This window comes from Marmota monax, unplaced genomic scaffold, assembly GCF_021218885.2.
Source record: "Marmota monax isolate L192 unplaced genomic scaffold, Marmota_monax_Labrador192_F-V1.1 WCK01_AAM20220418_F8-fsc00001, whole genome shotgun sequence".
Lineage (NCBI taxonomy): Eukaryota > Metazoa > Chordata > Mammalia > Rodentia > Sciuridae > Marmota > Marmota monax.
In genome coordinates this window covers 34,624,482-34,696,570 of record NW_026693777.1, presented here as the reverse complement: position 1 = coordinate 34,696,570, position 72,089 = coordinate 34,624,482, and the positions used below count along the sequence as shown (strand labels likewise).

The 72,089-nt window shown below is 36.4% G+C and overlaps 2 protein-coding genes and 2 pseudogenes across 2 annotated transcripts; all 4 read right to left on the bottom strand.

Annotated features, from left to right (window-relative positions):
• Positions 1–6,517: 6,517 nt before the first annotated feature.
• Positions 6,518–7,392, bottom strand: LOC124104655 (olfactory receptor 4K14-like; annotated as a pseudogene).
• Positions 7,393–21,845: 14,453 nt separating this feature from the next.
• On the bottom strand, positions 21,846–23,828 carry LOC124104032 (olfactory receptor 4K13-like). The gene is made up of 3 exons (XM_046460706.1): positions 23,626–23,828; positions 23,110–23,354; positions 21,846–22,336 (listed from the first exon to the last, which is right to left on the bottom strand). The coding sequence occupies exons 1-3, from the start codon at positions 23,826–23,828 to the stop codon at positions 21,846–21,848; spliced, it is 939 nt and encodes a 312-aa protein (XP_046316662.1).
• Positions 23,829–37,947: 14,119 nt separating this feature from the next.
• LOC124104031 (olfactory receptor 4K13-like) lies at positions 37,948–38,882 on the bottom strand (annotated as a pseudogene).
• Positions 38,883–52,478: 13,596 nt separating this feature from the next.
• On the bottom strand, positions 52,479–53,420 carry LOC124104029 (olfactory receptor 4K13-like). Its single transcript, XM_046460705.1, has one exon. It carries the CDS (start codon positions 53,418–53,420, stop codon positions 52,479–52,481), a length of 942 nt encoding a protein of 313 aa, XP_046316661.1.
• Between the last annotated feature and the right edge of the window lie 18,669 nt (positions 53,421–72,089).

Sequence of the window (72,089 nt, the reverse complement as noted above, 5' to 3'; positions counted from 1 at the left end):
CACCCTCATGACCTGGTCTACCTACCTCCAAAAAGCCCTACTTCAAAATACTATTTAGCTTTGAGAATTAATTTCAACCTGAGTTAAGGAGACTACAAATACCCAGACCATCACTGGCAGTTTACCTAAATATGAAATCCTTGGGTCTGGGGTTCTCCTCTAAAACTTGTCAAAGTTTTTGCTTCAGTGCCACTTCCATTTTCTTAATGATAAATAATCATCTTCTGGAACAATACATGGCTGACCAACTCTATTCCTACCCAATTAGAACAGTAGAGCTTACAAGTCTAATGAAGAACTTTTTATCAGGGTGATTATTTTGTAATTTATATATTTCACATTTTTAATTTTAGTAAAATGAGTTATTTCAGTTTGTAATTTAAGAACCAGTAGCTGCAGTTAATTTTAATAAATATCACTTCCATCTTTTTCAGATATATAGCAAAAAGAGTCTTTTACCCAGGAGAGCAAATGAGGCATAAATGGGTCAAGTTGAATAGAATATTTTTGAAAAGTCAGAGAGTTTTTGATAGTGTAACAGAATGGGTGACTCAAAATCTTGTTTTATGTAATAATAAATTACTAATATTAAAAGCAGTTGATACCCAGGAGTTTGAAGGGGATGTAAGTGGGGGAAGCCATCTGTGATTTACATGAGAGTCATCTCCAGGTATGGTGGCCAGGGAGATTTGGGTTTGGTATTGTGAACTATTCAACTACTCGTGGCCCTCCCAATAGATTGCCCAAAGCGCCTGACTTCTACCTCTGCTCTGCTAGGAAGTTCTCCCATAGTAGCTCAGGAGATGGGTGTAATCTGCTGGGAACTGGACAGCCTACCTTTAACCTTTTTTGATGAAGAACATTCTATGGAAGGCCTTTGCTATTTCCTAATATAAATAAAGCAGGCGCGGGCTCCATTTGTCATAGTATAGAAGCTCCACATGTATGATTGAATTGCCCGTCCTGCCCCCACTCTTGAAATTATTTTCTGTGTTCTGTGATATTTGGTGTTTTATTTCTCTTAGCTTTTATTTCTCACCCAGCCCATTCCACCAAGGGGAACCCCGTTTACACCACCTGAGCTGGATGAGGGCGAGATATAAATAGGAAAGAAACCCAGAAAGTCTAAATTCACATTGGTAAAGCTGAGGCAGACGCTGTAGGTTCAGCTGTGAATTTCGTGTTGGCTGGCTGAAGCAGAGGCAGCAATGCACATCAAAGGCTTATCTAGGAGGTTCTGTTCTACCTGTCTCTCCCATGCACCTGCCTTCTCTGAGCCCCACTATAGCATGTCCTCCACAGTTCAAGTTAGCTCTATGCTTTCTGAAACTTTCTTTCTACTTTAGTTCTTAAATTCTCATGCGGTTTTGAAGTTAGCCATACTTCATTGTTTTACAATGATCGTTTGTTTGTTTTAGGATCCATATCATTATTTAGATATGTATTACCTATACTTCCTTCATTTTCTTCTGTTTTTATTTCTTTTAGGTGGATGTTTGATCCTATGAAAAAGTGTATTGTTTTATCATTTTTTAAAAGAAAACTCTATTCAAGATCTAAGAATTATAACTCAAAACCAGTCTTTAAGTTCTAAAATTAAGTCACCTTAGTAGTGAAGAAGGAACCAGATAGATGATTGTAGAAGACATTTGAATCTAAAAGAAGCAGCCATGTCTACCACTTTTCCACGTTGGATCATGAGGTGCAACCTCTATTTTTAATGGAACATCAGTACATCTTTAGATAAATTGAACCTCTGGTCTTGCTTCTGTTACCCATTCATCTTTGTTCATTCACAATGAAATTGTTGTAACCCAATTCCTTGAGCTGCTGAACACATCAACTGGTCAAATAAGAAGACTGTGGCTTTATCTAGTTACAGGAAACGATTTCTCTCCTTGATGACTCTGTGTCTTAGATTGGGAATTAATTTGATATACATACACAGACATAGATGAAAAGTTATGTGTTTTTAACCATAATGAATTTGGTCTAAATCACAATGAATGATAATTTATTCAAACTTTTGTGCCAGTAAAGACAAAGATTACATAAAAAATTAATTTATTGGTGCAATGAAAGAAAATTCATTGCAAAAAAATAACAAATTATTAAGTGAAGTTAGGCAATCCCCCCAAAAAACAAATGCCAAATATTTTCTCTGATATAAGGAGGCTGACTCAGAATGAGATAAGGTGGGAGAGCATGGGAGGAATAGATGAATTCTAGGTAGGGAAGAGGGGTGGGAGGGAAAGGGAGGAGGCAGGGAATTAGCAAGGATGATTGCATGTGATGGACACCATTATCCAAAATACATGTATGAAGACATGAATTGGGTGTCAATCTACTTTATATACAAGCAGAGATATGAAAAATTGTGGTATATATGTGTAATAAGAATTGTAATGCAAAAACAAAACAAAATAAAGTTGGCTTGAACATACTTTATATACAAAGATATGAAAAATTGTGCTCTATATTTTTAATAAGAATTGTAATGCATTTGCTGTCATGTATTTAAAAAAATAAAATCAATTAAATGAATAAAAGAAAAAATTAAGGACAAGGCTGGGATGTGACTTTGTGTAGAGTGTTCACCTGGCAAGTGTGAAACCCTAGGTTTAATGTCCAGCACCAGGGGCTTAAAATGAGGGAAATAGGATGTGTGTAATAATTTGATTGCAAGAGTGTGCTTTATTCCATTGTTTATTATTTAACTAGATTAGGAAACACACCTACAATGAATTATTCTCAACCATTAAAAATAATATGGAGAAAATTTTAAGAAATAGTAAATTAGAAAAGACTATCAATTAAAATACATTGGTGGATTGAATTTAACACATAAGACACAATTACATACAAAGTACATTCATTTTCGTCCTTTGTCTTAACTTGTATTAAGTTAAGACAAAGGACGAAAATGAAAAACTACAAATAAATAACAAGATGTTTCCTAAGCCAAGCAAACAAGAATTCCATTCCCAATTGCCTCCTTTGACCTTGGAGAATATAATGAGTCACTGACTATCATAATATAGAGTTGGCTAAAAAGTACCTCAGGGGAGATTTTTAAAAAGAGGTTATGATAATGAAATAAAGACACTGCTTTTTAATAATTAATACTATATCTAAATTTTTTTGACCTGTATATTGAAAAGATCTACCCTGAACATTTTAAACTATTTTAAACCAGTACTTTTTTTTGTTTTGCCATTCTTAATTCCTGTTATTATATGAAAATTAATTTGCAGATATTAAGGTGCAAACTCTTAAATGAAAAGATTAAAATTTTCTCCACATAAATGTATCTGAAATTACCACATTTATCAACTACCACATATTTTTCTCAATGTTAAAAGTTTCCTTAATCCACTTTGCAGTTAGTATCACTAGAAAGAATGACTATTCTTGTTTCTATCATTAAATATTCGTTTCTCTATTTGTTTATTCCTATTAAATAAAACTTTGACAGGATTTACACTTGTTTTAAATATCTCCTTATCAATATAAATAATGTTTTAGACATATCTCTATACTGTTCGTGTATCAATTCTGTTTATCTTGCTGTTTTCCCTGTGTGAGTATACTGGAATCCAGCTTTATGTCTGCCTCTCGGATTAGCCAAGCTTACACAACTATGTAGGAGAATAGCTTGGGAAAGTAGATGGTAAATGTGGATTTGTGGCTGATTCACTGAGCAACTTGGTGGAAAAGTAAGACTCAGTCCCAGGGACTATATGGATTCCAGTTCTAGAAGAAGATTCCTGATTGATAAAAGTTTTCACTGATGATCCTGGGGAAAAAAAATGGTCTTTGTTTTTAGTCTTGTTTTTAAATTTAGTTTCTTTCCACTTGCCCAGTCTGGCCTTGAAACCACAATCCTCCTGCCTTAGCCTGCCACCAAACCTCACTGGAAAAAAATATTCATTTGGAAATGAACACCCATGCAGGAAGTGATTCAAGTGTTCAAAGATTAGGAATAGCTACTCCATTCCTATAGGGGAGTTGTTTACTCATTGCTAAACTGTAGGAATCCCTTCAGAGGGATAGTGAACAGAAGGCTACAAACAAGTACTTAAAGATCCAGTGTAAGGGCCTGAAGAAATATTTGGTAGGAAAAAAAAAACAGAAGCTTATTTCCTGTGGTGAAGGGACAGTACTGACCTACATTTAACATCTAATGCAATAACACAGCTCCAGAAATGTATAAGCACTTAGTCCAGATATGGGTGTTGTTGGGAGATTCCCCTGAGGATTCCTTGGGTTTTTCTCATAATGGGTCCATGAATGTAACATGGTGGCGGGCAAATTGCCAATGGGTGGATAACAGGTTATTTTAAACATTTTTCAGTTGATTCACCCACCTGGGCTTGTGAACAGCTCCTGACCCCCATGAATCCCATGCACCACAGATGATGACCTGACCATTACTATGATTGGTCCCAGGGGGTTCCTGTTTTAGGATAACTGACTTTCATTTCCCTATATAAGCTGGCAGCAGCTTGCAATAAAGTGCTTCATTTTTGTCATTGCTATCTCTGTGTGTGCATTTTAATCTCGGATGACGAGCCTTGACTTTTCATCTGGTGCCAAAACCCGGGAGGGGGAGTTTCCTCATTCTAAGGACCCCCTCTCTCAAGGTTTGCCCTCCTCCTTCACCTTTTTGAGCGCTGCTACATTCCACCCAACATCGGCTCTCCAACAGGTGATTCCTTCTGATCGACAATCAGTGAGTTCCCCATCCCCTTTTTGGGAGTCCATCTCCAAATGGCTATATGCAAAGGCTTTGGCTGTGATCTTCAAGCAAGGCCATTGACACTTAGTTTGGAGGAGAGAATGCACCCCACCACGACTTTCACAGTTACTGTGGACTCACTGGATACCCATTTCATAGATGACAAGTTATAGGAACGGAAGAATACGTGCTCTCTGACTCTCTTCTTCCAAATTCTCCTTCTCCTCTCCTGGGAAAAGCCCTGATGTCAGGTGGCCTGTGACTCCCAGCCTTCAGAAGGTCTCACCGATTGGGCTCTTGGGTAATGACTCATTTGCCCTCCCGGCCCGACTCTCCCGAGTCTCTTTGGTTGACTTCTCCTTTCGGGGATGCCTGTAGGAAACTCAACCAAAATCTGTTCCAGTCCAGGCCATTCACCACTTTTCTTCTTGTCAAGAGTCATTATGGGAGCCTCTTCTTCCCTCCCTGCTGATTCCCCTCTCAAATGCCTTCTGGCTAACCTCAACCGGTTGTCCCTCACTCCAGACATCAAACCAAAACTTCTCATCAAATTCTGTATGCAAGAATTGGCCATATTACCAATTAGACAATCAAAACCAATGGCCCTCAGAGGGGTCTCTAGATCCTTAAATTCTTTGTGACCTTTTTAACTTCTGCAAGTGCTCAAAAAAGTGGAAGGAGATCCCTTACATAGAGGCTATTTCCCTCCTCCGCTCCCCCCACCAAACTATGTTCCTCCTGTAATCCTCACCAGGTATTTTAAGCTTGTAAACATTCCCCCCATTCCCCCCTTTCCAAACTTTCCCCTCCTGAGCTTTCAGAACCTCTTCTTGATCCTGCAGATTAACCCCATCCTTATCGACCTCCCCCTGCCGCCCTTGCCAACCTCCCAAGGAATCCTCAGGGAAACTCCCAACAGGTGTTATGTTCAGATCAGGGCCCTGGCAGACAAAACCTAGAAGTCCAAAGTGTGGGAACAACTGGATGTTGCTCATGAAACATTTACCCCAGCAGTCTCCCTACCTTAGAAGAACCAGAACCTCACACTGCTCAAAGAAGCTTCAGCCAACAGAAGACCTTTTTATTCACACCTGACTTCCTCTCCAAGAGGATTACTAAAGTCCCAGTGACACCCCTGGGCCATGCTAGGCCTGAAAAACTAAGAAAAAGCCTACACACCAAATAAATTGAAAGAAATAGCTTTCATGTTTTGAAAACTTCCATGGGAGTACTCTTAGAATTGGATTTTTAAAGAATAATCTTGTTGAGATAGAATTACCATACCATAAAACTCACTTATAAATGTGTGTAAGTTGAAAGTGGTATATTCACACAGCTATGAATAAACATGAGAATCTTATTTTAGAATGCTTTCATGTCCCACCAAGAAAAATCCACACCATTTTAGCAGACATGCCTAATGTGGTTCACATACAATGAGGTTTTATTTGGTGTCCTGTACTGATACATGCCACAGTGGGGATGAACACTAAAGTCACTATGCTTGCTTGCAGGTTCTTTTTCATATTATTCATGGTGTGTAAAGACTGAAAAGATAAATTTTCCATAACGAAAGATTGTTCTTGTATGGATTTCAGGGAAATAATTCACAATATTGGCTGATTAGTAAAATTTAAGATCTCTGCATTGCCTCAAATCTACAGATGTATATGGAAACTGGAACTATTTATAGCTATAAACTATATTCCTTGATTTTTAAACTATATTATAAGGTCAGCGTATTGTCAATTTAAAGTACATGCAATGAATTTCTGGGCATTAAGCCTTTTCCTGGGAACCTACATAATAACTCCTGAGTCTTTTCAAAGCCTTTTTAATCTCTTTATTTCTTAATGTATAACCGGCTAGATTGAGGAGAGGTGTAAAAACAGAATAAAACACAGCAAGAAATTTGTCCAACCAGGTGATATTGAGTGGCCACACATAAATGAAGATACAGGGCACAAAAAAGATCACCACAACTGTGATGTGGGCACGGCAGGTGGACAGGGCTTTAGATGCACTAGTTTTAGATCTCTGGCAGACACTGAGAAGAATATATGTGTAGATTATCAGCAAGAGGATAAAGCAGGTTACAGCCACAAACCCACAGTCAACATTCATTAAAATGTCTAAATTATAGGAATCCATGCAGGCCAGCTTGATCACCAGAGGCATATCACAGAAGAAGCTGTCTGTTCCCCTGGGGCCACAGAACAACTGCACAATCACAGCCAGGTGACTCATGGCATGCACAAAGCCAGTAGTCCAGGAAGAAACCACCAGCCCAGTGCACCTTTGCAGGCTCATAATGGTGGAGTAATGAAGTGGTTTGCAGATGGCCACATAGCAGTCATAGGCCATGGACACTAGAAGCACCATCTCACTTGCTGCAATGAAATGGGCAAATAAGATTTGGCACATGCAATCTGCAAAGGAAATGGTTTTGCTCTCCCTGAGAAAGTCTGTGATCATCTTAGGACTGGTGACTGAGAAAAGCCACATATCACAAAGGACAGGTTGCCCCAAAAGAAATACATGGGGGAATGGAGATGAGGGTCAGTGATGATTAAGGTCACAATGACAATATTTCCAGATACAATGATCACGTAAAGCAACAAAAATATCATGAAGAGTAAGACCTGCATACTGCATGAGTATGGGAGAGCCAGTCAGGACCCACCCGTTGCATTCGTCACCGGGCAAAGGGAAACGAACTGTCGCCATTTGCATGGGATACCACCATGGCAGAGAACTGACGTCACCAGAATGCGGCAGAGGGGATAACTTCATTGAAACCAGCGGCGACAGTGACTTCTTCCCTTCCCTTCTAATACCTTTCCTCCCAAGCATCAAATAAATTTATAGGAGTAAACAGTAACTCAGCAGTCAAACAGAACAAGAAGTAACATGAGCAGCATGAAAAGGCAAGGCAGAAAAGGAGTACAAACAATGCAGGACAGCCTAAATATTCAGGAGGACCTAGAGTCATCAGAAAAATGGTCATATAAAGGACTCAAGGAATACCTTAGACAGATGGAATGGAACCTTAAAGAGGATATGAGACAGTGAATTCAAACAGTGAAAGAACACATTGAAATTGAGTTACATAAACAGATAAAAGAAGAAGTTAAGCATCTTTATCAGGAGATAGAGATTATAAAAAAAAAATCAAACAATAATTCTAGAAATGAAGGAAACCATAAACCAAATTAAAAACTCAATTGAGAGTATCACTAACAGAGTGGAGCAAGTAGAAGCCAGAACGTCAGATAATGAAGACAAAATATATCATCTTGAAAAGAGTCTAGCCAACTCAGAAAGGCTGGTAAAAAATCATGAGAAAAACATCCAAGAGATATGGGATAACATAAAAAAAACCAAATTTAAGAGTCATTGGGATTGAGGAAGGCATAGAGATTCAAACCAAGGGAATGAGTAACCTGCTGAATGAAATAATTACAGAAAACTTTCCAGAAATAAAAAAGGAAACGGATATACAAATTGTAGATGCATACAGGACACCGAGCATACAAAATCACAGTAGACCAACGCCAAGACACATTGCTATGAAGATATCCAATATACAGAACAAAGAGAAAATATTAAAAGCTACAAGAGAAAGGAGGCAGATTACATTCAGGGGTGAACCAATAAAGTTAACAATGGATTTTCCATCACAGACACTGAAAGCGAGAAGATCCTGGAACAACATATTTCAAACACTGAAAGACAATGGATGCCAACCAAGAATTCTGTATCCAGCAAAATTAAGCTTCAGGTACGACAACAAAATAAAAATCTTTCATGATAAACAAAAGTTAAAAGAATTTGCAGCCAGAAAACCAGCATTGCAAAGCATCTTGAGCAAAATACTACATGAGGAAGAAATGAAAAACAATAACCAAAACCATCAGTGGGAAGTGCCTCAGTAAAGACAGAGGGCAGGGGGAAAGCTAATCATGAAAAAACAAACTAAATTAAAAAAAAGATAAATAATCAAACATGGCTGGAAGTAAAAACCATACATCAATAGTAACTCTAAACGTTAATGGCTTAAACTGTCCAATAAAGCGACATAGGCTGGTAACATGGATTAAAAAAACAAATCCAACAATATGCTGCCTCCAGGAGACACATCTGATTGGAAAAGACATACACAGGCTGAAGGTGAAAGGTTGGGAAAAAATATACCACGCACACTGTCCTCGTAAGCAAGCAGGGGTCGCCATCCTCATATTAAATAAAATCGACTTCAAGACTAAGTTAATCAAAAGGGATAAGGAAGGACATTATATACTGTTAAAGGGAACCATTCACCAACAAGACATAACAATTATCAATATTTATGCACCAAATAATGGTGCTGCGATGTTCATAAAACAAATTCTCCTCAAGTACAAGAATCAAAGAGACCACAACACAATAATTATGGGTGACTTCAACACACCTCTCTCAGCATTGGACAGATCCTCCAAACAAAAGTTGAATAAAGAAATTATAGAACTCAATATCACAATCAATAACCTAGACTTAACTGACATATATAGAATATATCAACCATCATCAAGTGGATATACTTTTTTCTCAGCAGCACATGGATCCTTCTCAAAAATATACCATATATTATGCCATAGGACAACTCTCAGTAAATATAAAGGGGTGGAGATAATACCATGCATTTTATCTGATCATAATGGAATGAAACTGGAAATCAATGATAAAAGAAGGAAGGAAAAATCCTTTATCACATGGAAAATGAACAATATGTTACTGAATGATCAATGGGTTATAGAAGACATAAAGGAGGAAATCAAAAAATTCTTAGAGATAAATGAAAATACAGACACAACATATTGGAATCTGTGGGACACAATGAAAGCAGTTTTAAGAGGGAAATTCATCGCCTGGAGGTCATTCCTCAAAAAAAGAAAAAACCAACAAATAAATGAGATCACACTTCATCTTAAAGCCCTAGAAAAGGAAGAGCAAAACAACAGCAAAAGAAGTAGAAGGCAAGAAATAATTAAAATCAGAGCAGAAATCAATGAAATTGAAACAAAAGAAACTATTGAAAAAATTAACAAAACTAAAAGTTGGTTCTTCGAAAAAATAAATAAGATCGACAGACCCTTAGCCATGCTAACGAAGAGGAGAGAGAACTCAAATTACTAACATACGGGATGAAAAAGGCAATATCAAAACAGATGCCGCAGAAATACAGAAGACAATTAGAAATTATTTTGAAAACCTATATTCCAATAAAATAGAAGATAGTGAAGACATCGATAAATTTCTTAAGTCATATGATCTGCCCAGACAGAGTCAGGAGGGTACACACAATTTGAACAGACCAATATCAATGGATGAAATAGAAGAAGCAATCAAAAGACTACCAAACAAGAAAAGCCCAGGACTGGATGGGCATACAGCGGAGTTTTACAAAACCTTTAAAGAAGAATTAATACCAATACTTTTCAAGTTATTTCAGGAAATACAAAAAGAGGGAGCTCTTCCAAATTCATTCTATGAGGCCAACATCACCCTGATTCCGAAACCAGAAAAAGACACCTCAAAGAAAGAAAACTATAGACCAATATCTCTAATGAACCTAGATGCAAAAATCCTCAATAAAATTCTGGCGAGTCAGATACAAAAACACATCAAAAAAATTGTGCATCATGATCAAGTAGGATTCATCCCTGGGATGCAAGGATGGTTCAATATACGGAAATCAATAAATGTTATTCACCACATCAATAGACTTAAAGATAAGAACCATATGATCATCTCGATAGATGCGGAAAAAGCATTCGACAAAGTACAGCATCCCTTTATATTCAAAACATTAGAAAAACTAGGGATAACAGGAGCTTACCTCAACTTTGTAAAAGTTATCTAAGCTAAGCCTCAGGCTAGCATCATTCTGAACGGAGAAAAATTGAAGGCATTCCCTCTAAAATCTGGAACAAGACAGGGATGCCCTCTATCACCACTTCTATTCAATATAGTTCTCGAAACACTGGCCAGAGCAATTAGACAGATGAAAGAAATTAAAGGCATAAAAATAGGAAAAGAAGAACTTAAAGTATTACTATTTGCAAAGGACATGATTCTATACCTAGAAGACCCAAAAGGGTCTACAAAGAAACTACTAGAGCTAATAAATGAATTCAGCAAAGTGGCAGGATATAAAATCAACACGCATAAATCAAATGCATCCCTGTATATCAGCGACAAATCTTCTGAGATGGAAATGAGGACAACCACCCCATTCACAATATCCTCAAAAAAAATAAAATACTTGGGAATCAACCTAAAAAAAAGAGGTGAAAGATTTATACAATGAAAACTACAGAACCCTAAAGAGAGAAGTAGAAGAAGATCTTAGAACATGGAAAAATATACCCTGTTCATGGATAGGCAGAACTAACATCATCAAAATGGTGATATTACCAAAAGTTCTCTATAGGTTTAATGCAATGCCAATCAAAATCCCAATGGCATTTCTTGTAGAAATAGATAAAGCAGTCATGAAATTCATATGGAAAAATAAAAGACCCAGAATAGCAAAAGCAATTCTAGCAGGAAGTGTGAATCAGGCGGTATAGCGATACCGGATTTCAAACTATATTACAGAGTAATAGTAACAAAAACAGCATGGTACTGGTACCAACACAGGCGGGTGGACCAATGGTACAGAATAGAGGATACAGAGACTAATCCACAAAGTTACAACTATCTTATATTTGATAAAGGGGCTAAAAGCAAGCAATGGAGGAAGGATAGCATCTTCAACAAATAGTGCTGGGAAAACTGGAAATCCATATGCAACAAAATGAAACTGAATCCCTTTCTCTCGCCATGCACAAAAGTTAATTCAAAATGGATCAAGGAGCTTGATATCAAATCAGAGACTCTGCGTCTGACAGAAGAAAAAGTTGGCTCTGATCTACATATCGTGGGGTCGGGCTCCAAATTCCTTAATAGGACACCCATAGCACAAGAGTTAATAACAAGAATCAACAAATGGGACTTACTTAAACTAGAAAGTTTTTTGTCAGCAAGAGAAACAATAAGAGAGGTAAATAGGGAACCTACATCATGGGAAAAAATTTTTACTCCTCACACTTCAGATAGAGCCCTAATATCCAGAGTATACAAAGAACTCAAAAAATTAGACAATAAGTTAACAAATAACCCAATCAACAAGTGGGCCAAGGACCTGAACAGACACTTCTCAGAGGAGGACACACAATCAATCAACAAGTACATGAAAAAATGCTCACCATCTCTAGCTGTCAGAGAAATGCAAATCAAAACCACCCGAAGACACCATTTCACTCCAGTAAGATTGGCAGCCATTATGAAGTCAAACAAATGCATCTCCTGTAGGCAGCATATTGTTGGGTCCTGTTTTGTGATCCATTCTACTAGCCTGTGTCTCTTGATTGGTGAGTTTAAGCCATTAACATTTAGGGTTATTATTGAGATATGGGTTGTTCTTCCAGCCATATTTGTTTATTTCTGTTACTAAACATGGTTTGTTTTCCTCTTTGATTATTTTTCCTCCCTTTACTGTCCTACCTCCCACTGTTGGTTTTCATTGTTATTTTCCATTTCCTCTTCCTGTAATGTTTTGCCAAGGATGTTTTGAAGAGATGGTTTTCTAGCTGCAAATTCTTTTAACTTTTGTTTATCGTGGAAGGTTTTAATTTCATCTTCCATCCTGAAGCTTAATTTCGCTGGAAACACAATTCTTGGTTGGAACCCATTTTCTTTAAGTGTTTGAAATATGTTATTCCAGGATCTTCTAGCTTTCAGAGTCTGTGTTGAAAGATCAGCTGTTATCCTGATTGGCTTACCCCTAAATGTGATCTGCTTTCTTTCTCTTGTAGCTTTTAAAATTCTCTCCTTATTCTGTATGTTGGGCATCTTCATTATAATGTGTCTAGGTGTGGGTCTCTTATGATTTTGCACATTCGGCATCCTGTGGGCTTCTAGGATTTGGGATTCTGTCGCATTCTTCAAGTCTGGGAAGTTTTCTCGTATTATTTCATTGAATAGATTGCTCATTCCTTTGGTTTGAAACTCTGTCCCTTCCTGTATCCCAATGACTCTTAAATTTGGTCTCTTGATGTTATCCCATATTTCTTGGATGTTCTGCTCATGGTTTCTTAACAGTCTTGCTGAGCTGTCTATGTTCTTTTCAAGTTGAAATACTTTATCTTCATTGTCTGATGTTCTATCTTCTAAGTGTTCTACTCTGCTGGTAGTATTCTCAATTGAGTTTTTAAGTTGGTTTATTGCTTCCTGCATTTCTAGGATTTCTGTTTGTTTGTTTTTTATAACCCCTATCTCCCTGTATAGTTGATCTTTTGCTTCTTGGATTTGTTCATGTAATTTATTGTTGAAGTGATCTTTCATTGTCTGATTTTGGTGTCTGTTGTCTTCCTTGAGACTCCAGATCATCTGAAGCATGTATATCCTGAATTCTTTATCTGACATTCCATCTGCTGCAGCTATTACCTCTTCTAACGTTGAGTTGACCTGCATTGCTGCCTACAGGAGACACATTTGATAGGAAAAGACATACATAGGCTGAATGTGAAAGGTTGGGAAAAATCATATCACTCATATGGACTTCGGAAACAAGCAGGAGTGTCCATACTCATATCAAATAAAATAGATTTCAAGCCAAAGTTAATCAAAAGGGATAAAGAGGGACACTACATACTGCTTAAGGGAACCATACACCAACAAGACATAACAATCATAAATATATATGCCCCAAACAATGGTGCAGCTTTGTTCATCAAACAAACTCTTCTCAAGTTCAAGAGTCTAATAGACCACCATACAATAATCATGGGAGATTTCAACACACCTCTCTCGCCACTGGACAGATCTTCCAAACAAAAGTTGAATAAGGAAACTATAGAACTCAATAACACAATTAATAACCTAGACTTAATTGACATATATAAAATATACCACCCAACATCAATCAGTTACACTTTTTTCTCAGCAGCACATGGATCCTTCTCAAAAAAAGATCATATATTATGTCACAGGGCAACTCTTAGACAATATAAAGGAGTAGAGATAATACCATGCATCCTATCTGATCATAATGGAATGGAACTGAAAATCAACGATAAAAGAAGGAAGGAAAAAGAATACATCACTTGGAGAATGAACAATAGGTTACTGAATGATCAATGGGTTATAGAAGACATCAAGGAGGAAATTTAAAAATTCTTAGAGATTAATGAAAACACAGAGTCAGGAGGATATAGAAAACCTAAACAGACCAATATCAGTTGAGGAAATAGAAGAAACCATCAAAAGACTACCAACTAAGAAAAGCCCAGGACCGGATGGCTGTACAGCAGAGTTTTACAAAACCTTTAAAGAGGAACTAATACCAATACTTTTCAAGCTACTTCAGGAAATAGAAAAAGAGGGAGAACTTCCAAATTCATTCTATGAGGCCAACATCACCCTGATACCTAAACCAGACAAAGAAAGAAAACTACAGACCAATATCTTTAATGAACCTAGATGCAAAAATCCTCAATAAAATTCTGGCGAATCGGATACAGAAACATATCAAAAAAATTGTGCACCATGATCAAGTAGGATTCATCCCTGGGATGCAAGGCTGGTTCAATATACGGAAATCAATAAATGTTATTCACCACATCAATAGACTTAAAAATAAGAACCATATGATCATCTCGATAGATGCGGAAAAAGCATTCGACAAAGTACAGCATCCCTTTATGTTCAAAACTCTAGAAAAACTAGGGATAACAGGAACATACCTCAATATTGTAAAAGCAATTTATGCTAAGCCTCAGGCTAGCATCATTCTGAATGGAGAAAAATTGAAGGCATTCCCTCTAAAATCTGGAACAAGACAGCGATGCCCTCTCTCACCACTTCTGTTCAACATAGTTCTCGAAACACTGGCCAGAGCAATTAGACAGACGAAAGAAATTAAAGGCATCAAAATAGGAAAAGAAGAACTTAAATTATCACTATTTGCAGCTGACATGATTCTATACCTAGCAGACCCAAAAGGGTCTACAAAGAAACTATTAGAGCTAATAAATGAATTCAGCAAAGTGGCAGGATATAAAATCAACACGCATAAATCAAATGCATTCCTGTATATCAGCAACAAATCCTCTGAAATGGAAATGAGGACAACCACTCCATTCACAATATCTTCAAAAAAAATAAAATACTTGGGAATCAACCTAACAAAAGAGGTGAAAGACTTATACAATGAAAACTACAGAACCCTAAAGAGAGAAATAGAAGAAGATCTTAGAACATGGAAAAATATACCCTGTTCATGGATAGGCAGAACTAACATCATCAAAATGGCGATATTACCAAAAGTTCTCTATAGGTTTAATGCAATGCCAATCAAAATCCCAATGGCATTTCTTGTAGAAATAGAGAAAGCAATCATGAAATTCATATGGAAAAATAAAAGACCCAGAATAGCAAAAACAATGCTAAGCAGGAAGTGTTAATCAGGCGGTATAGCGATACCAGACTTCAAACTATACTACAGAGCAATAGTAACAAAAACAGCATGGTACTGGTACCAAAACAGGTGGGTGGACCAATGGTACAGAATAGAGGACACAGAAACCAATCCACAAAACTACAACTACCTTATATTTGATAAAGGGGCTAAAAGCAAGCAATGGAGGAAGGATAGCATCTTCAACAAATAGTGCTGGGAAAACTGGAAATCCATATGCAACAAAGTGAAACTGAATCCCTTTCTCTCGCCATGCACAAAAGTTAATTCAAAATGGATCAAGGAGCTTGATATTAAATCAGAGACACGCCATCTGATAGAATAAAAAGTTGGCTACGATCTACATACTGTGGGGTCGGGCTCCAAATTATTCAATAGGACACCCATAGCACAAGAGTTAATAACTAGAATCAACAAATGGGACTTACTCAAACTAAAAAGTTTTTTCTCAGCAAAAGAAACAATAAGAGAGGTAAATAGAGAGCCTACATCCTGGGAACAAATCTTTACTCCTCACACTTCAGATAGAGCTCTAATATCCAGAGTATACAAAGAACTCAAAAAATTAGACAATAAGAGAACAAACAACCCAATCAACAAATGGGCCAAGGACCTGAACAGACACTTCTCAGAGGAGGACATACAATCAATCAACAAGTACATGAAAAAATGCTCACCATCTCTAGCTGTCAGAGAAATGCAAATCAAAACCACCCTAAGATACCATCTCACTCCAGTTAGATTGGCAGGCATTATGAAGTCAAACAACAACAAGTGCTGGCGAGGATGTGGGGAAAAGGGTACACTTGTACATTGCTGGTGGGACTGCAAATTGGTGCAGCCAATTTGGAAAGCAGTATGGAGATTTATTGGAAAGCTGGGAATGGAGCCACCATTTGACCCAGCTATTCCCCTTCTCGGTCTATTCCCTAAAGACCTAAAAAGAGCATGCTACAGGGACACTGCTACATCGATGTTCATAGCAGCACAATTCACAATAGCAAGACTGTGGAACCAACCTAGATGCCCTTCAATAGATGAATGGATAAAAAAATGTGGCATTTATACACAATGGAGTATTACTCTGCATTAAAAAATGACAAAATCATAGAATTTGCAGGGAAATGGATGGCATTAGAGCAGATTATGCTAAATGAAGCTAGCCAATCCCTAAAAAACAAATGCCAAATGTCTTCTTTGATATAAGGAGAGTAACTAAGAACAGAGTAGGGTCAAAGAGCATGAGAAGAAGATTAACATTAAACAGGGATGAGAGGTGGGAGGGAAAGGGAGAGAGAAGGAAAATTGCATGGAAATGGAAGGAGACCCTCAGAGTTATACAAAAGTACATACAAGAGGAAGTGAGGGGAAAGGGAAAAATAATACAAGGGGGACAAATGAATGTCAGTAGAGGGGGCAGAGAGAGAAGAGGGGAGGGGAGGGGAGGGGGGATAGTAGAGGATAGGAAAGGCAGCGGAACACAACAGACACTAGTATGGCCATATGTAAATCAATGGATGTGTAACTGATGTGATTCTGCAATCTGTATGTGGGGTAAAAATGGGAGCTCATAACCAACTTGAATCAAAGTGTGAAATATGATATATCAAGAACTATGTAATGTTTTGAACAGCCAACAATAAAAAATTTAAAAAAAAAGAAACATACAAAAGAGAAATCATTATATTATTACATTTACATAAAGATCAAACACAGATAGAACTTAACCATAATGTTAGAGATCTAAAGAGTGGGTTACTCTTGGGATGATGAGTTACTAGAGGGGAAAAAAATGGACCTTCAGGAAAGCTGGTAGCATTTTCTTTCTTTATCTAGGCATTTGTTATTCAGATGTGTCCACTTTGTGAAAATCCATCAAGTCTTCTACTCATGATATGTATATAATATGTACAATATACTTTTCTGAGTACATTCTATAAATTTTAAGGTACAATAAAATGTTAAAGAAACAAAAAAAAATGAAGTCAAACAACAACAAGTGCTGGCGAGGATGTGGGGAAAAGGGTACGCTTGTACATTGCTGGTGGATCTGCAAATTGGTGCGGCCAATTTGGAAAGCAGTATGGAGATTCCTGGGAAAGCTGGGAATGGAACCACCATTTGACCCAGCTATTGCCCTTCTCGGACTATTCTCTGAAGACCTTAAAAGAGCATACTACAGAGATACTGCCACATCGATGTTCATAGCAGCACAATTTACAATTGCTAGACTGTGGAACCAAAGATGCCTTTCAATAGATGAATGGATAAAAAAAATGTGGCATTTATACACCATGGAGTATTACGCAGCACTAAAAATGACAAAATCATTGAATTTGCAGGGAAACGGATGGCACTAGAGCAGATTATGCTAAGTGAAGCTAGCCAATCCCTAAAAAACAAATTCCAAATATCTTCTTTGATATAATGAGAGCAACTAAGAACAGAGCAGGGAGGAAGAGCAGGAGGATAAGGTTAACATTAAACAGAGACATGAGGTGGGAGGGAAAGGGAGAAAAAAGGGAAATTGCATGGAAATGGAAGGAGACCCTCATTGTTATACAAAATTACATGTAAGAGGTTGTGAGGGGAATGGGAAAATAAACAAGGAGAGAAATGAATTATAGTAGATGGGGTAGAGAGAGAAGATGGGAGGGGAGGGGAGGGGGGATACTTGAGGATAGGAAAGGTAGCAGAATACAACAGTAACTAATGTGGCATTATGTAAAAATGTGGATGTGTAACCGATGTGATTCTGCAATCTATATTTGGGGTAAAAATGGGAGTTCATAACCAACTTGAATCTAATGTTTTGAACAGCCAACAATAAAAAATTAAACAAAAAATAAATAAATAAATAAATATATTTATTTTGACTTCTTAAATTTAAAACCAAATTTATTATAGTACATTGATATATGAGACAGGGCTCATATTTAAGATGTACAGTTTTATGAGTGTGGATACATGCATACAGCCATAAAAAGACCACTAAGCTAGGTGGTCTCCTCTGTTTATATTCCTTAGGCTTCCTTTTTTCTCCTTCCCTCCACCCCTGTCTTTCTCCTTCCTGAGTACTTGACTAGGCCTGGGAAATCCTTGTTGGGATGGACAAAAGATGGGAACCAGTGGACTGAAGGGGGAAGGGCAGGATGGCACAGGTGAGGGCACATTAACAACCTTATCACTCACTGTAGGCAGGGGCAATTCCTGGGACAGTTTACCTTGGCATCAGGTTGGAGCAGGGACAGTTTCTTGATAAGGGTGGAGGAAGGGCTCTGAAGGAATTAACATTTCAATCTTTGGGGGACTGTCTCCAACTTCCCCAACTCACTCAAAATTGGCCTCCTTGATCCAACCTGACTCGATTTATCTATTGCCTGTCTAATTCTGGCTTCAATTCTAAGAAAGGAAAAATTCCTTAATAAAAAATTAGAAATATAGTATGTGCAGAAATTGGGTGTCTAGAGTTGATTAACCAAATCAGTTATCAGACATAGCATTTTTCCAAAATAAAGCTAATTTTTTTGTTCATATTTTGTTTGGAGTTATTTATTTGCTTTTTTCTTATATATTGACAAATTGTGGTTGTTTGGGATTATGGGTTAGAAAATAAGGTTATGATTCTTTTATTCAATGTGGAATGATTAAATCAAGCTAATTAACATGAGTACTATTGTAAATATTTAACATATTTTGTGATGAGAACATTCAGAATTCACTCTCATAATGATACTAAAATGTATGAAATCTAAGTATTAGCTATATTCACCAAGCTATGCAATAGATATCAAAAGAAAAATGTCTACCATTCCTCTGATCTGCCTGAGGCTGTGTGCTTTTTGGTTATCAACTCCTCATTTCTCCCACCCTACCACAAACTTAGTAACCATTATCAAATATTTTGGAATCTACATACAACTGGCAATAATTATTGTTTGTTTTTCTTTTTGGTTTTTTCAATTAGCATGGAACACTGGTCTGTGGCCAAGCTTAAGTACAGTAAAATGCCAAACTTAAGTGCAGTAAAAATACTTTAAAGGAAGAGGATAAGGAAGGAACTTAGAGGTACATATTCCATCAAATAAAAGATGTAACCCCAGAAAAGGCTCTGGAGGTGTTTTACCTAATTTTAGTTTTTTACTTGTCATTATAAGTGATTATTGTAAAGTTTCAGTAAACTTACTATTCAATTCACTTCATAAATTCAAGTCCAGGCTTATTAACCAAATTGACCAATGACTTATTTTTCTGCACTTAGTTTCGTCACATTTATTTCATTTTCTGCTTACATGGATAGAGCTATATCAAACTTAAAAGTATATAGAATCTTTTCTTTTCTTTTCTTTCTTTCTTTCTTTTGGTATCAGGGATTGAACCCAGGGGTGATTAATCACTGAGTCACAGTGATGAACCCAACCTATTTCCATCTTAAGATTGGGAGCCATCTCATCACAAAGTCATAAAAAGTTAATTTCTGTTTTACTATAAATTATTGCGATTTCTAAATTTCTTTGGAATTCTTGCCCATGCTCTGAACTCACCCATGCCTAGCTTTCCCTGACCAGATAACAACCCCGTCTGAAACCTCAGCTGTACCTCATAAATTCTGATGTTTGAATCTGAATTTACTCCCTAACTTGAAATATCATGCCATATAGATAATGAACCTACTATTTCCTTTGTATTATGCCTGTCAAAATTCTATTATCTGGAAATTCTCAAGACACCCACCTTTGCAACTTTTTTTGCTATAAAACTGTGTTCCTGGAAAGATGGGGTACTGATCTCTAGTCTGGGATTTCTGGTAAGATAGTTGCTGGCTGGCCTTTGTGTACACAAATACAAGCTTGCTTTAATTTGATTTAAAATTGGAGTCAGTGATCTTTTCTTTGAATGGGGAGCAACACTCAGCCCTTTTTATATTTTATTTTGCGAAGGGGTCTGGCTAAGTTGCTTCGGGCCTTGCTAAATTGCTGAGACTGGCTTTGAACTTGTGATCTCCCTGCCTCATCTTCTCGAGCTGCTGGGATTACAGATGTGCAGTTATAGGCATGAAGATTATCGTTGCACACACCTGTAATTCCAGTGGCTATGGAAGCTGAGGTCAGGGGATCACAAGTTCAAAGCCAGCCTTAGCAATTTAGCAAGGAACTGTTTCAAATAAAAATAATAACAATAATGAAAAAGGCTAATGATGTGGCTCAGAGATTAAATGCTTCCCCCAAAAGTATATTGAATCTCATTCTCAAGACCCATTTGTATCTTTCCATTTCTGAATTTGAAAATGCATTCACTAGAATTGTCCATTTTGATGTCTTTCCTTCCATACAGTACCTCAGCATCAATCTTACTTACTTTTGTTTATCAGTCTCCTTCATAGAGCTCTATCTTTTTTCGTACAATCTATTTCTCACTCCCCAATTCCAGTATAGACAGGCCCTTCTGCCTGGAATGCTCTTCTCCTCTTGGAGGAGGCATGGAGTGGTGCTGCAGAGGGTGTCAAACATGACAATGTAGTATATGACCAAGAGAATGAAGCAGACCAGGAAGGGAAGCAAAAATGTCTAATTCTGCAGCATTTTAAATGCCTGGGCTTATGCATCTCCTCTTCTGAGTTCACTATACTTAACACAGGTAACTCTGTTAGGTCATCTTCCACAGGGTAGGACCAGAAATATATCATTAACAGTTTATCTATTGCTTAGAAAACAGTGTGGTACATAGTAAATATTTAAAAGCAAAGAATTTCTAAATTGAATTGAATTTAAAAAAACAGTCATGTTTTTTGGTAGAACATGAAAGGGTAAAAGAGACATCATTTTAAATTTTAATTGATTGGATATTCTTAGAGAACTATTTGTGCAGTCAAGCAAATGTTTGAATTTTTTTAAATTTTTTTGCTTAGGGCTTTTCTAAATTGCTGAAGCTGGCTTTGAACTTCTGATTTTCTGCCTTAGCCTCCTGAGGCACTAGGATTACAGGTGTGTGCCTCAACAATGAGCAGTTGTTTAAAGTATTAATTTCTAAATAAGTTCATATGTTTTATAAGAATGGATAGTTATTTGAACCAGAGAGTAAAAAAAATTCACTAATTTCAATGCTGAACTTTACTAAATAACCTCCACAAAGTAAACATAGAGTGATAAAAATGTTTTTCAACTTTGCACAAGTTAAATAAACATGATTTTTAAAAACAGATGCCAAACACCATCTTCTGTGTTATATTGAAAGTGTTCTAGTTTTACATATTAATACATTGAAATGTCATACAATTTTAACATGGAGACATTATGTTTACATATTGCAAACATTTTAAGACAAGCAGGTACATGAAAAAATATATTCATATCTAGGCATTATGTCTTTATTATGAACATTTCAATATAAATCTTAAAGAAAATATCTTAAAAATTCCAGTAATTTGGAGGGAATGATATTAATAATATTTTATATTTTCATTTTAATTATTTGAACAAGTATACAATAATGAAAACATAAAAGTAGCAGAAGAAATACACAAAAATTAGAAATCACAAGCAATATTTACCTGTCCAGACAGAAAACTATGTTCTGACTGCACAATCTCTTAATGGCTCCTTTCATTTCCTGATTCCTGAGAGTATAAATAATTGGATTAAGAAAGGGGGTAATTAAAATGTAAAACACAGACAGAAACTTATCTACAGAATAACTATTGAATGGAAAAGAATAGATGAAGATATCGGGGCCAAAGGAGAGGATCACTACAGTGATGTGAGCAGAGAGTGTGGACACAGCCTTGGAGGAGGCCCTGGAGGAGTGCTGCCAGAGGGTGACGAACATGATGATGTAGGATATGACCAAGAGGATGAAGCAGACCAGGGACAGGAGCCCACTGTCCACAATCACCAGGAGCTCCAGGACATAGGTGTCAGTGCAGGCCAGCTTGATGACCAGAGGGAGGTCACAGAAGATGCTATCCACAACATTGGGACCACAGAAAGGTAAACCCACTAGGAAAACTATTTGGCTTGTGGTATGAATGAATCCAACCACCCATGACAGCACCATAAACCCAATGAGTATCCTGAGGTTCATGATGGTCTGGTAGTGCAAGGGCTTGCATATGGCCACATACCTGTCGATGGCCATAGCTATCAAGAGAGACATCTCACCACCCCCAAAGAAGTGCATAAAGTACATCTGGACCATGCAGCTCCACAATGAGATGGTTTTGCATTTTCTGAGTAAGTCTGCAATCACTTTGGGAGTTGCAACAGAGGAAAGACATAGGTCAAAAAATGATAGATTTGCCAGAAGGAAGTACATGGGTGAGTGAAGATGGTTATCAACTATCACAGAGATCACTATGAGGAGGTTCCCAAATAAATGGCTACATAGACAAGAAAGAAGATGGCAAGAAAAAGTAACTGAAGTTCTTGAGAAATGGAAAGTCCCAGCAGGATGAACTCAGAAATACTTGAATTTTTGTTTAGGATAGCCATTTATCAATTTTCATGTGTTTCTTAGATGTCATCTGGAAGGTGGAAAAAACATAAAAAATGATAAGGACTAACAAGACACAAAGACTTATCTTTATTTAAACATTTTATTTGATATTTAGGGAGCCAACCCTTTTGGTAAGGTGACTGCTTTGTAGGTGTTCCTTGGTATTTTGTAGTCTGAGTTATTTCACAGAGCAGAAAGTGAGTAGAAACTGTGGTGGATACTACTCCACATAGATTAAATTTGTCTATTTCCCTGGGGCCACAGAAAGGCAACTGCACTATCACAGCCAGGTGACTCATGGCATGCACAAAGCCAGTAGTCCAGGAAGAAACCACCAGCCCAGTGCACCTTTGCAGGCTCATAATGGTGGAGTAATGAAGTGGTTTGCAGATGGCCACATAGCGGTCATAGGCCATGGACACCAGAAGCACCATCTCACTTGCTGCAATGAAATGGGCAAAAAAGATTTGGCACATGCAACCTGCAAAGGAAATGGTTTTGTTCTCTCTGAGAAATTCTGTGATCATCTTAGGAGTGGTGTCTGAGGAAAGCCACATATCAACATGCCGCAGTCCGGCTGCAGCAAAATAACCTACCGGGGGGTGACGAGCAACTTGTGTACAATGATACAGCAGGAGTGGGAACCCTTTATTGTAGGACAGGAGGGGTATATATACATTACACACAGCTTATCTTAATTACATAAACTAGATACAGCAGTCAACCAATAAGGAATCTCCACACTTAATGGCTCGCTGGCGTTACTTCACAAACCACTCCCTCTGGCAAAATGCCAGGTGCCACCTTGACTTGTTTACAGACCTTAATATGAACAAAGGACAGGTTGGCCAAAAAGAAGTACATGGGGGAATGGAGATGAGGGTCAGTGATGATTAAGGTCACAATGACAATATTTCCAGATACAATGATCACGTAAAGCAGCAAAAATATCATGAAGAGTAAGACCTGCATACTCCATGAGTGGCCAAGTCCCAGAAGCACAAATTCTGACACTGTGGACTGATTTCCTCCATCCATTTTATTGAGTATGCCCTCTAAAATAACCTGGAGAAAGTAGATTAGCAGTTAGTGGGAGGAGAAAGGAGACTAAATGTTTAGAATTTGATATTCACATTGAAATTCTTCATATCTAACATTAAAAAGTACGATTGCGAGGAGAAATCTTGGTTAAATATGAATAGCATCATATCTCCAAAAGAATCTAATTGTGAACCTGACTTTCCTGCATGTTAGTTGGAATTTTTATCCAAATGATTTGCCTAGAAAGCTCTCTTACAAGAAAGGAGTGTGGAAAGCAGAGAAGCAAGGTGAAATGCTAAACAATGATTGTGGTTTCACCCGGTATTGTGGTTATGTACACAACTAATTGAAAAAAAAACCTGAGCCTGAAACTCAGAATCATCACATTTTATATAAAAAATATTAAATCATGCTGGGGAAGATAATGGAGAACTGATATTGCAATCCAGCACAAATGATTTGACATACTCTTACTGTTTCTATGTCCTATGTTTAATGATTTAATGTCCTGATAAAATGTCCTCTTAAAAGATGATAAAATTAAAATTTTACTTCTCTTTCTAAAACAAGTCTTGAGCCAACCTTCATGGGAGAAGCTGAATTGAGGGTCATATAATAAAACTTTGGCATATAATTTGGATGCAAAACTAGGCATAAAATTTAACAGCATTTAAAATCTATCAGAAGATAGAATGTATTTTGTAAGGTGAGTGGGTTAGGAAAAAAAATATGTTCACTATAGAGTCACATAGAAGTGAATGAAACAAAGTCGATGGGAACTCAAACTTAGATTCAAATATAATGAGCTCTGATGTTCCAGATATCTTAAGGTTATCAACAAAATACATTTGCCTTAAATTGTATCAGTGGATGCTAGAAAATCATAGGCTTTAAAACATTAATTTCTTGACCATCAGAAATACAAATCTCTCTCTCTCTCTTCTGTTTTTTTTTTCTCTCTCTCTCTTTATGTATCCATCTCTCTATATATGTATATATACATATATACATACATTTATATGTTTACATATACATATAATAGTTACAACATTTTTATTGCTTTCTACATAAATATATATACATATACGTATGCATGTATATGTGTGTATATATGTGTGTGTGCATATATATATATATATATATATATATATATATTTATAAATTGGGAATAAATTGCATTTGCTTACATATGTAAGTAAATTGCACCTTTGGAATGTTAGTACTGAATGAATGTAAAATTAAACCTTCAAGAATAAACACCAATATTGCTTAGCTCAATCTCTTAGCAAATGACAATAGTTCTCAAGCTGGACAATACTTCTCAAGCTCTTAGCAAATGACAATACTTCCCTCGGGGGAAATAACCCATTTTATGCTCAAGCTGGATGGTGGGACCAAAATATCCCTCCACCATGATTATTTCTTGGCATTGTTTTTCTCATCTTTTTCTAGCCTTTAAAATGTCACGTTTGGACCAAGGAGAGCAGGTGAGTAACAAAATCCATTACCTTAGTGTGACTAATTTTGCCTTAACTATTACTGAGGACTCAGAAGTACAGATTAAAAAGAGAAAAATTGCAAAATCAAACAAAAATTTGCTAGGGAAAAGGAGATATATGATAATAGTCTCATAAGTTGCAAATATACCTTATATTCTGTCATAGAGATTTACCAAATTTCTAAGGAAAATAAATCAATATTACAACTAATTGATTTATGCCCATTGCAAAATTTGAACAAATTGAACTTTTAACCAAAATTTAGTTTCTTTTTACAGAATATTTTCTTTTTTTTTTTAATTTTTTATTGTTGGTTGTTCAAAACATTACAAATTTCTTGACATATCATATTCCACACTTTGATTCAAATGGGTTATGAACTCCCACCTTCACCCCATACACAGATTGCAGAATCACATCAGTTACACATCCATTGATTTACATATTGCCATACTAGTGTCTGTTGTGCTCCGCTGCCTTTCCCATCCTCCACCATCCCCCCTCCCCACCTCTCCCCTCCCCTCCCCTCCTCTCACTCTACACCCTCCACTGTATAACCCTGAGGGTCTCCTTCCATTTCCATGCAATTTCCCTTCTCTCTCCCTTTCCCTCCCACCTCTCATCCCTGTTAAATGTTAATCTTCTTCTCATGCTCCTTGTCCCTACTCTGTTCTTAGTTACTCTCTTTATATCAAAGAAGACATTTGGCATTTGTTTTTTAGGGATTGGCTAGCTTCACTTAGCATAATCTGCTCTAATGCCATCCATTTTCCTGCAAATTCTATGATTTTGTCATTTTTTAATGCAGAGTAATACTCCATTGTGTATAAATGACACATGTTTTTTATCCATTCATCTATTGAAGGGCATCTAGGTTGGTTCCACAGTCTTGCTATTGTGAATTGTGCTGCTATGAACATTGATGTAGCAGTGTCCCTGTAGCATGCTCTTTTTAGGTCTTTAGGGAATAGACCGAGAAGGGGAATAGCTGGGTCAAATGGTGGCTCCATTCCCAGCTTTCCAATAAATCTCCATACTGCTTTCCAAATTGGCTGCACCAATTTGCAGTCCCACCAGCAATGTACAAGTGTACCCTTTTCCCCACATCCTCGCCAGCACTTGTTGTTGTTTGACTTCCTAATGGCTGCCAATCTTACTGGAGTGAGATGGTATCTTAGGGTGGTTTTGATTTGCATTTCTCTGACAGCTAGAGATGGTGAGCATTTTTTCATGTACTTGTTGATTGACTGTATGTTCTCCTCTGAGAAGTGTCTGTTCAGGTCCTTGGCCCATTTGTTGATTGGGTTGTTTGTTCTCTTATTGTCTAATTTTTTGAGTTCTTTGTATACTCTGGATATTAGGGCTCTATCTGAAGTGTAAGGAGTAAAGATTTATTCCCAGGGTGTAGGCTCCCTATTTACCTCTCTTATTGTTTCTTTTGCTGAGAAAGAACTTTTTAGTTTGAGTAAGTCCCATTTGTTGATTCTAGTTATTAACTTTTGTGCTATGGGTGTCCTATTGAGGAATTTGGAGCCCGACCGCAAAATATGTAGATCGTAGCCAACTTTTTCTTCTATCAGACGGCGTGTCTCTGATTTGATATCAAGCTCCTTGATCCATTTTGAATTCAATTTTGTGCATGGCTAGAGAAAGGGATTCAGTTTCATTTTGTTGCATATGGATTTCCAGTTTTCCCAGCACCATTTGTTGAAGATGCTATCCTTCCTCCATTGCATGCTTTTAGCCCCTTTATCAAATATAAGGTAGTTGTAGTTTTGTGGATTGGTTTCTGTGTCCTCCATTCTGTACCATTGGTCCACCCGCCTGTTTTGGTACCAGTACCATGCTGTTTTTGTTACTCTTGCTCTGTAGTATAGTTTGAAGTCTGGTATCGCTATAACGCCTGATTCACACTTCCTGCTTAGCATTGTTTTTGCTATTCTGGGTCTTTTATTTTTCCATATGAATTTCATGATTGCTTTCTCTATTTCTACAAGAAATGCCGTTGGGATTTTGATTGGCATTGCATTAAACCTATAAAGAACTTTTGGTAATATCGCCATTTTGATGATGTTAGTTCTGCCTATCAATGAACAGGGTATATTTTTCCATCTTCTAAGATCTTCTTCTATTTCTCTCTTTAGGGTTCTGTAGTTTTCATTGTATAAGTCTTTCACCTCTTTTGTTAGGTTGATTCCCAAGTATTTTATTTTCTTTTGAGGATATTGTGAATGGAGTGGTTTTCCTCATTTCCATTTCAGAGGATTTGTCGCTGATATACAGGAATGCCTTTCATTTATGTGTGTTGATTTTATATCCTGCCACTTTGCTGAATTCATTTATTAGCTCTAATAGTTTCTTTGTAGAGCCTTTTGGGTCTGCTAGGTATAGAATCATATCATCTGCAAATAGTGATAATTTAAGTTCTTCTTTTCCTATTTTTATGCCTTTAATTTCTTTCGTCTGTCTAATTGCTCTGGCCAGTGTTTCGAGAACTATGTTGAACAAAAGTGGAGAGAGAGGGCATCCCTGTCTTGCTCCAGATTTTAGAGGGAATGCCTTCTGTTTTTCTCCATTCAGAATGATGCTAGCCTGAGGCTTAGCATAAATTGCTTTTACAATATTGAGGTATGTTCCTGTTATCCCTAGTTTTTCTAGAGTTTTGAACATAAAGGGATGCTGTACTTTGTCGAATGCTTTTTCCGCATCTATCGAGATGATCATATGGTTCTTATTTTTAAGTCTGTTCATGTGGTGAATAACATTTATTGATTTCCGTATATTGAACCAGCCTTGCATCCCAGGGATGAATCCTACTTGATCATGGTGCACAATTTTTTTGATATGTTTTTGTATCCGATTCGCCAGAATTTTATTGAGGATTTTTGCATCTAGGTTGATTAGAGATATTGGTCTGTAGTTTTCTTTCTTTGAAGTGTCTTTGTCTGGTTTAGGTATCAGGGTGATGTTGGCCTCATAGAATGAATTTGGAAGTTCTCCCTCTTTTTCTATTTCCTGAAGTCGCTTGAAAAGTATTGGTATTAGTTCCTCTTTAAAGGTTTTGTAAAACTCTGCTGTATACCCATCTGGTCCTGGGCTTTTCTTGGTTGGTAGTCTTTTGATGGTTTCTTCTATTTCCTCAATTGATATTGGTCTGTTTAGGTTGTCTATATCTTCCTGACTCAATCTGGGCAGATCATATGACTTAAGAATTTTATCGATGCCTTCACTATCTTCTAATTTATTGGAGTAGAAGGATTCAAAATAATTTTTGATTATCTTCTGTATTTCTGAAGTGTCTGTTGTGATGTTGCCTTTTTCATCCCGTATGCTAGTAATTTGAGTTCTCTCTCTTCTTCTCTTTGCTAGAATGGCTAAGGGTCTGTCGATTTTGTTTATTTTTTCAAAGAACCAACTTTTAGTTTTGTCAATTTTTTCAATTGTTTCTTTTGTTTCGATTTCATTAATTTCAGCTCTGATTTTAATTATTTCTTTCCTTCTACTTCTTTTGCTGTTGTTTTGCTCTTCTTTTTCTAGGATTTTGAGATGAAGTATGAGATCATTTATTTGTTGGTTTTTTCTTTTTTTAAGGAATGAACTCCATGCAATGAATTTTCCTCTTAGAACTGCTTTCAATGTGTCCCATAGATTCCGATATGTTGTGTCTGTGTTTTCATTTATCTCTAAGAATTTTTAAATTTCCTCCTTGATGTCTTCTATAACCCATTGATCATTCAGTAACCTATTGTTCATTCTCCAAGTGATGTATGCTTTTTCCTTCCTTCTTTTATCGTTGATTTTCATTTTCATTCCATTATGATCAGATAAGATGCATGGTATTATCTCTACTCCTTTATATTGTCTAAGAGTTGCCCTGTGACATAATATGTGATCTATTTTTGAGAAGGATCCATGTGCTGCTGAGAAAAAAGTGTAACTGCTTGATGCTGGGTGGTATATTCTATATATGTCAATTAAGTCTAGGGTATTAATTGTGTTATTGAGTTCTATAGTTTCCTTATTCAACTTTTGTTTGGAAGATCTGTCCAGTGGCGAGAGAGGTGTGTTGAAGTCTCCCATGATTATTGTATGGTGGTCTATTAGACTCTTGAACTTGAGAAGAGTTTGTTTGATGAACATAGCTGCACCATTGTTTGGGGCATAAATATTTATGATTGTTATGTCTTGTTGGTGTATGGTTCCCTTAAGCAGTATGTAGTGTCCCTCTTTATCCCTTTTGATTAACTTTGGCTTGAAATCTATTTTATTTGATATGAGTATGGTCACTCCTGCTTGTTTCCAAAGTCCATATGAGTGATATGATTTTTCCCAACCTTTCACCTTCAGCCTATGTATGTCTTTTCCTATCAAATGCGTCTCCTGTAGGCAACATATTGTTGGGTCTTGTTTTGTGATCCATTCTACTAGCCTGTGTCTCTTAATTGGTGAGTTTAAGCCATTAACATTTAGGGTTATTATTGAGATATGGGTTGTTCTTCCAGCCATATTTGTTTATTTCTGTTACTAAACATGGTTTGTTTTCCTCTTTGATTATTTTCCCCCCCTTTACTGTCCTACCTCCCACTGTTGGTTTTCATTGTTATTTTCCATTTCCTCTTCCTGTAATGTTTTGGCGAGGATGTTTTGAAGAGATGGTTTTCTAGCTGTGAATTCTTTAAACTTTTGTTTATCGTGGAAGGTTTTAATTTCATCTTCCATCCTGAAGCTTAATTTCGCTGGATACACAATTCTTGGTTGGAACCCATTTTCTTTCAGTGTTTGAAATATGTTATTCCAGGATCTTCTAGCTTTCAGAGTCTGTGTTGAAAGATCAGCTGTTATCCTGATTGGCTTATCCCTAAATGTAATCTGCTTCCTTTCTCTTGTAGCTTTTAAAATTCTCTCCTTATTCTGTATGTTGGGCATCTTCATTATAATGTGTCTAGGTGTGGATCTCTTATGATTTTGCACATTCGGCATCCTGTAGGCTTCTAGAATTTGGGATTCTGTCTCATTCTTCAAGTCTGGGAAGTTTTCTCGTATTATTTCATTGAATAGACTGCTCATTCCTTTGGTTTGGAGCTCTGTACCTTCGTGTATCCCAATGACTCTTAAATTTGGTCTCTTAACGTTATCCCATATTTCTTGGATGTTCTTCTCATGGTTTCTTAACAGTCTTGCTGAGCTGTCTATGTTCTTTTCCAGTTGAAATACTTTGTCTTCATTGTCTGATATTCTATCTTCTAAGTGTTCTACTCTGCTGGTAGTATTCTGCATTGAGTTTTTAAGTTGGTTTATTGCTTCCTGCATTTCTAGGATTTCTGTTTGTTTGTTTTTTATAATCTCTATCTCCCTGTATAGTTGATCCTTTGCTTCCTGGATTTGTTTGCATAATTCATTGTCGAAGTGATCTTTCATTGTCTGATTTTGCTGTCTAATGTCTTCCTTGATACTCCAGATCATCTGAAGCATGTATATCCTGAATTCTTTATCTGACATTCCATCTGCTGCAGCTGTTACCTCTTCTAAAGTTGCGTTGACCTGCATTGCTTGTGGTCCTTTCTTTCCTTGTCTTTTCATACTGCTTGCATTTCTTTCCTGCAGGCGCGGGCGGCAGCTCTGCTCTCTCCTTATTCCAATTGGGGTGTCGTGACTACCATGCCGGCAGGTCACTGGGCCTGTTCTGGGTGCTGGCGGCGGCTCTGTTCTGCCCCTACTCCAATTGTGGTGACGAGTGTACCATGCCGGCAGGCCACCGGGCCTGATCCGCCGGTCAGTTGCAGGTTTGCCTACCCTGCAGGCGCGGGCGGCGGCTCTACTCTGCCCCTACTCCAAATGGAGTGATGTGTCTGTCATACCGGCAGGCCACTGGGCCTGTCCTGCTGGTCTGTCGCAGATCTGCCCACCTTTTGGGCACTGGTGGTGGCTCTGCTCTGCCCCTACTCCAATTGGGGTGTCGTGACTACCCCGCCGGCAGGTCGCTGGGCCTGTTCCTGGAACGGGCAGCGACTCTGCTCTGCCCCTACTCCAATTAGGGTGATGTGTGTACCATGCCAGCAGGATCCTGGGCCTGATCCGCCGGTCTGTCGCAGGTCTGCCTACCTTGCAGGCGCGGGCGGCGGCTCTGCCCTGCCCCTCCTACCACACCTGCGGACCGCTGGGCCTGATCTGCAGGTTGGTCACAGGTCTGCTCACCCTGCGGGCACGGGTGGTGATTCCGCTCAGCCCCCACTCCAATTGGGGTCACGTGACCACCACACCAGCAGGGCCTGATCCGGGCGTGGGCGAAGGATCTGCTCTGCCCCTACTCCAGTTTGGGTGACGTGTGTACCACGCTGGCAGGCCGCTGGGCCTGACCCGCCAGTCTGTCACAGGTCTGCTTACCTTGCAAATGCGGGTGGCAGCTCTGCCCTACCCCTCCTACCACGCCCGTGTACCACTGTGTCATGGGTCTGCCCACCTTGCGGGAGCGGGTGGCGGCTCCACTCCGCCCCCTCTCCAATTGGGGTCACGCGGTCACCGCGTCGGCGAGCCGCTGGGCCTGCTCTGGGCGCTGGCGGCGGCCCGTCTCCTCCCCTCTGGCTCGACGACAAATCGAGAGAGACTCGGGTGTCTGTGCCTCACCCCCCCTACCAGGAGACCAACTGTTTCTGTCACCGCTGGTATTGATGAAGTTCTCTCCTCCGCCGTTTTCTGATGACATCAGATCTCTGCCATGTTGGTATCCTATGCGAATGGCAGCATTTCATTCCCCTTGCCGGGCAACCAAAGCAACCGATGAGTCCTGACCGGCCCTCAGCAGGACCCGGACAGAGAAGCAGTTTCCGCGGGCTCCTAGCCCTGGGCCAGGGCAGTTCCGGGAGCCAGAACTCGGCCGCTCCTTGCTCTGTGTATGCTCTGATAAGACCAGGCTCCAAGAAGCAGCCTCCGCAGGCTCCCCAGCCCTGGGCCAGGGCGGTTCCGGGAGCCGAAACTCTGCCGCCCCGCACTTGGTGCTCGCTCCGATAAGAGCAGGCTCTAAGAAGCACCCAGGCATTGAGCCCCAGCAATCTGTCTGCAAGCCGCAGGAGAATGGCAGCCTGAAATTACCTGTTCTATGGCTGAATGAGCTGCGGTCAGTCGAAAACAGGGATGGTGACGTCAGCTTTCCAACATGGTGGCCGCCGGCCTCCTCTGTGGTCTGACCGGTGTGGAGAACCGAGATGGACCGCTTCCTTCCCCCATCTCGAACCCAGAATTCAGCCCTGAGTACGGTGCTTGCACGGCTGGCAGAAACTGCAGCGCTGTATCCCTGCATCGCTATCTCCTCGTTTCCCAGCGCACGCTGCAGACTCTAGCCGCGGGGCGATTTGCTGAATAAGCAGTGTTACCCTCCGTGCGACAAACCTCTAGCGTTTGAGTCCCCGTAGCCGATCCTTGTGCGATGGAAATCCTTCCTCCAGGTTCCGGAGCACCCCACTATTGCTGGAAATTCCTAACAAGATAGCCTTTAGCCATCCTGACTTGTCATACTCCCACACAGTGAAGCAGCACACGGGGGCAATGCACTCCCCTCGGTGCCATCTTCCTCTCCATTACAGAATATTTTCTGGGCTAAATTTTCAAAAGATATTTCTATACCCCCTGGAATAAATTACGTAGACAGTACTGTCACAAATACTACTGCAAATTTGTTTGAGATAGAAATTTACTAAAAGGTAACTATGTATATTCGAGAGAAACAACTGACCCATAAAAACTCATATAGCTACTTAAAAATAAATTTTGTAACTATTATTTTTGAAAATGTTGGTGAATAATTGCACACAACAGATTTATTGATTAATATTTGCATTTTGCATGCATATATAGGACTTAGATGATTTAATTAATTCTGTGATAACTACAGGTGAAATATGTAGTTATATTCTATAGTTCATAATCATACTCTTTATTCTTAGGCTGTTAGTTTAAACATATTTTGTAATAACCAGGTTTATAACATTTCTGTGTGTTTTCTTTTTTCTTTATGCTAAGAGCTATCATCATATACTATACATTCTTTGATAATAAAAATAATTTTATCCTCTTAAAAGTCAGGGACTACTTGAACAAGGTTTACTAGAACCTGTTCATGTTGATTCATGGGGAAACGACTATGCTCTTCCTACCTGGATCTGACAGCATCTCTGAGGCAAGGCATATTACAGTTGTGTTTACTCTTGTTAACTCCATAGAAATTCTACTAGGAACAGGTACGAGGAGAAAATTTGTGGATTCTCTTTTGAAATTTTCAAAAGCTAATGAAGCCATTCTTCCCACCAGGTGTAGCAAGGATCTTTAAAATAAAGGCATGAAAATATTTTAAGAATTATCTTAAAGAAAATCAAAGAAATGAGATGACTTACAAGACACACTTTTCTCTTAGAGCAGATTCTGTTTTCTGAAGTGTGCTTATGTTACATCCATTTATGGGTGGAGATAGTGTCTGCGGAGGTGCTCTCCTTCAGCATGTCCTATATTCACCACCTGAAGCCATCCTTTGGGGGAAATTAACCCATTTTATGCTCAGAACACAAGTATGGAAATAATTACCTGGATAACTCTTCAGGTCTTCTTTATAAGAGTGATTCCAGTGTTGTATCCTCTTGAAGTCAGAAAAGGGAGATAAGTAAAAAATCATGCAAATCAGCCCAATGTTAAAAATCAGTGAATATTTTAAACTTTATTCACTGGGACAATAAGCACAATAAGTTTCATATTATATTCAAATTTTATTTCCAATTGCCAGAGAGGTCATACTCTGAAAGGTGTGATAGTGCCATAACACATGGCAAGATTGTCTGAATTGATAGGGAATCTTGGTCAAATGACGTGATGTGATGTTTATTCTATGATTACATGAGATGCTGACTGTTACATATTGTATGTCAAGTTATTAAGCTGTTTTCAGTTTTTTAAAAAAGGATTTTGATATGAGTTCTAAATATATTTATTTTGACTTCTTAAATTGAAAACCAAATTTATTATAGTACATTGATATGTGAGACAGGGCTCTTATTTAAGATGTACAATTTGATGAGTGTGGATACATGCATACAGCTGTGAAAAGACCACCACTGTCTAAATAGTGACATTTGCCTTAGCCCCCAAAGCTCAGTTGTTCTTAGATAACCTCCTTCCAGACCTTCCATATATCATCCCTTACAGGCAACCTTCAGTCTACAATCTATCATGTGTTAGTGTTTCATGTAAAAAAACTGGAGTAGCATGCACTCTTTTAAAAAATTTTCTTGCTTGGGTGCTGTGACACATGCCTATAATCTCAGTGGCTCAGGAGGCTAATACAGGAGGATTGTGAGTTCAAAGCTAGTCTCAGCAAAATCGAGGCCCTAAACAACTCAGTGAGACCCTGTCTCTAAATAAAATACATAATAGGACTGGGGATGTGGCTCAGAGGTTGAGTGCCCTGGGTTCAATCCTTGGTAACCCCCCCAATTTTTTTCTTTTATTAATCATAATTATTTTTATATTCATCATGCTATTTATATCAATAGAACATTCCTTTTCATTGCCAAATATTTCATTGTACTTAAAAGCCATAACTGTTTTCACATTCATGTCCTGAGGCACATTTGTGTTGTTTCCAGTTTCAGATTATTACAAATAAACCTTCTTTGCTTATCTTTGTACAACTCTGAGTGACTTGAATACTTTCAAAGTTAATGAGACTTTTTTTATGGCCAAGAATATTATCTAACCTGGCAAGTGTTTGTGCATTTCAAAATGGTGTATTCTGAAAAAGCAGCACTCTAAGGTTGTTGGTGGGACTCCAAATTAGAACCATCACCTTGGAAAACAGTATGGAAATTCCTCTAAAGACTACAAATGAAACCACCACATGACCCAGTTGTTCCAATCCTCAATATTTATTCCACACCTAAAATCAGCATATTATAGTGATATAGATTCATCCATGTTTACAGCAGTAATATTCCCACTAACCAAGTCATGGAAACAGTCCAGGTGCCTGTCCAATAAATGAATTTTAAAATGTGGTATATATATACACAATGGAGTTTTACTTAATTATAAAGAATAATAAAATTATGCCATTTGCATGTAAATGGATACCAATGAAGAATATTATGCTAAGTAAAATAAGCAAGACTCAGAAAGTCAAGGAATCACCGAGAAGGATACAACTTGGGTAGTTCTACTGCCACAAGTGAATAATCTGAATCTACTCATTATATAATATTATGTATGTCATATAAAATATTATGAACATTATGAAACATTATATAAAACCTTATAAAACATTATCTGAACTCTGATAGACTCTACAAATTCCATTATTTATCACCATAAAAATATCAAGGAAAAATTGAGGAAATGTTGAAGATTAATACATAATAAAGAGACATGGTGATGCAGTACAATTTGTGGTTCCAGAGGTTTTATTTTGTTTAAAAAACACTATTTAGTTTGTGTTTAATAAAATTGAATGCGTTTATTGATTAGCTATTCATAAAATAGCACTGTGAATTTCATGATTTGGAAATTATGCTGTATTAGGAAATGCACTGAACTAGTCAGCAGTAAAATAGCTTTGAGTCTTTACCTTACTCTCAAGTTTGCAAACAAATATTATTTGTGTCTACTTCTAAAATACATGTATTACATATGAGATTACTTATATGCATATATAAATATGCATATATGTGTATCAGTCAGTATTCTATGGAGAAACAGTGCTGAGAGCCATGGCGGAGTCTGTATGGCCCCTGGCATTTTGACAACAGTATTGGTTGACAGGCCAGGCATTACTATCCCCCTTGGCCGCTACTTTTGAGTGCTCTTGATACTTTGGAGTTCCATGGGGATTCCTGGGGATTTCCAGAGAGTTCCCATTGGTTGGGGAAGTGCAGGAGGAGTGATTTCCAGAGGAGATATTTCCAGTGGCTGGTTCCTGGATGAGCAGCGTGGAGTTTGGGAGAATTCCCAGAGAGCGTGTGTGAAGTGTTTTCTTCCAGTTCAAAAATAAAGTTTGTTCCTGCTTCAGTAGCTTGTGGTTTATGCCCAGCCAGACTGCAGCAATATCTCCTCCGGAAACCCCTCCTCCTGCACTTCCCCAACCAATGGGAACTCTCTCAGGGAATCCCTGGGAACCCCACAAGAACTCCAAAGTAGCTCCAGCACTCAAAAGTAGCCGCCAAGGCTGATAGTAATGCGCTGCCAGTCAACCAATACTGTTGGCAAAATGCCAGGGGCCATACAGACTCGGCCATGGCTCTCAGCAAAACAGAACAAAAGAGATGTGAGTGTATATCTTTTAGAATACTGGCTGGTGGAAAATCTGGCTCTGCAGTTGAAAGTAGGTAATAATCTGTAGCTGTTAGTGAAATTAATTATGTTCTTCCCTGGGTGTTTATACTACAGAAATTTTTACACAGGTTTACATGCAGAGAGGGTATAAAGATATTAATCATGAAAATGCTTGTATTATTAGAAAATTGAAGGTACCTTAGTTATTAATTAAGGCACAGTTGATTAAATTGAGTTTGATTTATATGATGAAAAAATAACACTTTGATCAATGAATTCTCTCTAGAATTACCATATTGATGGGCTTGAGAAGAAAGAAAACTGAATGGCACTTATGCAAGTTAAATCACTACATTGGTAAGCATTATTTGAGGGACAATAGTAAACAATTTTTGAGTAAATGATAATATAGACATAAGAAAGAATTAATTTAGGAAAAAAAGTAAAATATCAAATTCTAGTGCATTTAGATGAGGGTCAATTATGATCTTAGCCTTTTATATACATGTTCAAGGGGTCATGGATGGTCTATTTATTCCAAATTTAGGGGTTCTGTAGGCAATTTTATCAGCTTTCCTAATCTTGTTTTTTCATGGTATAAATGCCAGGAATCCATGGGGGCTACTTTAGTTTTTCTTTGTTCAGAAGACAAACACTAAAGTAATGTTCCTACTTGTTTTTAGAAAGGTGCATGATGTAAATCTGTACACAAACATGAATGAAAGATAAGACAAAAGGTGCAATGTCACCCTTGTTAGCTGTAATTTCTGTTAAGGAAAAAATGCATTCTTATGTCAATTGATATCTGCTTCTGTTCTGTCATAAAAACAACATGTTTGCTCTGTTACAAAATAATCTTTTGACTTGTTAGGATCCCCAAAAATGTAAATGTTTATGTCTAAATCTGTGGGCTCAGAAGAATTCACATAAACTTGACTCTCTTTACTCATATATAGAATTGAGCTGAAAGATCCTTGATTTAAAGTATAGAAATTCAGTTTTTCTCTCTTTTCAGTATCTACTAACTTTCTAAATATAGTTAATGAGCCAAATTTTCTATCACAATACTTATTATAATAAAAAATCAATTTACTAATGCATATCTGAAATAGATTTCAATGAAAATAATTTTCTCTCAATAAAACTATATATATCATAGAAATACAACAATGGGACATTTTGTAAAACTTTAAACATATGATATAAAAATATTTAAAAATCTACAAGGAACCTCCATTTCAGGCCAACCTATTCTGACATGTAATTGAATGTGGGTTTTCCACAAAACCCTTCATCTCCATGGCTGTTGTTTAGAAGGTGTGTATGGAGCTAGTGTGTTGGGTCCTCAGTCTGTTCATGGCTGATTTCATCTCCTGATTCCTCAGTGTGTAAATAATGGGGTTCAGTAAGGGTGTAATGACTGAATAAAACACAGAAAGAAATTTATCCACCGAAAGACTACTGAACGGCCAAGTGTAAATGAAGATGCAGGGCCCAAAGAACAGAGTGACCACAGTGATGTGAGCAGACAGTGTGGACAGAGCTCTGGAGAGCCCACCTGAGGCTCCATGTCTCACAGTTACCAGAATGACAGAGTAGGAAATAAGCAAGAGTGTGAAGCAGATGAAGGACAGGAGGCCACTGTCAGCAATTACCAGCAACTCCAGAACATAGGTCTCAGTGCAGGCAAGCTTTATTACCAGGGGAAGGTCACAAAATATGTCGTCCACTATGTTGGGGCCGCAGAAGGGCAGGGTGACAGTGAAGACCATCTGGCTCATGGTGTGCACCAAGCCAACAGCCCAGGACAGCAGCACAGAGCCCACCAGCACCCTGAGGCTCATGATGGCTGTGTAGTGAAGAGGCTTCCAGATAGCAATGTACCGATCAACCGCCATAACTATGAGAAGAGTCATCTCACTGCCCCCCAAGAAATGGAGGAAGAACATCTGAGCCATACAGCCCCACAAGGAAGTAGTTTTCTTCTCCCTGAGGAAATCTGCCACCATCTTAGGGGTCATGATGGTGGAAAGAGACATGTGGAGAAAGGAGAGGTTTCCAAGGAGGAAGTACATTGGTGTGGAATGAAGGTGAGAGTCAGAGGTCACAGTGATCACAATGAGAAGGTTTCCTGCCATGATTGCTGCATAGGCCAGCAAAAACATGCAAAGGAGAAAATTTCCAGTTCCAGAGTGCTGGTGAGCCCTAGCAAAACAAACTCAGATATCCTAAAGTTGTTCTTCATATGCCTCTAAGATGAAAATCATCTGGAAAAAAACTGATATTTTAATCAGGGATAGTTTTCAGGGTATGGACATTTAAGCAGTAAATGTTGGTTTCTATAGGAAGAGAGAAAATGGATATTTATAAAAAAAATCATTTTAATTAATACAAGTGCCATTAACATTATTGCATGTTTTTCGGCCAGAGAGGCACAGAATATGAGAAATCTATTTTAAAATTTCATACATCATGTTTGCATACATAGATTGTATCTAGATACATTTGTTGTTTCTAGTATGAGTTCATGCATTTATGCTCTTGTGTTCATTTTGTTTGATGAGGAAAAGGAGTCAAATGTCTAATGGTCAAATAAGTGATTTCAAGTGGGATAGAGCATAATCATTGAGTTTTTTGAAACCTAAGTGTTCACTTTTTCCCTCTGTCTGATATATGCAGATGGTACATTTGAATTGAGTTACATACCCAACTCAGCAAATCAGTTCAATGTACTTTCTTCTATTGGTGATGCTATATTCCCTCCTCTGTCTTTCATTGTACAAACATAGACCAATAATTTCACTTATTTCTGAAGACAAACTGAGGTATCTGTCATATGCACTTGCTCCTCTCTAAATAATTATACTCCCCTCCTAAAAAGTTTCTGCATAGTAACATTAGTGTTTTTCAGTATTCAGGTCTGTTTTTGTTATCTTATGGGGCAGGGTGTGATTACTACTTTGGTGTGAGCAAAACTCCTGACCTCTCCTTCCAGTTCTCTGGCTTATTTTCATGAATCTATTGTACTTGACTCCTGGCTGGGATTTGTCCTTTTTCGTCCCTTTATATTCTCTGTGCAGACAATCTCATGACTACCACCAAGCATTCTCCAAGTAGTGTTTGCTTTTTATCCCTCCTAAACACTGACCTTCTCTTCTCTGCAGCCAGTGCTGTCCCCTGGTGTTTCACACCTGAGCAGACTGTCTCTGGACTAATACACTGGCTCTTTAATCCTGACATTTGGATTCTGTTTTCCCACAGCAATCTGATATTGTCAACTCACTTCTATCTTACTTTTTAATTTTGATTTGGATCTTTTGGTCTCCGCTTTCTTTTCTTTTTCTTCTTCTTTCTTTAGAACTACTACTGATACCACCTACAGAGATAAAAAAAAACAATCACACACACAAACACAGATGCAAAGGCACATACTTGTACCATGTCCTGATTTCTGAAGCACCAGAACAAAAGCCAGAAATTTATTCTGACTTTTGAATTAGTAGTTCATCAAATATTCAGAAAACATTGTTTAGCCTATAGTTTTGGAATGAATAATTTTTGCAGAAATAGTGCTTAAATCTCAGTCTGGACCTCAGTATTTATAAGGGAAATATACCTTTAACTCTTTTTAACATTATTTTTTCTGTAAAATTAGTCTAATACACACTCTTTAAATACAAACTATTAAGAAGGTATAAAGCTAACATATTGAGCATCTTTGTGTATTTCATTGACTATATATAAGAATGTGCACTGATGAGATTCTATACTTTAGAATTAGTTTCTTTTTTTGGTAATTATAAGGAAACTCAACCCAAAAGAGACCACAGAAGCACTTCACAACAGACAATCTGTAAGGAATAGTGAGCTTTGATAAAAATATTGTGCTCTATTTATTGCCATTGACATAATCACCTCATTGTCAATTTTATCAAGAATCATTTTGATATCCATCATTAGACCACTCACACAATAATTGAGTCTATATATCAATCTTCACATTATTTTTGAAACTATATAGTCCTCAATCTCAAAAAAATGACAGGTAAAAATCTGGAGACAACACACCAAAATAACTTTTTAATTTACTATGTAAAACTGGAAAATCAAGAAAAGAAAACAGTACCCATTACTCTAGGTTTTTAACACTTTTAGTAATCATATTTGCATATTTTGTAAGCAAAAACTTTATAAATATTTAAGAAGTATGTTTTAAAAGCATATTTAAATATCTTCAGGTCTCATATTCACCTGTCTATAAGTAGATGGAATGAAATCCTTCATTATTCATCATGAAAATTTGTGCATATTATCAGAGATGAAATATTTTCAAAAGTATAAGCATTTTTTACTCCTAGATAAAGTTAAAATAGAAAAAAAAACAGACCTTCCTAACTAAAGCCACTGCTAAACCTAAGATGGAAAATTTAAAGTTTTGAGTAGTATGTGTTATACAAACATGAGTAAACTAAAAAGGTGTGAAATGATAAAATTGGGTCAGAAAATGTTTGGCTTTGCTCTGGCAGAAACTACATCTGAGAATGGGGTAAATGACTTATTATGGTGGGACTGGAGGGGCAAGCTCATTCAATGTCTTTCACATGGGTAAAAACTGGACAATTGACTCACTGTTTTCAACTATAATCTCTTTCTTACAAAACAAAAGCTATGGAGTCTCCAGTGCTGTTTGCCTGTGTTCAGTAGCTAATACGTTTCCACAGAAGCACTTATGTAGAACAATTAGTGTATATGGAAATGTGTAAAAGACAAGTTTTTTTATTAGAATATGTATTATAAGTTTTATATTGATCATGTGGTTTCACTATGTTACCTTTTCATGAAATTGTTAAGTTATAAACAAATAAGATAATACAAAGGTAATATTCATTTAATACTAATAAAATTTGGGGAAAGTGAAAAGTCAAATATACTGGGAAATTATCACTATGAGTATTTTTACTTATTAAAATAATACACTTGCATACTTAATAAAAGAGGCTCCATATTATTAGTGCAAAAGGCTTCATTTTCAAATATTAATAGAGTTAATAAAGTAAGAAAATAAATGTTTTAAAATGCATATATTAGCAGTAGAATTAGACATTTGTATCTATGAAAATATTATATGAACAATCAAGAAAAGAGGTGTAGACTTGAGAAAATTTTTAAAAAATTGATTTGAATTAATTACCTCACATGTATCTATAACTGTTTTGCAATTAAAATAAATAATGAAGGAAACTAAAAACACAGGTAAGTAAATTACTAATAGAGCAAAATGAGTCAATAATTCTCAACTTTCTTGAGATATTATTAGATGAAATGTTAGATTTATTATAGATGGTAACTAAGCCAAGAAAGAACTTAATTCACCATTATTTAGCATGTTGTAAATTATTTTCTCCTTTTGTCTCCTGTAGATTAAACTAATGCAAGTTTATATTCTGAAAATTAAAACTAAGACTATAAAAATGACCCCAAGGATTGGGAGGCTATTTCTCAGAGAGAGTGTAGAGGCTTTTAAATTCCTGTTGCAACCAGATACATTCATCCAGATACTAGTGGATCTAACTTGCCTTTTATTCTTTCCCTCATGATCAGAATAATATGGTTTTCATTCAGTTGCAAGTTCTAGGTAAAATATCTCCTCTTTTACTAAAGCCCATAATTGTAAGGTGTCTTCAGCACTGCTATTAAACCTACCAATTATTCTGAGGAGTCACTCCTTCAAAGACATGTACATAAAAGGGCAGACTGGTGACCCACCCCCAGGGGAAAATATGAAAATAAACATGTTAGTTTTCCCTTGAGTTATGAGCAAGGACTTCTTTCCTATGATTTAAGTGGATCATGAAGTCACCAAGTTTATGAATCATGTGAAATTTCTCTAGAAAGTGGTTTCTCTGGAAAACACTAATTGAAGTTGTTTGATTAATGTACCTTTGGCACATTCACAGAAAATAAACCTGTCATAGATGAGGGACTTGAGGAAATATAATTATTTTAATTTTATTTCATAAATATGAAGGGTAATAATCAGTATAAAAATTGAGTGTTTTATCCAAGTAAAATTTAAAAATATGCCATCTACACTGAGTAAGGCTTATAAAAAAACTCACAATTGACCATTTTTTAATTTTTTTTTAGTTGTAGATGGATATAACTTTAATTACTTATTTATTTTTATGTGGTGCTGAGGATCAAATCCAGTGCCTCAGCATTCTAGTGCCTCTAGCACTGAACCACATCCCTGGCTCTAACCATTTTTTTAACATAGAGAAAAATCTCCTTTTACCATGCAAGATAATTGAGGGTGGGCAGAAGTTCATATTCCTAAATAACTTTTCTTGGCTGACCTTTATTAATTAGTGATAATCAATAAATTAATAGATGTCAGCAGTGAATCATTCCAAAAATTTATAACTTTCATAAGTTCTTAACAATTATGCCAAATTTCATAATGCCTTAAGAACATTAGAAGAATATCATGGAAGTGACTGTAGTATAACTTTATCATACAACTAAGTAATTAACAGATAAAATTCAAGAGGCTAACAATACATGCTACAAGATGATTTCATTTGTTAAATAAATTTTTCTGTTTATTTTTATATGTAATCCCACTGTGATTCTCCAATAATTATAGTTTTCTGGAAAATAATAGAAAGAAATTAAGGTGGAAAACATATTTACAAAAATGCATTCCACGCTCAATTTTAAAACTGAGAGCAGACCCTGCTAACAAATTTCTCACTTTGGTGAAGCCTCAGATTTTTCTTGATAATTATTTGATACACAAAGTTGTATTTATTTATGGGACACCATGAATGTATTAATACATATATACATTGTGTATTGTTCAAATCAGGTTAACATATTTATTCTCCTGAAATACTTACCATTTACCTATGGTGAAAACATTAAAAATCTTTTATTATAGCTTTTAGAATTTTATTCTACATTTTTGCTATGCCAACTCATGCTAGTTTACAATAGCACACCAGAACTTATGTTTCTTATTTAAATGTAACTTTGTACCAGTTGGCCAACCTTTCCCCATTTCTCCATTCCTGTAACTTCCCCAGATCTTGTTAAGCAACATTCAAAACTCCATTTCTATGAGATCGACATTTTTTAAACTAATTTATGAGTGAGATCATGCAGTGTTTTTCTGTGACTGGCTTATTTCACTTAACCTAATATCTTCCAGTTCTATCCCTGTTGTGGCAGATCAGAGATTACATTATTTTTATGGCTGATTAGTATTCCATTGTGTATCTATTCCTCCTTCTTTTTATTCATCATTCCATTAATGGACACATAATTTGATTCCATGTCTTTGGTACTGTAAATAGTGCTTTAGTGAGCATGGGAGCACAGTTGTCTTGTAATGTATTTGTTTCATTTCCTTTGGATATATACCAGCTAGGGGGATCCCTGGATCATATAACAGGTTAATTTTTTTAATGTTTTGAGGAAACTCCACATTGTTTTCCTTATGGATATGCCCATGAACAATGTGGAAATGTTCCCAGTTCTCCACATCTTTACCAGGACCTATTATCTTTTGCCTTTTTGATAATAGCCATTCTTACTGAAATGAATGGGTATCTCACTTGACTTGAACTATCTCTATAATGAAAACTAAATAATTTCAATAAAAAATTAGAGAAGACATACAAAATGGAAAGACATCCTGTGTTCATGAATTGGAAGTATCAATATTGTTAAAATGTCCATATTATTTTAAGCAATCTACAGGTTCATTGGAACTCTTTATCAAAGTATCAATGAAATCCTTCACAAAACTAGAAAAATAATCCTAAAATGCATATGGAACCCCAACAATTCTAAATAGACAAAGCAATGTTGAGAAAAATGACAAATTGTAGACATCACAGTAATTGACTTTAACATATAGTAATTCAAAATAACATGATTTGGACATATAAATAGATACATAAACCAATGGTTCAAAATTAAGAAAATAAAGTAAGCCCACACACTCACATCCATCTGGTCTTTGACAAAGGTGTTCAAAACACATTGGTAAAAGGACATTCTCTTCAATTAATGATGGTGTGAAGACTTTATATCCCTTTGCTGAAGAATAAAACTAGACACTGTCTTTAATCATTATATAAGTAAAAATTGGTTAAATCATTAAATGTATGACCTAAATCTAAGAAGGTAAATGAGGAAGAAAAAATGTGAAATGCTTCAGGACATTGAATTGAACAGAATATTTTAAATAATATCTCCAAAGTACAAGAAAAAAAGCAAAAGTACACTAGTGAACCCAGCCTAATTCATTTTAAGATTGGGAGCCATCTTATCATGAAGTCATGAGAAGTTAATTTCTGTTTTACTATAAATTACTGAGATTTCTAAACTTGTTTGAATTTCTTGCCCATGCTCTGAACTCACTCATGCCTGGGATTCCCTGACCAGGTAACAAGTCTCTCTGAAACCTCAGTGGTGCCTCATAAATTCTTATGTTGGGATCTGAATTTATTCCCTACCTTAAAATATTATGCCATGTAGATCATTAACCTACTATCTGCCTTTGTATTATGCTTGTCAAAATCCTGTTAGCTGTAAATTATCAAGACAACCCCCTTTTGCAATTTTTTCGGCTTTGAAAACTTTTCCTGGAGCGCTGGGGGGCTATTCTCTGACCGTGTTTTGGGAGAGACAGTTGCTGGCCAGCTTTTGTGTACACAATACAAGGTTGCTGTTATTTGATTTAAAACTGAGTCAGTGGTCTTTTTTTGCATTGTGGTTCAACATAGACAATGGGATTACAGCGAACTGAAAGTCTTTTGCATAGCAACACAATCATTAGAGTGAACATGAAGCAAGCCAGAGAGTAAGGTGTATGTTCCTCTTAGTCTTGTTGGAAAGATTTTTACATAGGGTGTCAGTAAAAACTTATGTAGAAGGGCATTATGGTTGGTAGTTTCCTGTTTAATGTAAATGTCAGGTTTGCAGAAAAAAAAAAGCAATACCAAGAAAGACATGTAAATGCCTCTGTCTAGTCTAAAAAAAGATAGAACAAAAAACACTTGTCATGTAAATCTTCAAGCCCCTCCTCCCACTGATATAAAGTTCAAGGAATTTCTAGATTCTTTGTCCAGATAATGTTTTAGGCCATAGTTGCCCTCTGGACCCTTCAGTCAAAAACATCCTTCCTGAAAATTCCTCAGATGTCCAGACTTTCCTGTCCTGTCAAGCAGACAATTTCTAGAATAGGATAAATTATTTCTAAACTATAATCTGACAAGGGATTGCATTCAAAATATATAAGGAACCAAAACAACTCAATGATAATAATAATAATAATCCCATTTAAAAATGTGCTATAAAACTTACCAGACATTTCTCAAAAAAACACATACAAATGGCCATGAGTCCTACAAGGAAATACTCAGTATTGCTAATTGTCAGCAAAACTGGTCATACCCAACTAGACACTAACAATCAGTAGTGCTATAAAAAATAATATATTAAATTTTTATTTGCTCTGAATATATATGCCACTTTTTAGTGTCACATTCCTTTTTGAAGAGGTCATTCTGATACCACTGGTTATTGGTGACAAATCCTGCTTCCTCACATGTTGAAGTTTGAACATTAGAGAAGCAGGCCTAAGAAAGTATATAAAGCAGGGTTTATTTAAAAAGGGGTAACATAGGCTTCTCCTGGGAGGGAAAAGTGGGCCACAGCTGGTATCCTGGTATCCTAAGAAGCTAGGCTTCTCCTCTGTTTATATTCCCTAGGCTTCCTTTGTTCTCCTTCCCTCTACCCTGGTCTGTCTCCTTCCTGAGTACTTGATTAGGCCTGGGAAATCCTTGTTGGGATGGACAAAAGATGGGAACTGGTGGGCTGAAGGCGGAAGGGCAGGATGGTGCAGGTGAGGGCACATTAACAACCTTATAACTCACTGTAGGCAGGGGCAATTCCTGGGACAGGTTACCTTGGCAACAGGTTGGAGCAGGGACAGTTTCTTGATAAGGGTGGAGGAAGGGCTCTGAAGGAATTAACATTTCAATCCTTGGGGGACTGTCTCCAACTTCCCCAACTCACTCAAAATTGGCCTCCTGGATCCAACCTGACTCGAGTTCCCTTTGCCTAATTCTGGCTTCAATTCTAAGAAAGGAAAAAAATCCTTAATAAAGAAATTAGAAATATAGCATGTGCTGAAATTTGGTGTCTAGAGTTGATTAACCAAATAAGGTATCAGACATAGCATTTTTCCAAAATAATGCTAATTTTTTTTGTCCATATTGTGTTTGGAGTTATTTATTTGCTTTTTTTCTTTTATATTGACAAATTGTGGTTGTTTTGGATTATGGGTTAGAAAGTAAGATTATGATTCTTTTATTCAATGTGGAATGATTGAATCAAGCTAATTAACATAAGTACTACTGTAAGTATTTAACATACTTTGTGATGAGAACTTTCAGAATTCACTCTCATAATAATACTAAAATGTATGAAATCTAATTATTAGCTATACTCATGAATCTATGCAATAGATATCAAAAGAAAAATGTCTACCATTCCCCTGATCTGCCAGAGGCTGTGTGCTTTTTGGTTATCAACTCCTCATTTCTCCCACCCTACCCCAGACTTAGTAATCATTATCAAATGTTTTGGAATCTACATACAAGTGGCAATAATTACTGTTTGTTTTTTCTGTTTGGCTTTTTCAATTAGCATGGAACATGACTTACTGTACTTAAGTTTGGTCTGTGGCCAAACTTAAGTACAGTAAAAATACTTTAAAGGAAGAGGATAAGGAAGGAATATATGTAAGTTGGAATTTAGAGGTACATATTCCATCAAATAAAAGATGTCACCCCAGGAAAGTCTCTGGAGGTGTTTTATCTAATTTTAGTTTTTTACTTGCCTTTATAATTCATTATTGTAAAGTTTCAGTAAACTTACTATTCAATTCACTTCATAAATTCAAGTCCAGGCTTATTAGCCAAATTGACAAACCACCTATTCTTTCTGCTTTGCCTTTTGTCAATTTTTTTTTTCATTTTCTGCTTAAGTGGATAGAGCTATATCAAACTTAAAAGTATATAAAATCTTTTTTCTCTTTTTTTTTCTTTCTTTCTTTTTTTTTTTTTTTGTATCAGGGATTGAACCCAGGGGTACTTAATCATTGAGTCACATCCTCAGTGATGAACCAACCAAATTCAATCTTAAGATTGGGAGCCATCTCCTCACAAAGTCATAAAAAGGTAATTTCCATTTTACTATAAATTACTGCGATTTCTAAATTTGTTTGGAATACTTGCCCATGCTCTGAAATCACCCATGCCTAGTTTCCCTGACCAGATAACAACCCTTTCTAAACCAACTTAAAAACTCAATTGAGAATACTACCAGCAGAGTAGAACACTTAGAAGATAGAACATCAGACAATGAAGACAAAGTATTTCAACTTGAAAAGAACATAGACAGCTCCTCAAGACTGTTAAGAAACCATGAGCAGAACATCCAAGAAATGTGGGATAACATAAAGAGACCAAACTTAAGAGTCATTGGGATACAGGAAGGTATAGAGGTCTAATTATCAGCTTTTAAAATGCCTGGGCTTATCCATCTCCTCTTCTGAGTTCACTATACTTAACACAGGTAACTCTGTTAGATCATCTTCCACAGGGTAGGACCAGAAATATATCATTAACAATTTATCTATTGCTTAGAAAACAGTGTGGTACATAATAAATATTTAAAAGCAAAATGTTTCAAAATTGAATTGAATTTTTTAAAAAAGTCATGTTTTTTGGTAGAACATGAAAGGGTAAAGAGACATCATTTTAAATTTTAATTGATTGGATAATTGAAGTCAAGCAAACTTTTGATTTTTTTTTTCCTTAGGGCCTCTCTAAATTACTGAATCTTGCTTTGAACTTCCGATTTGCCTCCTTAGCCTCCTGAGCCACTGGGATTACAGGTGTGTGCCCCAACAAAGAGCAAACGTTTGAAGTATTAATTTCTAAATAAGTTCATATGTTTTATAAGAATGGATAGTTATTTGAACCAGAGAATAAAAAAAATTTCACTAATTTCAATCCTGAACTTTACCAAATAACCTCCACAAAGTTAACATAGAGTGATAAAAAACTTTCTAAACATTGCACGTTAAAAAAACATGATTTAAAAAAAAATAGATGCCTAAAACTGTCTTCTGTGTTATATTAAAAGTGTGCTAGTTTTACATATTAATACATTGAAATATCATACAGTTTTAACATGGAGACATTATGTTTATATATTGCAAACATTTTAGGTCAAGCAGGTACATGAAAAATTGTCGCGACCCCTCGCCGGCAAGGGAAAACACGACACAGGATTCTTCTTTCAGCAGTTTATTCAGGCCTTGATTCATGTATCATCTTCTAGTCACCCCCCCGCCGAGCGCCCAAGCACAGCCTAATAAAGCCTCCCGCATACCAATCCCAAGCTGCCACGTGGATCTCTCTCATAAGGTGGGAAGGGATTGCGTGCCAACTCTCCAAAAAAGGAGTTGTTTATCACAGGCCACAGTGGAAGCCGGCGCCATCTTCTAATGGCGGCCACGGTCTATTAGAACAGCTCACGACAGTTCCCCCTTCTATTTTATATAACAATGCAGGCGAAAGTAGAGGTCCTATCCCACTGTGCAGAAGTGGCTGCAGTGTATGGTTCAGTCCTAAGGAGGGCCCTTCCCTAGACCTGGTCCCATATCAGCTGACGCCTTTTTTCGTAGGGCGGGGCATGGACATCAAACCCGCATGCAATAGGACATGCTTTCCTTGAGGTCCGTTGAGGGATCACTCAAGTGCAGTGCCTTGCCTCGCATCCTGCATCGTGATGACGGCAAGAAGTAGGATAACACAAGTAGCCTGGTAGTAATGACAAAATTTAAGTTGGCAACACCATCCCCAAGCCCTAGAGGAAGGTATAGATTCTATAGCAGAGAAGAAATACCAGTCCTGAAACCCATCTGCGTGCAATGGTAACAACACCTGCAGAGTGCAAGGGCTATTCAGCACTGGGAGAGAATAAGAGGACATGCCAATCCCAGTGCAATGTGAAACTAACTTGGGGTGCAATGGCCATGCCCAGAAATCACTGTTTAAGATGTGCAAGCCAGATTTGTGGAGAAATGCCATTTTCTAAGGCCGCAAGAGCCTGTACAATCATAGCCTTCTCTTGCGCATGGTGAGTTTTAAGGCGACAGAGAAGCCACAAACAAAGCACAACACCGAAGCAACACATAGCACCAAAAATGCCCACTCCCACCCATTCCTTAAAAAAGGAAAAGGCAGAGGATAGCCAACTGGTGAATTGACCCAAAGTCACTGGTTCGACACAGGTGCTATTCAAAACAGCAATCTGTTAGTTGAGACTGGATCAAGTTTTCTGCTTCCATGGACCAGGTTCTGGATAGATACTCCCCTATGATGCGGGAGGCATTTCTGGAATCATTAAATCTGACAGAGGTTATACATAAATGTGCACGTTGATCAATACAACCCAAATGTACTAGGTCAGACAATTCCTCAACTTGAGCTTGAAGCAGATCTATCCTTTGATTAGCAGCTAGAATCCCAGATAAAATGTGTTGATTAATTCTACTTTGAGATTCAAGTATGGTGGATGTTTGTTGAATAACCTGATTAATAGTGGCAGCAGTTTGTACTTGGCTGGCCATGGCTACTCCAGCTGAAACTGCTACAGCAGCAGACACTGCCACAGCTGTCACTATAGCTGCCGTAATTCCAAAATCTCTACAGGCTCTAATCAGTTCAACAATAGGAAAAGACTCTGGATCTGCAGTAACCGGGATCGGGGCAAAGGTTGGAATTTTCATAACCACTGCCGTAGTCCAGGATCCATTCCAACACTCAGACAAATAACAGGTAATATTAGAGCAATTAAGCATCCCCTGTAATGTATCATTAGCCAAAAGAAACAGGAACGGAGATTGGAGACAGACTGCTGCGGAGGGTAATGTAGCATTAGATAATTGTGAATTATTTGCAGAAATTTTAAGCCTCCTACCTCGCTCCGAGTCTTGGGTACTGCCAGAAACATTAAACAGCCAACTTTGGACTCCTAATATTTCCCTGGGGAAACACAAGCGTGGACTAGACTAGCCCAATCTGAGGGAGTCATGCAAAATCTAGTAAGTCCCTCCACCTGAGTGAGAGTGAAAGCGGCATCTATGCCATAAGTGCGGACAGATTCTGCCAAGGTTTTAATTATCTTAAAGTCTAAAGGCTCATGATATCTTCCCCTGTTATTGTCCTGAAATACAGGGTATGCAAGTCCCATATCTGTATTAACTGTCCTCCAAACTTGTGCATGAAAAGATCTCCCGGAACCTTGGCTCCCCCCCACATACGGAGGTGGGGCAATCGGCACCATATCTTCTTCTAGATATTCTACCTCCTCCTCCTCAGAGTTTTGTTGACCGATGTTAACTCCCTTCCCCTTCTTACAGTAGGCCTGCGTGCCCTGTGTCTCCTTTTTCTTCTTTTTCATTTTTATCTTATGTAGTTGTTGTAACAATATATCAAGGTCCTCAGAACTCTCTGAGTCGCTTGTGTTCTCAGGCGTTTTTAATTCGGTCAAGTCTGGGTAGAGCCTTCTCCTATTTTTATCTTCAGGCTCTTTTGCCTTCTCACTACTGTTACTTTTAATACTCTCTGCCACTTCACTACATGATCCTTCAGATTTTTCCTCATGCAGTTGCTCAAGAATAGCTTGACCCTCACTCACAGCTTCCTGGCATTTACCATCTGTTATACATCCTCTAACTAACTTCCAAAGTGGTATAACGCCACCCTCTAAGGTGCCTTGCTCAGGAGCGAAATCTAGATCTTTCCCTAATTTGTCCCAGCTAGGAATCGTAAGACTCCCTGAAAAAGCAAACCAAGGAGCCGCTATATCAGCTTCTCTTAAAAACATCTGCAAAGTACTCTGCTTTATCTTAAGTCCTTTTGAATGTAACAACCCATCTAGGGCCAACAAAATTGGGCTTGAAGAAGCAACGCCCATAATGTTTTTAGAGCTATAAAGAAAGTGAAAGTACAAAAATCCCCGCTCTCTTCCTTTTACAGGGGAGCGTTCCGTTCTATGAATTCCCCGCTCTCTTCCTTTTACAGGGGAGCATCCCTTTTTCACACTCTCTCTCTATTTACAGAGAGAGCGCCCCGCTATTTGCTTGCGGATTCCCACTTTACCTGGGAACTTACCGGTGCACCACCCTGACTGCTGAAAGTTCTGGATCCTGGGTTCGAGGAATATAATTCCCCGTACGGGCCACCAATTGTCGCGACCCCTCGCCGGCAAGGGAAAACACGACACAGGATTCTTCTTTCAGCAGTTTATTCAGGCCTTGATTCATGTATCATCTTCTAGTCACCCCCCCCCGCCGAGTGCCCAAGCACAGCCTAATAAAGCCTCCCGCATACCAATCCCAAGCTGCCACGTGGATCTCTCTCATAAGGTGGGAAGGGATTGCGTGCCAACTCTCCAAAAAAGGAGTTGTTTATCACAGGCCACAGTGGAAGCCGGCGCCATCTTCTAATGGCGGCCACGGTCTATTAGAACAGCTCACCACAAAAAATATATTCATATCTAGGCATTATGTCTGTATTATGAACATTTCCATTTAAATCTTAAAGAAAAATATCGTAAAAATTCCAGTACTTTGGAGAGAATAATATTGATAATATTTTACATTTTAATTTTAATTATTTGAACAAGTATACAATAATGAAAACCTAAAAAATAGCAGAAGAAATACACAAAAATTAGAGATCACAAGCAATATTTACCTGTCCAGAGAGAAAACACTATTCTGACTGCACAGTCTCTTAATGGCTCCCTTCATTTCCTGATTCCTCAGAGTATAAATCATTGGATTAAGAAAGGGGGTAATTATAGTGTAAAACACAGACAGAAACTTATCTACAGAATAACTATTGAATGGAAAAGAATAGATGAAGATAGCAGGGCCAAAGAAGAGGATCACTACAGTGATGTGAGCAGAGAGTGTGGACACAGCCTTGGAGGAGGCCCTGGAGGAGTGCTGCCAGAGGGTGACGAACATGATGATGTAGGATATGACCAAGAGGATGAAGCAGACCAGGGACAGGAGCCCACTGTCCACAATCACCAGGAGCTCCAGGATATAGGTGTCAGTGCAGGCCAGCTTGATGACCAGAGGGAGGTCACAGAAGATGCTGTCCACAACATTGGGACCACAGAAAGGTAAACCTACCATGAAAACTATTTGGCTTGTGGTATGAATGAATCCAACCACCCATGACAGCACCATAAACCCAATGAGCATCCTGCGGTTCATGATGGTCTGGTAGTGCAAGGGCTTGCATATGGCCACATACCTGTCAATGGCCATAGCTATCAAGAGAGACATCTCACCACCCCCAAAGAAGTGCATAAAGTACATCTGGACCATGCAGCCCCACAATGAGATGGTTTTGCGTTTTCTGAGGAAGTCTGCAATCACTTTTGGAGTTGCAGCAGAGGAAAAACATAGGTCAAAAAATGATAGATTTGCCAGAAGGAAGTACATGGGTGAGTGAAGATGGTTATCAAATATCACAGAGATTACAATGAGAAGGTTCCCCACTACAATGGCTACATAGACAAGAATGAAGATGGCAAGGAAAAGTAACTGAAGTTCTTGAGAAATGGAAAGTCCCAGCAAGATGAATTCAGAAATACTTGAATTTTTGTTTAGGATAGCCATTTATCAATTTTCATGAGATTCTTAGATGTCATCTGGAAGGTGGAAAAAAACATAAAAAATGACAGGGACTAACAAGACACCAAGACTTATCTTTACTTAAACATCTTATTTGTTATTTAGGAAGCCAACCCTATTGGTAAGGTGACTGCTTTGTAGGTGTTCCTTGGTATTTTGTAGTCTGAGATATTTCACAGGGTAGAAAGTGAGTAGAAACTGTGGTGGATACCACTCCACATAGATCAAATTTGTCCTTTGGTTAATATGAGACAAAGTCAGAAGAACATGCTTAAACCTTGTCTGTTTTCATGTTCAGTTCCAGGCAGACTGTGAATGAATGCTTAGTTTAAAATGATACAGGACGCGTTTGAGAAGAATCAGAGGAATACATTTTTATATATGTAATCCTACAATATTCCTTTAACTTACCCTTTTTAAATTTTTGTTATATTTTTTAAAGTTTTCCTTTTTCCTGAATTCAAAAATAGGAACATAATCAAATCACAATTTTCATATAGATATGTTATCTATTTTACCTTCAAATAATGAGGAAACCATTGATTACTACTTTTATTACTGCTAAATAAAGCTGAATTTTCCACCTCTATAGTTTTATAAGAAGAAAGGAAATTGTAAAAAAAAAAATCTACAATATGCACTATAGTTCCATGGAGAGAACTAATAACTTGCTATCCCCGTATTGTTGATATAAAGAAAAACTTTGATAGAGTTACAGTAAATTGAGATCAAACCATATTGCTGTGAAAGATTAAGGTCTTAGACTGAAACACTCTGATTCTTAAAAGTATATTAGCTTATCCCACATATTCCTAGCTCTTTAGTTTGTGTATCCAGTAAAGTAAGTGTATGTTGTCTGTTCTTCTTATGCAATTGTTGTAAAATTGGATTAAAGACCATTTGTATCTGATATCCCTGTTTAACACGTTTTTCCATGTCGTGTTTGCAAAGAAAAAGAAAAATCATGGTCATTAAGACCAGAATGTAGTGAAGTTGACTCCAATAGTCCTGTTAAAATTTTCTCCAACAAGGAAGTTAAAGAGTGAGACAAATCATTAAAGTTTGCTAAGTTAAACCCAAAACAGATATAAAGTATAAGATGTGTACTTTCACCTATGTGATATCTATTGGTACTTGTTCTCTTTGTACCAACTATTAGCACAATGATTTTATTTTAACTTTCTTAAGATTTCAACATTTTCTGGCATGGATATAAATAATAAACATTGTGTTACTAACTGAGGAGGACTCAGCTAAGCTAAATGAATTTAAAAACATATGAACACTTACATTTAAGAGACCAGGTCAATGAACAACCTATATCAGTCCAATTAGTTCAGGGCATTCCTCTTTTGGCCCCTGGTTGCTCTGTTTCCCGAGTCTCATTCTTATTGTTGCTCAGCTGTATACCTTTACTCTGTCCGGGTCTAGACACAAACCTAATGAAATATCAAAAATTAAATCAAATGCATGTATGCTTTTAGACATTTTAACCTTTAAAACACAGTTTAGATTTGTAGAGTATCATAATTTTTGCTACTGAAATGAACATTTAACCATGTATATTTTTCCATGATAGTTAATATCATGAGGCAAATATTGTATCATTAAAAATGACCTGCATTCTAACCATTTTTTAAACCATGTTTGTGAAACCACCTTTAAAGTAGCTTGAGAACTTCTAAAGTAATAGAATTTGAAAACAGAAATCTTTAAATAGTTCTTTCTCATAGCTGAGAATTTTTACTCTGCTTTGTGCTCTTATACTAAGACAATTGTGTTCTTTGAATTATACCTTCTGCAGTTTTTTATAATTAAGTATGCAAGTAAGTTAATTTGCAGGTGCAAATGGATCTGGCAAAGATCAAGTCCTAGACTTGATCTTTCTTCATATTCTTGACAGCTTAATATGTTTTTCAAAAATATATTTTTAGTTGTAGGTGGACAAAATATCTTAATTTTTTTAATTTACTTTCTTGGGTGGGGCTGAGGATCAAACTCAGTGTCTTACACATGCCAGGCAAGTGCTCTACCACTGAGCTACAACCCCAGCCCCTTAACAGGGTTTAAAATGTTGGGCATTTTTAGATTGTTGTCATAGGAAAATTAAAGTTCTTCATGTATTCCTCTCTATCATTTTTTTTAATTTTTCAAAATCTGTGCATTGTAATTACACATAACATTGGGATTCGTTATACCATAGAAATATATATGTATATATATATATATATATATATATATATATATATATATATATATATAACTCAGTTTAATAAATGTAATGATAGCATCAATATTTTATGTATGGTAATATATTATGATTTTTTAAGCTATGGATCAGTCATTTTATCTTTGTGGTTTTATTATTTATCTCTCTTGAAATGATGTATCCCTAAAGACAACAAAGTTACTTTCTCTATATCATATAATTATCCAAAAAATAAAATAATTCAATATAATCAGTATCGCTGAATAAGTCAAACATACATAGATCTCTCATCTCTAAAAGCAAGACTTATTTGGTCTGAATTGATAATTTCTCAATTCCACATACACATTGTTATGATGATTTTCATATTTTTCTCCTTATTTTAGCAAGATAAAATTCATTTCATTTGAATTTCCTCATTTCATCTCTTCTATAAGTCCTGATTTCAGCATTTTAATCTTTCTTATTTATGGACATATTTAACACTGCACATAGTGTGATAGATGTAGTAAGCAGGTTGAGTCACATAGATGAGGATTTTGTAACTTACCAGTTTGAAGTTGGACTGCAAAGGAGAATCATTATGAAATCGGGATGCTCAATCTTCATCATCTTTATTTTCTACTCTGGACTTGCAAAGGGCAACAGTATATAAATGTATACCTGGATAGAAGGCATGAAGGAGGAATCTCATTTGATTGCCATTAGATTCCTCAGAGAATGGCAGTAAGAAAGCAATGGGGATTGTTAAAATAGACCATTCGACATTACAGAAAATGAGACACCATTTCTCCCCTATCAAATTGGTAATTCACTAAAGGCAAAAATCAATACTCAGGGGGTGTTGGAAAAGTATCACTTGAGGCAAATAATAAGATTTTTGTATGGTGGCTATTATTTTATTTTTTACAATAAGTATCAATAATTGTTACACTAATACTAGATAAATGATTTCTTATAGATTATTTTCATTCTAAATTTTATCAAAAGTGAATTTTTCACATTTAAACTAATTTTTCTGAAATTTATAAATAAATAACTTATAAATTAATGAGGTATCTTTTCATTACTGTAATTAATTGATTCCTCTAAAATTATGCAATATTTACTTTATAATTTTTTAAATTTACTGATAGACAAGGATCTTCTTTGAGTTTATCAATTTTCTTCTATTTTTGGTCTATTTCAATCTTTCTTTCTTTCTTTTCTTTTCTTTCTTTTTTTAAAATAAACTACCATGTATTTCATTCTTAGTCATTGTATTTCAGAGCAAATGTCAACATCAGGAAACTTCAATGCTCACATATTGATCTAGTCATTTAAATTTTTCTTATATATCTCAGTATTTCTTAATGAATAAAGTTATTTTTATATGTCATTTCTTAAGATTTTCAATCGTTATAGCATTAGACTTACAATAAGTGAAGGGAAAATGAACAACTGAAAAATTGAGTTTTTCATCCGGAAAACATTTTATTGGTTTTGAAATACTTATCTTCTTTATACTTCACAGAAGTTTTGTCATTATAGTTTTCTCATAAATAAAATTTGGTATATTTTTATTCTGTTGTTATATTTAATGCTATTCCTTAACATAATTTATGTTATCTGCAAATGCAATTATTCATATACTTAAGGGTTAAGTACAAAAAATTATAAAAATCTCTCTCTCCTTTTCTGTGGGGTGGGCATGAGTTCTTACTATTTTGCCCTGGGTGCTCTCCAATTTCTGAGCTCAAGTGATCCTCTTGCTTATAGAGTGGCTAGAATTTCAGGCATATGCTACCATGTGAGTAAGTATCAAAAAGTCCAATGGGTCATTGTGTTTTTATGTTAAATATAAAGCAATCTACAAATATTAAAATACCTTTCACTTTATTTTCTCATTGCTTTATTCAATTAACTGGAAGTTATAGAAAACAAATTGAATAACTGTGATGGTTAATTCTTTATGGCAGAAATTGCTAGTTTTCCAATCATGATTTGTCCTTCTTCCTTGATAATTGAAACCAATTTATTTGGAATCAATGAACTATAGACTTTGGTGTGGTCTCAAACCCTCTCCCCAAAGAGCCATGTATCCAGTTAGACCAATCACAGCACTTCCATTTTCTCACAAGAGACCAGGTTAGCAATGCACATAGACCATGTGTCAGAGTTATACTGCTGAGTGCCTCCTTGCCAATCCCCCCTTAGTAACAGACATCTGAATTCATTTAGAACATATTTTACCATGTTCCTTGGAATTAAAAATGGCAGATTACTTGAAAGCAATATTTTTGAGTGGCTATTTAGTGAAACTTCATTATAGGGCCTGGCTTGGTAAAGACTCACAGAGACTTTATTTCCCTCCAGCTCCACAATTCTCTGAGGGCTACTTAGTGAAAGCAAAATCACTGCACATATTTAAAATGAAAAAAAAATTGTTACTAAGCTGATAAAATGAGATTATAAACAGGGTATGTATAGGGTATTCAAAGTTTACCATCTGATAGCCTCTCCATTTTTAAATTGGAGTGGGAAGAGAAGTAACTTTACCATAACCTCCTTCTGAAGACATATGATTACATTGGGTGTACTATTCCAGGATAATTTCCTTAAATCAAAGTTATAAACTTAATCACATCAGAAAATTATTTTTGCATTGTAATGTAAAATATCCATAGGTTTGGGGATTAGAATATGAACTTTGTGAAGTTATTATTCTGCTTAAAACAGTTTATGTGAAGAGTCAAAAATATGGTAATTCTTTCCACATAAGAACTGCAGCCATGGACCTGATACAACTACTTCTTCAGAGGCAGTGTGCTCCAGAGGAGGTGAGAGGTGCAGGGAAGGAGATACTTCTTCCTCCCTTACTAACTCCCTTTATTAATCATCCCATGACTCCCAATTGTGACTATCAGAAAACCAGAGTCCGACTAGGCACTGGAAATTCAGTCTTCATGGACAAAAGCATCCTGTAACAGAGCAAAGCTGATAAAATGAAACAATGAAAATAATGGGCTGGAAGACAAATGATTTCAGACATTAAACAGTTCTTTTATTTTTCATTATATCTAGAATATAAATTAAAGATGTGAAATTCCTACAGGCATTTTGTGACATTGAGAATAGAAGATACATGCTATGAGGAAAAAGAAAAAAGGAGTTATCAGTCTTTGATGATTTTCTGCGTCTATAATACAAACACTGGAATTATATGGATTTGTTTCACACTAAGAAATAATTCTAATTTATTTATAACCATAATCTGAGTTTATTAATAGCAGAATAACAGGCATGAATATGATTCTGGTTATGGATGTGTGAGACACAGTCACCTAAAATGTAGGTAATTTGAGTTTCCAATACTGCCTTATATGAGATGGAAGAAAAGCAGTATTTTCTCTTCCAGCATTAGGTCATTGTAAACCATCAAGTTTGAGGACAAAAAACTTCATTTAAAATAAACAAAAACAACAACAACAAAAAAACCCCACCAAAATGCAGGATCTTTCCACATTTATGAAGTTTTTTGCAGTCCATTCACAGCAAATGTGCTGGGAACTCACCCTAAACATTAAGGGCAAAGTATCATATTTTGCACTTCAATTGCTCCACTGTTAAGAAGAAGTTATGATGTCTGGTGGCACTCTTTATGAACTGGAGGCAGTATATTCCAGTCTGGGAATATTGATTTTAACCCTTTTATTGGACTGGAGGTCCAAGTTTTACTGGAACTTAATTCAGGAAAATAACCTTAGAAGTCTTATTACACAGTAAAAGTAACCTTACCATTATACCCATATGTCTATGGAAAACCTATGATACTAAAGTTATCTTTCCTGATAAATGCACCACATAAATTTTGACAAATCCTACTAGTAGAATTCCAGTGTAGATCCATAGGATTATGTAGCCTGACCACACTATATACAGCAGAGAACCATAGATGATTTGACAGTCATCACCTAGGTATCTATTATGCTCTAGTATCCCTACCATTTGACTATAGATTATCATAGGATCAGAGCTTTCCAACATGATCTGGGTTCTGTGGCCGCAGTATCCATTAGAGAGCATCACAAACAGGCTGTTAAATAGCCAAGGAGACAGAGTGATTGGGTTAGTTGACATCACCTGCTATGACATAGGTCAAAAAATGATAGATTTGCCAGAAGGAAGTACATGGGTGAGTGAAGATGGTTATCAACTATCACAGAGATCACTATGAGGAGGTTCCCAAATAAATGGCTACATAGACAAGAAAGAAGATGGCAAGAAAAAGTAACTGAAGTTCTTGAGAAATGGAAAGTCCCAGCAGGATGAACTCAGAAATACTTGAATTTTTGTTTAGGATAGCCATTTATCAATTTTCATGAGTTTCTTAGATGTCATCTGGAAGGTGGAAAAAACATAAAAAATGATAAGGACTAACAAGACACCAAGACTTATCTTTATTTAAACATTTTATTTGATATTTAGGGAGCCAACCCTTTTGGTAAGGTGACTGCTTTGTAGGTGTTCCTTGGTATTTTGTAGTCTGAGATATTTCACAGAGCAGAAAGTGAGTAGAAACTGTGGTGGATACCACTCCACATAGATTAAATTTGTCCTTTGGTTAATATGAGACAAAGTCAGTAGAACATGCTTAAACCTTGTCTGTTTTCATGTTCAGTTCCAGGCAGACTATGAATGAATGCTTAGTTTAGAATGATACAGGAGGCTTTTTAGAAGAATCAGAGAAATACATTTTTATATATGAAATCTTAAAATAGTCCTTTTAACTTCCCCCCTTTTAAAATTTTTATTATATTTTTAAAGTTTTCATTTTTCCTGAATTCAAAAATAGGAACATAATCAAATTACAATTTTCATATAGATATGTTATCTATTTTACCTTCAAATAATGAGGAAACCATTGATTACTACTTTTAGTACTGCTAAATAAAGTTGAATTTTCCTCCTCTATAGTTTTATAAGAAGAAAGGAAATTGTACAAAAAAAATTCTGCAATATGCACTATGGTTTCATGAAGAGAAATAATAAGTTACTATCCCCATATTTTGATGTAAAGAAAAACATTGATAGATTTACAGTAAGTTGACATCAGACCATATTGCTGTGAAACATTAAGGTCTTAGACTGAAATACTCTGATTCTCAAAAGTATATTAGCTTATCCCACATATTCCTAGCTCTTTAGTTTGTGTATCCAGTAAAGTAAGTGTATGTTGTCTATTCTTCTTATGCAATTGTTGTAAAATTGGATTAAAGACCATTTGTATCTTATATTCCTGTTTAACACATTTTTCCCTTTCATGTTTGCATAGAAAAAACAAAATCATGGACATTAAGACCAGAATGTAGTGAAGTTGACTCCAATAGTCCTGTTCAACGTTTTTCTCTCAAGGAAGTTAAAGAGTGAGACAAATCATTAAACTTTGCTAAGGTAAATCAAATACAGAAATAAAGTATATGATGTGTAGTTTGACCCATTTGACATCTGTTAGTACTTGTCCTCTTTGTACCGAGTATTTGTACAATGATTTTATTTTAACTTTCTTTAGCTTTTAACATTTTCTGGCATGGATATAAATAATAAACGTTGTGTTACTAACTGAGGAGGACTCAGCTAAGCTAAATGAATTTAAAAACATATGAACACTTACATTTAAGAGACCAGGTCAATGAACAACCTATATCAGTCCAATAAGTTCAGCACATTCCTCTTTTGGCCCCTGGTTGCTCTGTTTCCCGAGTCTCATTCTTATTGTTGCTAAGCTGTATACCTTTATTTTGTCAGGGTCTAGACACAAACCTAATGAAATATCATAAAAATCAAATCAAATGCATGTATGCTTTTAGACATTTTAACCTTTAAAACACAGTTTAGATTTTTAGAGTATCATAATTTTTGCTACTGAAATGAACATTTAACCATGTATATTTTTCCATGATAGTTAATATCATGAGGCAAATTTGTATCATTAAAAATGACCTGCATTCTAACCATTTTTGTGAACCGTGTTTGTGAAACCACCCTTTAAAGTAGCTTGAGAACTTCTAAAGTAATAGAATTTTAAAACAGAAAGCTTTCAATAGTTCTTTCTCACAGCTGAGAATTTTTACTCTGCTTTGTCTCTTATAATAAGACAATTGTGTTCTTTGAATTATACCTTCTGCAGTTTTTTTACAATTAAGTATGCAAGTAAGTTAATTTGCAGGTGCAAATTGATCTGGCAATGATCAAGTCCTAGACATGATCTTTCGTCATATTCTTGGCATCTTAATAGGTTTTTCAAAAATATATTTTTAGTTGTAGGTGGACAAAAGATCTTAATTTTTTAATTTATTTTTTTTGTGTGAGTGTGGGCAGCTGAGGATCAAACTCAGTATCTCACACATGCTAGGTAAGTGCTCTACTACTGAGCTACAGCCCCAGCCCATTAACAGGGTTTTAAATGTTGGGCATTTTTAGTTGGTTGTCATAGGAAAAATAAAGTTCCTATATATTCCTATCATTTTTTTTAATTTTTAAAAATCTGTGCATTGAAATTACACATAACATTGGGATTCGTTATACCATAGCAATACAACACAGTTTAATAAATGTAATGATAGCATCAATATTTTATGGATGGTAACATATTATGATTTTTTAAGCCATGGATCTGGCATTGTATCTTTGTGGTTTTACTATTTATCTCTCTTGAAGTGATGTCATCCCTAAAGACAACAAAGTTACTTTCTCTGTATCATGTAATTATCCAAAGAATAAAATAATACAATACAATCAGTATTGGTGAAAAGTCAAACATACATAGATCTCTCATCTCTAAAAGCAAGACTTATTTGGTCTGAATTGATAATTTCTCAATTCCACATACACATTGTTATGATGATTTTCATATTTTTCTCCTTATTTTAGCAAGATAAAATTCATTTCATTTGAATTTCCTCATTTCATCTCTTCTATAAGTCCTGATTTCAGCATTTTAATCTTTCTTATTTATGGACATATTTAACACTGCACATAGTGTGATAGATGTAGTAAGCAGGTTGAGTCACATAGATGAGGATTTTGTAACTTACCAGTTTGAAGTTGGACTTCAAAGGACAATCATTATGAAATGCTGGATGCTCAATCTTCATCATTTTATTTTCTACTCTGGACTTGCAAAAGGCAACAGTATATAAATATATCCCTGGATAGAAGGCATGAAGGAGGAATCTCATTTGATTGCTATTAGATTCCTCAGAGAATGGCAGTAAGAAAGCAATGGGTATTGTTAAAAGAGACCATTCGACATTAAAGAAATGAGACACCATTTCTCCCCTATCAAATTGGTAATTCACTAAAGGCAAAAATCAATGCTCAGGAGGTGTTTTGAAGCACTGGTTTTCTAGCTGCAAATTCTTTTAACTTTTGTTTATTTATTTATTTTTTTATTTTTTCCAGTAATTTTATTTTTTTTATTTATTTTTTTTTATTTTTATTTTTTTTAAATTTTTTTTATTGGTTGTTCAAAACATTATAAAGCTCTTGACATATCATATTTCATACATTAGATTCAAGTTGGTTATGAACTCCCAATTTTACCCCAAATACAGATTGCAGAATCACATCGGTTACACATCCACATTTTTACATAATGCCCTATTAGTAACTGTTGTATTCTGCTACCTTTCCTATCCTCTACCATCCCCCCTCCCTCCCCCCCATCTTCTCTCTCTACCCCATCCACTGTAATTCATATCTCTCCTTGTTTATTTAACTTTTGTTTATTGTGGAAGATTTTTATTTCATCTTCAATCCTGAAGCTTAATTTCACTGGGTACATGATTCTTGGTTGAAACCCATTTTCTTCCAGAGTTTGAAATATGTTGTTCCAGGATCTTCTAGCTTTCAGAGTCTGTGTTGAAAGATCAGCTGTTATCCTGATTGGTTTACCCCTAAATGTAATCTGCTTCCTTTCTCTTGTGGCTTTTAAGATTCTCTCCTTTTTCTGTATGTTGGGCATCTTTATTATAATGTGTCTTGGTGTGGATCTCTTATGATTTTGCATATTCTGTGTCTGTAGGCTTCTAAGATTTGGATTTCTGTTTCATTCTTCAAGTCTGGGAAGTTTTCTAGAATTATTTCATTGAACAGATTGCTCATTCCTTTGGTTTGGAACTCTATACATTCCTGTATTCCAATAACCCTTAAGTTTGGTCTCTTGTTGTTATCCCATACTTCTTGAATATTCTGCTCATGGTTTCTTAACATTATTTTATCTGCAAATGTAATTATTCATATATTTAAGGGTTAAGTAGAAAAATTATAAAAATCTCTCTCTCCTTTTCTGTGGGATGGGGATGAGTTCTTACTATGTTGTTCTGGATGCTCTCCAACTTCTGAGCTCAAGTGATCCTCTTGCCTGTAGAGTGGCTAGAATTTCCAGCATATGCTACCATGTGACTCAATCTTGAGCACATTTTGTCCAATGGGTCATTGTGTTTTTACGTTATAGATAAAGCAATCTACAAATATTAAAATAGCTTTCATTTTATTTTCTCATTGCTTTATTCAATTACCTGGAAGTTTTAGAAAAAAAATGAATAACTGTGATGATTAATTCTCTATGGCAGACATTGCTAGTTTTCCAATCATGATTTGTCCTTCTTCCTTGATAATTGAAACCAATTTCTTTGGAATCAATGAACTATATACTTTGGTGGAGTCTCAAACCCTGTCCACAAAGAGCCAGATTTTATCCACTTAGACCAATCACAGCACTTCCATTTTCTCACAAGAGACCAGGTTAGTAATGCACATAGACCATGTGTCAGAGTTATACTGCTGAGTGCCTCCTTGCCACTCTCCCCTTTGTAATAGACATCTGAATTCATTTATTACCATCTTCCTTGCAATTAGAAATGGCGGATTACATGAAAGCAATATTTTGAATGGCTATTTGGTGAAACTTCAGTATAGGACCTGGCTTGGTAGAGACTTACAGAGACTTATGTCCTTTATTTCCCTCCAGCTCACAATTCTCTGAAGGCTACTTAGTGAAAGCCAAATCACTGCACATATTTAAAAGGAAAAAAAAATTGTTACTAACTGACAAAATGAGATTATAAACAGGGTATGTACAGGGTATCCAAAGTTTAGCATCTGATAGCCCCTCCATTTCTAAATTGGAGTGAGAAGAGAAGTAGCGTTACCATAACCTCCTTCTGAAGACATGTGATTACATTGGGTGTACTATGATATTCCAGGATAATTTCCTTAGATCAAAGTTTATAAACTTAATCACATCAGAAAATTATGTTTGCATTGTAATGTAAAATATCCATAGGTTTGGGGATTAGAATATGAACTTTGTGAAGTTAGTATTCTGCTTAAAGCAGTTTATGTGAAGAGTGAAAAATATGGTAATTCTTTCCACATAAGAAATGCAGCCATGGACCTGATACAACTACTTCTTCAGAGGCAGTGTGCTCCAGTGGAGGTGAGAGGTGCAGGGAAGGAGATACTTCTTCCTCCCTTCTTACCTCCCTTTATTAATCTTCTCATGACTCCCAATTGTGACTATCAGAAGCCAGGGTCCGACTAGGCTCTGGAAATTCAGTCTTCATGGATTAAAGTTTCCTGTAACAGAGCAAAGCTGATAAAATGAAACAATGAAAATAATGGGCTGGAAAACAAATGATTCCAGACATTAAATAGTTCTTTTATTTTTCATTATATCTAAAATATAAATTAAAGATGTGGAATTCCTTCAGGCATTTTATGACATTGAGAATAGAAGATACATGCAATGAGAAAAAAAAAAAGAAAAAAAGGAGTTTTCAGTCTTTGATGATTTTCTGGGTCTATAATACAAAAACTGGACTTATATGGATTTGTTTCACACTAAGAAATGATTCTAATTTATTTATAACCATAATCTGAGTTTATTAATAGCAGAATAACAGGCATGAATATTATTCTGGTTATGGATGTGTGAGACACTGTCACCTAAAATGTAGATAATTTGAGTTTCCAATACTCCCTTATATGAGATGGAAGAAAAGCAGTATTTTCTCTTCCAGCGTTAGGTCATTGTAAACCATCAAGATTGAGGACAAAAAAAAACTTCATTTAAAATAAATAAAAACAACAACAACAACAACAAAATGCAGGATCTTTCCACATTTATGAAGTTTTTTTGCAGTCCATTCACAGCAAGTGTGCCGGGAACTCACCCTAAACGTTAAGGGCAAAGTATCATATTTTGCACTTCAATCGCTCCACTGTTAAGAAGAAGTTATGATGTCTGGTGGCAGTCTTTATGTCCTGGAGGCAGTATATTCCAGTCTGGGAATATTGATTTTCACTCTTTTATTGGACTGGATGTCCAGGTTTTACTGGAACTTAATTCAGGAAAGTAATCTTAGAAGTCTTATTACACAGTAAAAGTAACCTTACCAAAATAGCCATATGTCTATGGAAAACCTATGATACTAAAGTTATTTTTACTGAAAAATGCATCACATAAATTTTGACAAATCCTACTAGGAGAATTCCAGTGTAGATCCATAGGATTATGCAGCCTGACCACACTATGTACAGCAGAGAACTATAGATGATTTGACAATCATCTCCTAGGTATCTATTATGCTCTAGTATCCCTACCATTTGACTATAGATTATCATAGGATCAGAGCTTTCCAACATGATCTGGGTTCTGTGGCAGTAGTATCCATTAGAGAGCATCACAAACGGGCTGTTCAATAGCCAAGGAGACAGAGTGATTGGGTCAGTTGACATCACCTGCTATGATTATAACAGCCATAGTGGCAGAAAGAGAAGATATGCAAAATCCCTACTCACCATGAGTGATCTTGCTTTGGGCCCAACAAGCATTCAACTGATTACCAGCAAACACCAACCCACACACCACCTGTATGGCAGCATTCCTTGAAGCGACTGACAAGCTACCCAAAAATAAGCAGGTTACATTGGCCCATTGCATTTTAGTTGAGACAATGATATATCTTCAGAGAAATCAGGATATGACTCGCCATGTTTCTCTTTCATGTCCATAGTCTTTTTTGTTATAAACAATATCTAAGGGCATATGATAAAAGAGAGTCCTTCTAGTACCACCAAATCAAAGCAGCCTATTTGCAGGAAAAGAAATGCAACAATTGGTCAGTTATTATGAATGTACTTGTCCTTTCACTTTCCATATATCAGAATATACTGAGTTAACAGTACAATAGAAGAGTCATTTATAGACAGAGGTAAAATATCATGTTTTACACAATATCCTATATTGGAATGACATCATCAAGGACTGGGTGTAGACTCAGTCAATGATAGTTACATATTACTGTATTCCCAATAAGAAAATTTTGGGGGCTTTGGAACAAGCCCAGTTATTATCATTCTCTATAATCCATTGATGCTTGAGCTATTTGTGCCTCTCTCCTATGGCATATAAATTCTACTTCTCATGCTTTCACTAGAAGACATAGTAAATGGTGTATAAAATTAAAATTATTGCTTACAATTAATATTTTCTATTATATATGTGACTATATTTACATGCACACACACACATACACACACACACACGACCTCAACAGAAGAAAAACAGTATTACTCTACTTGAAAGTTAGAGTGCAGGAGTGCAGTAGGGATATGAGAGAGATTCTACAGAGTGGCATGCATGGAGAACTAGTATGGACTTATGAAGAAGGTAATGAAGCACATGGTATCTACCATCCCGATCTTCACAGTTAAGATTAACTATGCTGGGTGCCATCTGTGAACTGTGCATGAACCAAATCAGCACAGAAACCAATGGATAGGAAAGTCTGGTATCTGCGAAGTTCAAGCAGCAATCCTGCTGTTTTGAGACTGCCCACTACATGGGACTGCCTACCCAGCTCTGTCAGGTTCAACACAGTACCTGAGATGGGGTGACCTGCTGGAGCCACAGCCACATAGCCTCTCAGAGATGGTATGGCTTTCCAAGATGACAATCAGCCTGTTTGCTGCAAGACCCTTGCCACACAGAGAAACAAGACTTCTCCTGCTGAAACCTTATCCCTGCCTTTGATGTACTCGCCCTTATATAAAGAACCAGAGCCATTTTCTTCCATTTTCTGGTTGTTCAGTTCCAGCTCCTATATGGACTGGAGGATCTATCAGGCACTCTGCTTCCTCTTTGATCTAATTTATGGCTGAGTCTTAATCTTTATTAATTATTTCAAACTCTTTTTAGCAGGTGTTTTACATCTTCTGAGCAAGAAACTACCCTGGCTGGGTGCTGGCTGCCCCGCAATACAACCATAAACGAGAAGGCCATCACATGGCAAGGAAAGAATAAGCAAGAGTCCCCCAGCAATTCCCACTATTTCCATGGACAAATAAAGAATTTACCGTGGACAACCTTGTGACCCTTACAACACTGAGCCAAGTTTTGAAATCTGCTACATTAACCCATAAAAGATCCTAGTTCACATGGTGCCACCCCATCCATTATTCTGCTACATGGTGCCATCCTGAGACCACACTAACCTGAAGAAGTTGCTAAGTAAACCCACCCACCTTTCTATGCCTCCTATTAAACAGCTGAAGATCTTACCCACCAACTCACATCTTCAGGAATCAGTTGGACAGCCTACCATGAATGGATTGAGCTGCTGAATTTCATGAAGTCTCTGTACAGTCCTCAGACACAGATGGATACTCCACCTGGGTACAGTCATGCAGTTCAGTCGTTTCATGGCCATCAGATACTGACAAGTGCCCCATCCCCACTGTTGGGACCACTGAACTCAATGTGTACTCGGATGACCTTATCATACCCACCCCCATACAAACCTTGAAATCTGAGAACTGCATTGCCTCTATTATTCTACCAGTTGTTCCTTGTCTGCTGGGGCCTAAGGAAGTGAACCTGGAAAATTGTTGAGTGCCCCCTACCCACAACCATCTCATACAACACACAGAGAGGAATCCATTTTGTAGAAGAAATCCACATCTCACCCTAGACCAGATGCTTAGTGTTATCACCAACATTGATTACAAAAGGAGAAGCTACATGAAAATCACAGTTCTGTTCACACTTTGAACCAAAGTTTACATTGCTTCCCAATTGACATTATAGAACGCATCACCAGCCTAAAGTGTTTTACTACTAAAGTCACTGTATAACATTAGTAAAGCACATATCAATATAGATAAACAAGAAGCATTACCAAAAGAAAGGTAATGTGATACCTGATAATAGTCTAGTTATAGACCCAAAAGCAAAAAGAATCAGTGAATTGCTTAATATTGGAAAATATTCATTTTAAGAAAAATCAATGAATTACAAGAGAATATGGAGAGATAATTCAAAGAAATAACAAAATAATTAATGATTTTAAAAAGCTAGTGATCATAAAAAAGATCCCCAAACTCTTGGAACTAAAGAGTAAATGAAATAAAATAAATAAAATAAAATAAAAAATAGGGTTGGGAACCTTAACAAAAGACTAGATCAAGGAGAAGAAAGAATTTCTAAGCTTAAAGAAAGTTTTTTAAAAAAATAATCTAGTTAGATTAAAAAAAAACCTACGAGAGAAACAATTAATGAGAAGAAAGGAAAAGGGAATTTTAAAAACTTGGAAGATTTTTGAGATATAAAACATGAAATACAAACAATTGCATTACGGAAAGTCTAAAAAAGGAAGAGAAGAAATGAAGTGAAAATATTAATTAAATAATATCTTTAAAAATCCTTAATTTTGGAAAAGATAGACATATCCATATCAAAAGAACTTAACAGATCCAGATTTGATCTGACCAAACTGGTCATCTCCAAGACTTAGTATAATCAAATTGTCAAAAATAAAAAGCAAAGGCAGAAATCTAAAAATATACAAAGTTTCAAGTGATCTTTAATGGAATCTTCATTAGACTAAGAAGAAATTTCTCTGTGGAAACTTTATAGGTCAGGAGAAAATGGCGTGGTATATTAAAAATTCTGAAAGAAGTAACTGAAACCAAAAATATTATACCCAACAAAGCTAACCTTCTGACATCAAGGAGAAATAAATTCTTTCTCACACATGCAGAACTGGAGAGGATTCACCACCAGACTATCCTTACACCAAACTTAAGGACATCCTATTGCTGTCTAAAGGAAATAATTCACCAGTAAAGACACACATAAACTGAAACAAAGGGATGTAAAAAGGGATTTTATTTCCATGCAAATGAAAATAAAAAGTTAGCAGGAATAATTACACTTACATCAATCAATACAGATTGGAAGTCAAAAAATGTCAAAATAGAATGTTTAAATAATATAATAAATCAATACAAAAAAGGAAATTATATATATATATATATATATATATATATATATATATATATATGTGTGTGTGTGTGTGTGTGTGTGTGTGTGTGTGTGTGTATACACACATATATCTCCAGTAATAGAGTACCTAATTTGATGAAGAAAAGATTATTAGATCTAAGAAGACAGATATGTTTCAACACAGTAAATGATCATACATTCATCAATGAAAAGATTGTTCAGAAAAAAAATCGACAAAGGAACATTGTAGATAAACTATATGGTAGATCAAGAGGACCTAATGTATATTTGCAGAATATTTCACCAATAGCTGCAGAATATATATTCAGATCAGCAACTAAGACTTTCTCCAGCATGGCCAATATGTTAGGTCACAAAACTAATCTTAATAAATTAAAAAAATATTAAAATAATATCATATATCTTCTCTGACCACAATGGAATCTGTCAAATAGCTAGATATCAACAACACATAATTTACAAATAGTACAAATACATGAAAATTAAGTGACTTGCTCTTGAATGAACAACAACACATGAAAATATTTTTTAAAATTAAGTGTTTCCTAAAAAATCAAAATAAAAGGAAGCACAGCATATCAAAACACAAAATAATGCAAATGCAGTACTAAGAATAACTTTCAAAGCAATAAGTGTATATGACAAAAAAGGTAAATTGTTCAAGTAAACAATCTAATGTTGAAAAGAAAAAAAAGCCCAAAATTCATAAAAAGAAAATAAATTAACAAAGATCAGAGGAGAGACATATGAGAGACCAAAAAGAATACAAAAGTTATCAAAGTGGAGAGCTGCTTTTAAAATACATTTTAAAAAGCACAATTTTTATCGAGATGAATCAAGATAAAAAAGAGATTACCTACAAACAAAGATACTAAAACAAATGCAAATAAACACAAAAGAGAATCATGGACTGCTATGAACAGTATTTGTCAATAAATTTTAGAATCCAGAAGAAATGTATGAATTTTTACATACATATAACATAGTGATATTGAACTGTAAAGACATGGAAAATGAACAAACCAATAATCATAGTGATATTGAAATGTAAAAAAAACCCAGAAAATTAACAAAGCCAAGATTGAATTAGTAATAGACTTCCAACAAGCAAAATCCTAGGACTGGATGGTTTCACTGCTGAACTATACAAAAACTTCAAAGAAGAGCTGATATCAACTATCTCAAACTATAAGAAAATAATAGAAAAAGAAGGAACTCTTCTTAGCTAATTCTATGAAACTAGCCTCCCTTGATAGCAATACTAAGTTAAAAATATATAACAAAAAGGACACTTAGAACAATATCCATAATGAACATAGATACAAAAATTTTCAAGAAAATTCCAGTAAACAGGATCCAACAGCACATCTGAATCCATGATGCATTGTATATTTCTTGATTATTCATGGTAGAACACACAAAATTCTGTAAATGTATCAATGGGCTTAAGGAAAAAGCCATATGAGAATCTCATAGATGCAGAAAAGCATTTGGTAAAATTCAATATGATAAAAATAAACCCTCAAAAATATTATATCTACATAGAATATGTCTCAACACAATAAAGGCTATATTACAAACCCATAATAGCCAACATCATGCTGATCGAAAGAAACACTGTAAACATTTTTTTTCTAACATCAGGAAAGAGAAAAGGGTAGAATGATAGTTCCAGAGGCTGGGGAGAGTAGGGTTAAGAGGAATGGGAAAAGGTTGATAAGGGGTAGTATATTACAGTGAGATAGAAGCAAGATGCTCTGTTGTGCTATTGAACCATAGTATGACTCTAGATAACAAAAATGTACTCTACATTTCAAAAAGCTGGAAGAAATTATTTTGAAAGTTTTACTATGAAGAAATGACAAATAAGAATATAGGGAAAAAAAGCAAATACGAATGTTTTGTCAGATATAAGGTGACTGACCCATAATGGGATAGGGAGGAGGAGCATGGGAGGAATAGATGAACTCTAGATAGGGCAGAGGGGTGGAAGGGGAAGGGAGGGGGCAGGGGGCTAGCAATGATGGTGGAATGTGATAGACATCATTATGTGTGAAGACATGAATTAGTGTGAACATACTTTATACACATAGAT

Bases quoted from the DNA above. Each gene is read 5' to 3' on its own strand.
- LOC124104032 (XM_046460706.1), bottom strand. From the start codon at position 23,828: ATGGATGGAGGAAATCAGTCCACAGTGTCAGAATTTGTGCTTCTGGGA. The intron at 23,355-23,625 runs TGTTCATATTAA...CGGACTGCGGCA, and splicing joins TTTTTGGCCAACCTGTCCTT to TGTTGATATGTGGCTTTCCT. The intron at 22,337-23,109 runs CTACTGGCTTTG...TGCTGTCATGGG, and splicing joins GCTGGTGGTTTCTTCCTGGA to TGGTTGGATTCATTCATACC.
- LOC124104029 (XM_046460705.1), bottom strand. From the start codon at position 53,420: ATGGCTATCCTAAACAAAAATTCAAGTATTTCTGAATTCATCTTGCTG.